At 38.5% G+C, this 72089-nt stretch overlaps 4 protein-coding genes and 1 pseudogene across 4 annotated transcripts; 3 read left to right on the top strand and 2 right to left on the bottom strand.

Annotated features, from left to right (window-relative positions):
* Positions 1 to 5195: 5195 nt before the first annotated feature.
* Positions 5196 to 13204, bottom strand: LOC122657812 (AP-4 complex subunit sigma-like). The gene is made up of 4 exons (XM_043852606.1): positions 13015 to 13204; positions 12673 to 12759; positions 5666 to 5734; positions 5196 to 5488 (listed from the first exon to the last, which is right to left on the bottom strand). The coding sequence occupies exons 1-4, from the start codon at positions 13153 to 13155 to the stop codon at positions 5354 to 5356; spliced, it is 432 nt and encodes a 143-aa protein (XP_043708541.1). The 5' UTR covers positions 13156 to 13204; the 3' UTR covers positions 5196 to 5353.
* A 7024-nt stretch (positions 13205 to 20228) lies between these two features.
* Positions 20229 to 23919, top strand: LOC122657726 (serine/threonine-protein kinase Aurora-2). The gene is made up of 9 exons (XM_043852522.1): positions 20229 to 20366; positions 20779 to 20895; positions 21596 to 21742; positions 21909 to 22004; positions 22179 to 22274; positions 22370 to 22466; positions 22569 to 22686; positions 23384 to 23456; positions 23551 to 23919. Exons 1-9 carry the CDS (start codon positions 20331 to 20333, stop codon positions 23650 to 23652), a joined length of 882 nt encoding a protein of 293 aa, XP_043708457.1. The 5' UTR covers positions 20229 to 20330; the 3' UTR covers positions 23653 to 23919.
* A 14641-nt stretch (positions 23920 to 38560) lies between these two features.
* LOC122659110 lies at positions 38561 to 40272 on the top strand (annotated as a pseudogene).
* Positions 40273 to 41798: 1526 nt separating this feature from the next.
* LOC122657725 (serine/threonine-protein kinase Aurora-2-like) lies at positions 41799 to 45683 on the top strand. Its single transcript, XM_043852520.1, has 9 exons — positions 41799 to 41903; positions 42288 to 42404; positions 43548 to 43694; positions 43851 to 43946; positions 44120 to 44215; positions 44311 to 44407; positions 44510 to 44627; positions 45141 to 45213; positions 45307 to 45683. The coding sequence occupies exons 1-9, from the start codon at positions 41868 to 41870 to the stop codon at positions 45412 to 45414; spliced, it is 888 nt and encodes a 295-aa protein (XP_043708455.1). The 5' UTR covers positions 41799 to 41867; the 3' UTR covers positions 45415 to 45683.
* A 1774-nt stretch (positions 45684 to 47457) lies between these two features.
* Positions 47458 to 52908, bottom strand: LOC122660034 (ATP-dependent 6-phosphofructokinase 7-like). Its single transcript, XM_043855207.1, has 13 exons — positions 52723 to 52908; positions 51846 to 51892; positions 51572 to 51611; positions 51169 to 51231; positions 50914 to 51051; positions 50111 to 50269; positions 49918 to 49971; positions 49609 to 49677; positions 49366 to 49495; positions 48750 to 49009; positions 48543 to 48591; positions 48273 to 48427; positions 47458 to 47806 (listed from the first exon to the last, which is right to left on the bottom strand). Exons 1-13 carry the CDS (start codon positions 52822 to 52824, stop codon positions 47603 to 47605), a joined length of 1470 nt encoding a protein of 489 aa, XP_043711142.1. The 5' UTR covers positions 52825 to 52908; the 3' UTR covers positions 47458 to 47602.
* Between the last annotated feature and the right edge of the window lie 19181 nt (positions 52909 to 72089).

The raw sequence follows: 72089 nt of genomic DNA, 5'->3' as shown, positions 1-72089 counted from the left end.
GTTCTAATGTTTTGGCGCCATCTTCTACTTTTGGATTTTGGTGCACTTTTTTGAATTTTGAATTTTTGCACATTTTTTTTAATTTCAAATTGTTCTTTGATCTATTATATAAGTTCTCTTAAGATCGTGTAATATTCATCTTGAAATTTATGAAAATCAGTCATTTTCGTCTCTATATTCTATCTTGTGGATTCGAGGATCGTTTGTGCTAGAACAATATCTAGCCCCCCATTCTTTTACTACATCATCTTCAAATTGCTCAAAATTGTTTCACCACACCCAATAGACTATATATGAAAAGGTTTGGGCCAGCGAAACCATTGGTCTCCTTCTTTCTCTTAAGTCACTTGACAAGAGCTACAACAGGTTCTAATCTCTTTGCTTTGCCAAAACCTTTGATCATTGACAAATATATAGGAAGGGGCAGATCAGAAAAATCCTTAAGAACATATTCTGTATCTTTCAATGTTTTAGCTACTGTAAGCCCCAAGTTAATGCACGGACATCAATTCGTGCATTCTTCCCTTCAACTACTTCTCTCTCATAATCACAACCTCCTCCTCCTTTAGTTGGAAATATCCCCACCATCTTTTCCCTCAACAATATCATGAGAGCCTTCTTCCTCATTTGGAGATTCTTCACTAAATTCCTTCCCAATTGCTCGTTGTTCGAATGCCCAAATCAAGGTAAAATATGGATCTTTATCCCCTCAATTTGCCTGCCCTTTAATTTTCTCAATTCCATCTAATAGGGGGGAAAATGACCACTCTACCTTCTGCCCGAACATATTGCCTGGGTGGGGTCCACCTCCCTCTATTAGAGGGAATTGAGGAAATTGACGGACAGGCAAATTGAGGTAATAATTTTCCAGTAAAAAACGCACTAGACGAAATTCTAGATGGTTCACGAATGAAAACAAAATTCAGTTTTGAGTTGTGGGTGAAAATCTCGTATGAAGCATCACGTTTTGGCTACCAACGTCGATGAGTACTTGAAGCAAACAAGTGATGGGAACTTCTTCTCTGACGTACAACATTACCCACAAGCCATCTTCTCTTCGTTTTCCTTGTTTTTGAAATATTGGAATAACCCACAGCAAACTTCAAATGAGGGGTTGCCCAAAAGTCCCTTTTAAGGATCAAAGGCTTTGAGCTTCCATCTTTGATGTGAAATCATAAAGCCATTATAAAGAATCCATTCAAGAGTAAGAAGAAAAGTGTTGTTGCAGAGTCGTCGGAGTTGGTCATTGGTTTTGCAACTCGAAGATTGCTGGATTGGAGAGATTACTCCTTGTAGATCGTCGGAGTTGACAGGTTGATACATGCAAGTTGTCGGAGAAAGAGGTGAGATGGAAGATGAGGTTGGAACAATGGCATGTTGAGCACATATCTCAAGGTTTTATAATGAAAAGGTAAAACTACACTAACAAAGGGTAATATGGCCATTGGGTTACTTGTAAGTCCCACCACAGTCCAGTGGAAGTCCATGTAATTGTTTAAAATACGGGGGGAGGGTGGTTAGTAATAGGACCATAGTCCATGGGAGGGCCATGTAATTTGCTCTATTTTGTTTTATATACTATTTTTAACTTTATCAGCTGAGATCGATTGGCATGACATTAATTTCTGAACCCTTAAATTTTGTTTTGAACATAAAAATATTGGATATAGTTTTCATTAGATCCAAATAAATGGTTTGATTTTAATTAATTCACGTTTGCAATATTTAGTATGATTGTATGTCTAGAGGTATGACCTTGAAGTGTTCACAATTAGGGATAGAGTTGGGCTCTTTGTTTGAATGGTTTTTGCACTGTGTTTTTTGGAATGAGAATTCTAGACATACATGTGAATACACTTTTGTGTGTGTGTATCGGACTCGATCATTCGAGAACTTGGCATAGTTTACTATCGAATATTTATTGTGAAAGGATTCTTGATAGTTGTGTGATCCCTAGACATGAGAGACCTTTATCATTGCAAACTGACACTTTGTGTTTTAGTCAATATAAGGTTGATGTTTACATCTAGCTAGTTATACATCACCGCACTAGTCCACTGTACTTGATTATCAACGTAAGCGGCACTTAATAAGGAATCCACTTACAACGTATCTCGAGAAAGAATCCAATTGGACGAAAATTCTGAGCTCAGTGGTTTAATTGTAAAGTCTTTATAAAGAATTTATAAAATTATTATATGTAATAAATATATTTTATGGTATTGTTTTATTGTTCAATTAGTGATCAAGATGCTCTATACTAGTTGATCAGTAGACTAGGGTAGTCACAATAATTTAATTCCATGTATTAAGGTCTATTGTGAGATAAAGTAAAGTGAAGGGACCTATACATAATGTTTCCTATCAATTATGGGTTTTATGGCTATTATCATACTAAGTTGTCCTTATGGGCAATTAACTTAATTAGATGATTGAGTGTGACTCAGTGTAACTTACCTTAGTACACACCCAATAGGATTGCATCACTTGGCACTAGTAATCCAAATAAGGGGAGGAATCTTATTTGGCTATATATTAACCTTAAGAGGAGAGAAATTAAATATTAGTCATTACATAAACTCACAATTTAGAAGAGCTCTCTCTCTCTCCCCCCAAGTGTTGGGATTGTTATTGTTCGAATGAGGATTTCGTTGCATTCTTCTCAATCAAAGCGTTGAATGAAGATCAATTCATATTTCTATGGGTTTGGTGTTAAGTGTTGTGAACCATTGGAGGTGTTTCACTTGCAACACTAAAAGATAAGCCAAAACACTTAGGCTCCTTTTGTTTTGCCCTAAAATTTTACATTTAAATATTTTTCGAAATAATGCCATATATTGCATGAAGATCAATCCATTATATCGGATTAGAAAAGTTCTGATTTTAGTGATATTTTCACCTACGAAAAATTCTTAGGCTCTGTTTGTTTTGCCATAAAATTTTACATGTTGAAAATTTTTTTAGTGTGTGTTTTTGTATGGCAATAAACATTGGAAAACTTTTCAACATATAAAATTTTCAAAGTAAAATTACGCCGAAGCAAACAGAGCCTTAGCTTCAAATCATCTCTTTATAGATCAATCACGCCCAAATACGGGAAACTAAAGTTGACCAAATATGGATGAGTTTCCTAATCTATTGTTGTTGAGGGATTTTGGGTACAGGCCAAGGCAAATCGGCTGCCATGGCGGTATCAAAGGGTACTGGTGGCCATAACAACTTTGGAAACCTAAATTTCAAGATCGGATGAGGGGGAGACTCCAGATTCTCCTCATTCCCATCTAACCGTTCTAAACTGGGATAGGAACTACGAGCATGGTAGTATAATGTGGGGTGGCGTTGGTGGCAAATTGAGTTGTGGTAGCAGTGGTGGTGAAGGGAGTTCATCCAATATAACAGATATTATACAGTACTCAAGGGAGGGAGCAGCGAGAAGGTGTGTGGCCGGGGACGCCTTTTTTGATGAGAGTGTGTGTGAAAGAATCTGCATGACAGCATCGTGTGGATCCTTTTTCCATGAAACAATTAACGAGATCACCACAGCTTTGATTTAAAATCTAGATTCTTAATACTGCAAATTAAGTATGAAGCCTAATGCTCTTTTGAATCATACTACTACATTACTACTCATAGCGTTGCAAAGTCTAAAACTATGGTTATTTATTAGTAAGAAAATATCCCAACAGGCAACGATTAGCACACAAGAACAAACCAGAGAGACATTATTTTCCTAAGTAGAGATAAAAGAGAAAGCCAACTTAGCAACATGTATGGTTAGCTAACACCTCAACTCAGAGGTTCCAAACTTCCTCCAATTCTTTGATCAAGATCCTCGAGTAACCTCATGAGCTTTGTGCTGCACATACTACCCATACTCCTTAAGCCTTTTTCTCACATCTTTGGCCTTATCAGCTACCTTGGATCCTGCATAATCAAGTTGGTCGCCCGCCCAGAGGGTGCTTCCCAACTACGTAGTTGTAGTCTTGTAGATCCAGGAGGGCAAAGCCGACAATGCTGCCACACCAAACCCAGTAGCTACCAGCAGTATCACTATCCCTTCCAGTATAAGAATCGGGCTCAAAACAATGCTGGGCACATTGACACTCACCACAAAGGCAGCTGTAGGTAGAAACCCTGATGCATCAAACGCTTCCATATGAGGCATTGAAGGTCAAGTATTCTGCTAATTTTCGGAGGGGCTGAGTTGAGATCTCATCTGAGGCTACATCGCCTCAATTCCATCAGATGGTATGGTTTAGTGCAGCCTTTGCCATCGATTTTGGTTTTTGATCTACAACAGCTGCTCAGGCACAAAACCATCGCTTTTGGCTTCTGATCAACAACTGCTTGAGCACCAAAACAAAATTCATTGTATCGCAGTATGGCTAGAACTTTTTTTTTTTTTTGTGTTGATGTATACATTAATGTTGCTTTTCCCTAACAATTAAGTGAAACAGTAGTGCACACAGTATCAAAGCAGGGAGGTCGAGTGTTCAACTCCTGGAAAGTGCAACAATCTGGTAAGGGCCGACACTTCTTCTCCCTCGGTGCCACATGAGCTCCACGTGCAAGAACCATGTGATCTTGGTGTCCACATACAAAACCCAACCATAAAAGGTAAACTAGATATTGACTTGAAGTATCAAACCCCTCAAGAGAAAGGAAGAAAGGAGTGAAAGTCTTTCCAGAACCTTCCAGATTTGTGCAAAATGGAAAATGAAGAGTGCACCAGACAAGGTACTGTACATCGTATAGAGGATGTAGATTTTTTTCTTTACATAGCCACCAGCCCAAAAGGAAAAATTTCATCTAGTCAAAGAAAACAATAATACAGCCTTAGAGGTTAATGCATAGCATAAGAAATCAGAGTAGGAGAGAACTAAGTCCATGGAGGACCCGTTAGCAAGCAACAAAGTTGACAGTCCAAGGAACCCAATTAATAACATCAAAAGAAGGAAAACAAAAAAGAAGCTAGCGACATTCTTCAATTATTCAAGTAATAGCCCAAGGAGAACCATTTGTGATTCAACTTGGAGGAGATGTTCCCAAATGGAAGCAGAGACTCAGAGGAACACCTTCAATTGTCACAGATTCAGGACCCAACTCCACACCCAAAGATAAAGCTTACCTCAATGCAAGTGTTTAATCATGGGATATGAACATTTTATCAGAGGGGATTGAGAGGAAAAAACTGGTAAGTAAGAAGGTTTTGCCTTGCTTATGATACAGCATATGTCGTGCAAACAAATATATCACTGTTCACCATCAACAACAATGAGAAGGGGTAAAAGAAAATGCCATGTAGTAGCCCAAATTTGATACATAAGAGTCAGTTGTGACTTGATTGAAATAGCTAGGAAGTTCTGTCCATCAATTGAATTGGAGCCAGAATGTTCGACTTGCTTGTCTCGACAATACACCCATTCATGACCATTTCTTCCAACATGAAATGTGCCTTCTCCAGATGCAACATTATGTCCAGTTCGCACTGAATATTTTAGTTTTCAACAAAAAAGTTAGAAATCAATTAATCGCACGAGTTTTTAGTTTGATATAACAGAAGCAGGGAAGCATAGTAACTTCAGATAGAAGTGGGTTATAACTTCCCTATCAAGAGAGAGAGAGAGAGAGCTTATAACTCATGGATTTAATTGTGGGGCCTTACCACATTGCCAAAATGGCGATCCATAGTTTCCACAATCAGATGAATGAATTCCAATATAGCTAACTCATTCTGCACAAAATGTGAAAAGAGAAGATTATTTGTGCAGTCACTTAACATTGTAGTCATCTCAAAAACGATGAGATTAGGAAACGTGACAAAACAACATTGGAAAGTTCCTGCAGAAGCTCAAAACAATATGGGGAATGTCTATTGACAAACATTCAATTTAGTAAAAAAAATAAGGCACCAAATTAAATGATTTTGCGGACCAACCACCAAATACACTGAACTAGTCAACCAAAGAATAGTGCTTACTCGGGAACATAGTTGTCAAGGTGTCACTAGGCGAGCGCCTTGGACGACTTGGTCGCCTTGTTGGTGTCGCTTTGCATCTGGACACCCTCCAATGCCTTGGGTTGCCTAGACGCCATGACAACTATGCTCCGGAATATTTACGTGGGTATCCTTGGGATCCACCTGCAAACCTACAACACCATTTAATTTTGCACTTCACATGTTGCCAAATCAGATCTTTGAGGAGATTTTGACCATCCATAGTCCTATATCAAAGTATTTCAATGTCCCACATCAAAGTATTTAACCATGAATAAAATGAAATGTTCATAAGCCACATAGATCCACACCACAAACACTATCCTCAAACATTAACTAATTCAGTGTTGTAAAAATCAAGAGTTCAGACAATAATCTAGGTAGCACCTAAATAAAATTTTGATCACCCAAGTGGTCCCAAACCAAAACCACTTGATCCTAAGGTGTGAACTAATTCAGTGATGAGGAAATCAAGAGTTCAAGATGTAACAATATCAGAAAGGTCAAACCAGTGAACCGAGAGGAAGAGAAGAGATGGGAGAAAAATGAGAGAAAGGGGGACTGTCTAGAGAACATAAGTCACTACCAGCAGTCCCCCCCCCCCCCCACACCCCAAAGCCATTTTATATCTGAAGAAGTATATAGCAACAGACTCCTATTTGTAATAGGAATCAGAAATAGAAATTAGCTACAACTCAAACAGACTAACTTAGAGACAACTACTAAACACACTAGAACTCCAAGACACCAAGTCACGATAGAGTGAAAACTCCCCCTACAATGTTACAATAATTAACACTCCCCCATAAGCTAGAGTATACATATATATCAAAAGAAAGCTCCAGATTGGACCAATAAGACTAGATACTAAAAGCAAAACCAGTCTTGAATAATTAACACTCCCCCTCACATGTAGCATTACACGTGGACAAATAATGACCACTAATAATCAGCATCACAAATATTCCAATAATTAAGAGTAGCTGCAACAAGATCTCAATAAAATAATCTCCATTTCACCCCTTCATGGTAGAAATAATCTCCATGTAAGTAAGATCCCAATAAATTCCAATCTCCCCCTCACGGTAGCCAATACCAGATAAACCAGATTTAAGCAGATCCAACCAAACAATAATTTCCGATAATAACAACCATCACTCCATGCAAATACCAATCTTGAAAAATTGCAATCGAAATTGATGTGATCAAGGGCCCACCTCAACAATAATATGGCAATATACAATCCCAATGGCAAATTTATAAATAATTCATGCAATCCGGGTTCGAAAACCCTGTTTGGGCTTGCTATGGACCCAACCAAGCGCCTAACTATCTCAATGTATAATGGCAGTGGCAATCTCATAATTAAATAAAAGTACATAACCCAATAAGAAAGTGATGACATTCTGGTAAATATGGTGAACAATATAGGATTCCTATGGAATAAACAAAGGGTCTTAGGGTCAATGAGTAAAAGTTCAAAAGACAAGAGCAAAGCTGGAAGTTGGTTTGGGGTTTGCAATTCACTTTTGCGGTAACCCAAGTTGTCTCAATGGAGCAATAATTAACACAAGCAATAATCTAACTCGCAGACCCCATTTAGCTGAGATTCTCTTGCCGTGCTGGGCTGTACCTCTTTCCACTTACTATCTTTCATCTTGTTTTATTTATTTCCCATCTTTTCTTTTCTTTTTAATCTCTTGCCCCATCTCTCCTTTCCCATCCTTTCTTTCCCTTTTTTCGGTTAGAACTCTGTTTTGCTTGGATCCATGTCGCCGACCCCATTAAGTTGGGATAAGATTGAGTTTGTTGTTGTAATAACCTAACTCGCACCCTCCTCTGGTGCTCAATACCAGGTGTGCTGAAAAGTTGTCTGAAATGGATACATCTCAAGGTGAGATTATCTGCTAGTCTAGATTATAATCGAACCCGATTTAAACAGCATATAAGTGGTATCAAGGGAAATACAATATTCTTTTGCAACGTCAATCCAACAAAAAAAAAAAAAAAGGATATATGTCAGTCTCATGTTTTCAGTACCAAGAGATGGGAGCGATGATTCTGGAAAATTTTCCGAACCTTAAGAGTCTGCTCTGATAAATCATGATGGATGGATGATCTTAGAAACACGTAATTACTTTATCCTAGACACTGGCTTCTCAAGGTTTAGGGATTAGAGAGTAAGAGTGTCAATTCTGAAATGGAACCGATAAGAAATGAAACTGGCCGTTTAAAATCGAACCGAACTGAACTGAACCATTATAATTGGTTCGTTTTTGTTTTGAAGTCTAATAATAGGTTTCGGTCTTTAACTGAGAAACTGTGCGTTGTAAACTGATTAACAACAACAACAACTCAGACTTATCCCATCTAAATGGGGTCGGCTACATGGATCCTTGCCCTCCAATCAGATCAGCTCAATTTGAGGTCATATTTGAAACAAGCCCTAAGCTATGCATGTCTTTCTTCACCACTTCTCCTAAGGTCATTTTAGGTCTGCCCCTAGCTCTTTTAGTTCCTTCAATCTGAATCAAATCACTATTCCGTATTGGAGCATCCAAAGGCCTCCGTTGAACATGGCCATGCCACCTCAAATGACTTTCTTGTAGCTTATCACGTATTAGGGCTACTCCCAAACCAGCTCTAATATGATCATTCCTTACTTTATCCTTCCTAGTTTTTCCACTCATCCATCTCAACATCCTCATCTCCATTACACTAAGTTTATCTATATGATGCTTCTTAACTACCCAACATTTCATACCATATATCATAGCCAGTCTTATGACTGGCCTATAAAATTTTCTTTTAAGTTTTAAAGGGATACGCCAATTACACAGCACTCCGAACGCAACTCTCCACTTCATCCATCTTATTTTAATTCTCTGCGAAACATCATCCTCTATATCACCTTCTTTATTTATGATTGAGCCAAGATATCTAAAATAATCACTTTGTGGAATTTCCCTCTCATCGAGTTTCACCACCTCATTATCTGTCCTAGTGTAACAAAAGTTACACACCATATTGTCCGACTAAATATTATAATATTCCATATCAAGAAGAAGCTTAAGAAAAGGAGAGAGTGTGAAAGTGAGTGACTGAGAATGAGAGAGACGGAGAGTGTTGACTCTCTTCTTGCTGTTTTATATCTATTGTATTTGATGGACTTCCACACTCTTGCAATGCAGAAATTTCCAGATTATTCAGCAGTTAATCCTTTGTGTGTGTGAGTGTGTGTTCGGGGGTGGGGGGGGGGGGGGGATATCATGGATTTGTTTTGCAACTCTAGTGAAGGGGAAACCGACTAGGAACAGATCAAGCCAAACCGTATTAATGGGTTTTGGTTTGGGAAATTGCAACCGATTAATAATCGGTTTAGTTAAGTTCATTACATCTTGAACCAAACTGAAACTGAACCGATAAACCAAAACCGAAACTGATTTACACCCTTACCAAGTAGAGAGTAACATACTATGGCTAAATTTTGTTAGCCATATAAAAGCTTCTAACCTTACATATATGACCCAAAAGTTATTTATGGATCCTGTGGATGCTCAAACTCAAATATAAAGGTTATACTGTCTATTATACACTGCGCATGCACACATGTGCGCACAGGGGGTGAGGAGGGAGACAGCAAATGTAAAGAGCTTCCAGAACTTCCCATTCTTCCTGTATCAGATCCAGAACCACTGTCAAACAAAGCAACATTCCTTGGTGACTCAACACCATCTTATCTTTGCATCCTTCCGCCTCTTAAACCCTTTTCAAGGTAAAGGATCCACATGATTCCAATACTATTATGATGATGAGCATTAGATGATGATGACAAGAAGATGCTAAAGTGACTCGTGGAGTAAAGAAAAACTTCATTTCCCTTGGATAAATAGTAGGGACAGAAATAGTTTGGGTCCAGTACAGACTGGGGGCTACTCTAATGCCAATCCCTTTCAACTTATCAGTCAGCCTAAACCAATCTCCCAAGAATGGAGTGGGGCAGAGCAACCTATCAACAGAAAAAGAAAAAAAAGGGGGGGGTGGGGAGGAGGGAGGGAGGGAGGGATCAACAAAGCCGCTGCTTCATGCTTACATTGGACAGTGAGCTTTGTTCCAGAGGCTACTGATTGCATCCATGAGGTGATTATTCATCTCCCATCATGAAGGAAATATAATTCCAAGAAGCCATCAAAAGAAAACAAAATTGAAGGTAGTCATAGCTTCCTTCACTTCATGACAGAACAAATACCAACTAAATAGAACAGGACACCTGACTATGGGTACTTACAAAAGAATAAAATTCCTACCCTTCACCCAATACACATTAAGTTGATCCAACTCTCCCATGAAAGAAGCTTAAACTATAATCACCAAAGAAACCTAAAAATACACAGATTTATTAACATAAATTATTAGAAGCACATAACAACCTTTTCACTGAGATATAGAATATTAGTAAGCAATACAACCCAAATTCAAGTGGCATTACAATTACATCATAATCCTTAAGAAAAATCAAAAAGTGCCTGACGTGGATGGTCGTCTGGTTGATGCTGGAGATAAACTGCATCACCTACCCAATGAGACAACTATAAATAGGCTGACCATGGACCTGAGGTGAACAAGATGTTTGGGCTCTGTTCTCGACTTCTCCCATAAAAGGGGAACTACAACCTATTAACCTAGGGATTCATAATCACCCAATTAGGTAAAAAAACAATTGCCTTTGAGATCTAAGTTTCAATCTGAACAAATGCAAGATCTTCATGCCATACAATAAATAATATAGTATCTACTCTATGTTCTTACTCCCACCTGAAAGTGAGTGCGCCATAGTTCATACTGCCATGACAATACTGGAAAGTTTCCTACAGAGCAACCATTTATTATTAACTTCTTTTATTTCATAATTATGGCCTTTATTGTTGTCCATATGTGATACTGCTTCTTAATTTTAAAAATGGCATAATTTCTTGTTGTTGACTTGGCAATGACAACAGGGCTTCACCTTGAGATCACTGAATACTGTAGCATCAACTCACCACTTTGGCGTCCATGAATGATACTCTTCTATAAAATTAAATAGTTGACATTGCTCTGATTTCCGCTTCAAAACAGAACAGTTAAAACATGAACGATGAATCGCAACTATGACATGTAGAATATTTCATCTACCTCAATGGCAACGCCACATTTTTTTACAGACATTGTTTTCCCTAGATATTGTATGACATGAACAATCCCATGTCATCATTTAAGTACCCAATTGAAATTCTCTTCCAGCAAACTCAGTTAAGGATAGTCCTTAACAGCTCGCAAGGATGCCAAGCAATGTTCCTCAGGGATTTTGACATTATGTTTCTGTGATTTCCTTTTAGATTACCTATGTTTCAAGATAGGGTTGTTGCTCTGAAATAAAAATTTTAAAAATAAAAAACATCAAAACTACAAAAGACCATGTCCTTGCAACTTTTCTCTTTAATGAACTCTGAACCTCGTTCGCCTCAGTGAAAATTGTACACCTCTCTTTGATGGTGAGACTTCATCAAGCCCCCTTGTTTCAGTGCTCAGACTCAATGAGAGAGTAATTATCCCATCAGTTTCTTTCTCTCTTCTCTTTCTTCCTTCTTCTTCTTTCCCATTTTGGAAAGCTTCCATTAAAGCTTCATCACGTACTTGATTCACCTTTCCTTTTGAATATATCACCTATCAGTGTGGCACTATTTCAATGGAAGAATTCCATTCGATACGTAATCATTATACAATATTAAAGCATACACAATATTGGGATTCCACATTTTTACATGATTCCTATGTCGCATCTTATTTTGCCTATTTTAGGAAGTATTACTCAAACAAATTGACATTAAAAATTTTAGCTAAAATAGGTCTCATCCTTCCTAAAATATTAAACAATCATCCAAAAATTAATTCTTCCTCTTATATTTATTAAGTGGGAAGCCACATGTAAATGCTCATGGATGTGTTTTGATCAAAGGACTTGCATCGCCTCATCTGATTAATGTTTAGGCCATTACAATGCCTTTGCACAGGTCTCAAATATCTCCACTACCCTTATTTTTTGGGAACCTAGTATTTCTTGGGTAAGTGGAAACTTCATCATGATAACCAAACAAAGGAATGTAGGCAGATATGATAAAGATTAATATTCATAACTACTACTCACTGTAACCTGGGTTGTTTCTGGTCCAGGAATACCTTAGTGATGTACACTGTTTCATGATGAATATAATCAAGCCACCATGAGAGTCTTTTATATTCCTACGCTTTACCAATCTTTTCTGTGATATCATGTAACAATGATATAAGATGGATGCCCAAGTTTTTAAAGCATCATGGCTGAGTATCAGGGCATATTTTTCCATTCCTGATAGAATTATGTGTTTAAAAGTTTTGGTTCGTAATTCAGAAGGGCATCCTATATGCTCGAGAGCTACGAACCACTGATAGACCAAGTGCTATCAAACAAAATCCAGCATGTCATATAGGTGAATGGAGCAAGAACGCAGAAGTGGCAAAAATTCATGGTGCATCAAACAACCACATTAGATCTCTTTTCTACAGAAAGTGCTTAGAAAATAAACAGTGTGGCACAAGAATCTCTTTTCCCCCCTTTTCTTCTGGGGGGAAGGGAGGAGAGGAGGGAAAAGTACCTCATCGTTGTCAACCCCAACCAAGAAAAACAGTGATGCATAGCGCCTGTAGACAATTTTGTAGTTCCGATGCTCGACAAATGAACACTGAGATAAAAGAGATGGTTTGGCCTCAATAGCAAAAAGAGGAAAACAGTTTCAAGGTCAAGTAAATATTCCAAATCCATCAAATTAAGGCATAACGGTGTTGTGTCCGTAACAGAGCAATATCAATAACAAAAGCCTCATAAAACTGAAAACCATGAAGGATCATCAACACGCTGGAAGATAAGAGGGCGTATAGAAGAGAAAAAAGCGAAATCAAAAAATTGGGTCAAGCATGTGAGAGAGAGAGATAGAAACCTGTTGCTCGTTACGGGCAAGGCATTTGCGGACGATTTCACCCTCGAGAGCTCTTCTCTGATCGAGGGTGAGGTACTCGTAGTACTGGGCAAGGCGGGTTTGGCCCTGCTTGTTCACAAGCAGTATGAATCTGATCCCCATCTAATTCCCTTCCCTGTTTCCAGAGCTTGCGCCTCTCAGCAACAGAAACTACCGCAGCGACTAAGGTGTGACATACGCTGATACGCTATGGAACGAAATTAACCGTGACTCGGTCATTGTCTTACCAAAAGCCCATGATTCGTGAAGAGTAGCAGTCGTAGTCCGTCCGCGCGACTAAGGTAGCGTTCTTCGCCCCTGCGCCCTGACACAGATGCGCGTTAAATGACGGCCGCACCCCCCTGACCCTTTCCAGGGTTCAGGGGGTGCGGCCGTCATTTTGCACACCGCTAGGATGCAGGGGCAGCGTGCGCTGCCGGAAAAGGATTCTGCCCAGCCGTGGCGGGAGCTGGAGCATCCAGTCCCGCCAAACGACAGCAAAAACAGGGGTGGGGTGGTCATTTCATAGGTGGGTCCCACTTGTCCCCGCATGTGAAATGACCACCCCACCCTTGTTTTTGGGGTGGTTTCTGAGCGTTGGACCTTCTAGCTCCCGTCACGGTTGGACAGGAGCCAGGTCCGTGCGCTGCCTGACCAAGTGGTGTGGTGTTCTTTTTCAATTTATACGTACTTGGTATCGAATCAAGGATCAGTCACCTTGGAATAGGGATGTAAACGGCTTAGATACGGATCGGATGTGATCGGATACAGGTCCATTTACATCTCTGCCTTGTGTAAGCCGGACATTCCTCCCCCCAGCGGATACAATTCACTGTCAATCCATATCTCTTAGATCATGATTCTCTTTTCCTCATATTCTAGAACCTGATGAATCTTCAAAAATCTTCAAGATCATTATTTACTTAATTTTTTATTATTAAGTATTCGGATTTTTTTTTTCGACTGCTTTTTATCAGAGTATTCAGATTTTTTTTTCAGATATCTTTAAACGAATTCGAATGTCCCTATACAGATACAGATGCGGATCAGATTCGGATTTTCAGATATCCATTTACATCCCTACCTTGGAACCAATACTACACCGACCGGGATCAGACAATTTTGTCTTTGGTTTTCCTTAAAAACTGTTTTTTTTTTCCCGACAATTTTACGCTAGTAAGTACCATTCCATTAATACGGGATCAACCCGGTACGGATACCAGTCCACATTGATCGACACAGCCACGGCTTTTCTTTTCTTTTTTTCATTCTTCGACAGATTCAAACATATTAGTCAAATCCAATCAGCATCGTATCGTATCGATATCGGTATCAACCACTGCAAATATTGTTCCACACACTAAACCCTTGCTTGCAACCCCTATGTGGCTCAACGAGAAAACCCAAATCAATATATTGATAGAAAATCGAAAGGACCGAGCCCCCTTCACTTCCCTACACTATGGGCACTTGGCAATGTCAGATGATCAACAGGAGGGTAGTTTCGACTTTATCAATAAAGAATGGAAATGTAATGATGATTAAAAGTCCAATCATGGGATCAATTCACCTATCCACCTCCCCTAGCAGAGGGATTTTTCCCCAAAGTCATGGAAGATTTTTTTTTTTTTTTTGTGGGCAGTAGTTCTTATGCACAATTGTGCATGTGCATGGTTGGCATTAACTATTGTCAAAATGGGCATAAATGTCTATCCAGAATAACCCTAAAGCCCCACCCCCTATTGGATGAATCGATGCATGGAATCTACGTGCACAAATTCCTTTCCCTTTTTTTAGGACTTCATTGAAATCCATAAAAAAATTCATGCTATACTCTCCCCAAAATCCGCAACTCTCTATGGCAAGTGTGCACATGAGGCTTGGTTACAGGACGGAACTTGGCTCTCAGAAAAGTCCTAGTAGACCCCTAATTGCCATCTTTGTGAAAATAGTATAGAATCAATGGCTCATATACTCCTTTACCCCCCCCCCCCACCCACTCCCCAGTTACCTCAATTTATACAATATTGGAATACTTTCTTCACTGGCAGAAAACAAGTGGGTAGAGAAGTTTCAAGCCTAGCATCATTCTTGTGTTGGGAAATTTGGTTAGCTCGCAATGAGTTCATGTTCAGAGGCTTAAAGAAATCCCCAGCAGAAGTCATTAAGACAACGGGAGCTCGGGCTCAAGAATTCATCAACTCTCAAAGGGGTCAAGAGCGAAACAATCAGCATGCCAACCAAAGCTCCAATCTTCACAATGCAACGTGGTACCCACCCCGAAATCCTCCTGTCTTTAGACTCAATTTGGATGCTTCTATAAATGGAGACATGGGAGGGTTAGGTTACGTTGTTAGGAACTTCAAAGGAAATCCGTTGGTGGTTGTGTCGGCCCCTATCCACCTCGGCTCAGTATTGCAAAGAGAGGCCTTAGCTAAGATTGGGGCTACTATACAGCATTTCGAAAAGGCATTGATGATCTCTTGGTGGAGTCTGACTGCAAAGAGCTTATCCTGGCACTAACTAATAGGTCAACCTCTTGTCAATATGAAGTTTGCAATATTGTCCAGGATATGCAATGCCTTGCAACACATTTTAGACCTTGCTCCTTTCGCTACATTTTCAGGGATATTAACAACGTGGCTGACTCCCTGGCTAGGAAGGCATTGTCCTGTGTGTGTGAAACAAATTGGTCATTATCCATTCCATGGTTGTCTGATCTCTATTACTCAAATACCGTGCTTTGGGCACGTGATAAAAATAAGTTTTCTTTCGACAAAAAAAAAAAATTGGAATCCATAACATCCTTGAATATGCAAAAGTTCTTGAGATCCCAACAAAGTGGAGGAGACATTGGAGTTAATAACATTATCATGTAGACATATACTAGACTATAGAATAATGGATCTCATCTTAAGGTTGGGCCAAAATGTGCTTAAACAATAAATAATCCTTATGTTGGGCTCGATTTTCAAAGAATCAATATTTAATAAAGATTGAGAGGTGTTTCCGACCTCATATAATAAGAGGTGGGAGTTTATGATAGCACCAAAATCATAAGGTCATATCATGAGTGTTGAGGGGATTCCTCCTTCTCAATGGATGAAAGAAAATTTTGTCTGTCCACTAATTTATTGATATCAAACATAGGTTTTTGAATATCAACTTAAAAAAATGAAAAAAATAATTAAAAACAATTGTTGGGGATGAATGTGCAGACCACGAAGAAGAAATCAAGCAACAACCATTCACAACATTAAAATTTTAACATGGTTTTGTACAAATGCTTACATCAACATCAACATCAGAGAACTAGAGATTTTTTAATAAGCTAGAAAAACTATCTACACAATTCTCCACTTCACAATGTGATCTCCCTTGCTTGTATTTAGAGTTTTCCACATATAAAAAACCCTAAAAACCCTAATCTTCACATAATTATAATTTTACCCTTATACATGTAATGGACCCAAAAGACTGACCCAAACAAATACAAACCTAATAATAAATATGTGAACAACAACAATATATAAGACATAAAACTCAATAGTCTCCACTTTGGCTTGGATTTTGAAAGCCACCCTGAAGAGTTATTGATGTCGACTTTGCAAACTCTACCATTATCTCTACCTATCCACCATACCCAATCGACATGGCCCACACCCCTGCCCAGGGTACCATGCATAGCTTATCACTATATGATGTGATGTAGTTCCACCTCCCTATCGCTGCGATCCAATGAGAGAGATCACTTCCACTCACCAAATACAAAGTGAAAGAGACTCATTTCTTTCCAACCTATATGTGTTCCCAACTTGAACTACCTGCAACATCCATAATTTGTCTATACCTCTTGCCTAAGTTCTAATGGTAGTGGCACCTCTTTCAACCGCTCCTACAAGTCTGTACAAATTACCAATCATTCATTTCTACATCACAATCATGGCCCCTCTTGAAACCTTGAAAATTCAACCTTCAAATGAGTAGCTGAAACCTCTCGAATTTAGTGTTTCCAGTGAAATAAAAAATTTCCTTAAATTCAGCACATGTCTAACCCTAGTCAAAGTTCACATCCCATCAACACTTGTGAATATGTACAGTCTTAATCCCAAAAATCATGTTTTTCGCTTTAGTTATCATTTTGGCAATACCATTATTATATATATGATATAGCAAATTGATTCCCGACTAAACACATATAAAATGAATAACCTAAATCTAAAATCCAATCTGAAGTTTACATACCTAATGAAGTAGTGAGATAGACATCTCCATCACTTCAGGACCCTTCTCACAACAATAGCAGTAGATGATTTATCTCCATTCCCTTTCTTGTCCTCCTCCTTATGCCTTTGTCAATTCCTCTTTAAGTGACCTTCATCCTCACAATAATAATAAATTATTTCTCAACCTTTCAACTTGGAACGATATTTGTACTTGCTCGCCATCAACTTCAACAAACCCGATCATCATTGATCTGCACGAACTTGTAAGATCAATACTAATGAAATGAAATCTACTTGAAATCGGCTTGACTCGCATCATGAACTGCAATGTAGTACTAAAAAACCTTGGGATATCAAACTCTACCCTTGACCATGTTTTTCAAATCATGAACCCCAAACCTAATCATCTTCCATTTTTTTCTCTCTTCTCTTCATAATGTATCAGAATTGGAATTGTGTAGTGTTTTATTTCTATGCATCTTTTTTCTTCTTCCGCTCTCCTTGTACACCGTTTGTTTTCGAGATTTCATCTGTGATGTTATGTTGAACCTTAATCTGATACCACTTGTTGGGAACGAATGCACAACCATGGGGAAGAAACAAATAAAACGATCATACATAACCATGAATAATTTAATATGGTTTGACACGCATGTTGACCTCCACCCAGAGAACCAAGATTCTTTACGGAGTCAAGAAAACTCTTTACACCGCTCTCCACCTTACAATGTAATCTCCCTTGCTTGTATTTAGGGTTTTCCACATAAAGAATATATATATATATATATATATATACATATATATGGTAAGGAATGGTCTATATATTAAAGCGTGACTAGCGTAAGGAATCTGAATTACAAATCTCAGATAACCAAGGAGTGGAAGATTGCCATGTTGTCCTGCACGCAAGGGACAAGGCTTTTCGGGCCAGGGAGTCAGCTACGCTGTTAATCTCCCTGGAGATGTGAGACATTGAACAAGAAACAAAAAAAGACTGGAGATGTTGGATGTCTTGAATGATGTTTATGCAATCTAAGGGAGGAGAGTGGTTACGGTCGAAAATACACTTAGCTAGCTCCAGATTGTCAACCTCCACAAAGAGATGATCAATACCTTTTGAGATGCCTTCAAGCAAACCAGCTCTTAAAGCTAAACTTTCACCCTAGAAGACTGATGAAAACTGTGAGGGCTCTGAAATTGCGACCACCACCTCTCCTAGATGATTATGAATAATAATCCCCAAGCCTCCTTTACCTTCAATGAGAGACGCGTCAGTGTTCAGCTTCAAGGAAGGAGGACTCGGAGGAGACCAAGCAGGGGGAGGAGCCAACCTTGATCTAGCAGGTGGGTTTTGGTCACGGACTGCACAAGGTTGCTTGGATGTAGCCGAATAAAATTCCTAAAACTCTTTCTCCGCTTTTGAGGCCACTTCCATAGGACTCCAAGTTATCTGGTTGAAAAGGAGATCGTTCCTTGCTTTCCAGAGAAACCAAATAATAAAGGAGCCAAGACTAGCAATCTCCTTCCACCCATGCTTATCTCGCCGAGAAGATAGGTCCCAGCTTTGAATGACCCTGAATAAAGTGGGTGATGCCGCTGGGGGGATGGGATATAAGAGAGACGAGACACGAACATATAGCTTGGGCGAAAGGACAAACAAGAAGGATGTGATCAACAAAATAGAGAAAATATATAGAAAACCCTAAAATCCCTAATCCCCACACAATTACAATTTTACTCCTATACATGTAGTGGATCCAAATCCCAATCCAAACATGTATAATAAGCTCAATAATAATTATGTGGACCGCTACAAAATATATGACATAAAACTCAACAATAATTTTATTGTTTTACAATCGAAGACAAGAAGAATGTCATCAAAGGGTCCCTTTGTTTTTTCAAGGATTAATCTCCATGTAACCATAGATATTGATAATAAGTTGCCACCATGCTATTATGTGCAATAAAAAAGACAAAATCATTTTGCCATGGATTTAGGATTAGTATTTGATCGACAGTATCTGTGATCCATTTGATACGGTTGATACCAAATTAGTGGTACAAAAAAAAAAGCAAATTTTTTTTCTAAAAAAGGCAAGAGGTCATTGCCTGGTCGCATAACCCTGGTACTAGCACAAAGCCAATGAGAGTGCATATAGAGGTATCAGCATAAATGAGATTTTTTTATTTCACGGGGATAAGCGGTAATTTCGAAAGCTCTTGTGTCTGGGCACACGAACCACCCCACTAGGCAGCATTCTGTTTTATGTATCTTGATTTACTTTGCTTGGCATTGGGCGCTTATGAATGAATAGGCTTTCTATCTACCAAAAAAAAAAAAAAACAAAAACAAAATCCTTGCCATTTGTATATAAGCAAAGTATATTAATGAATATCATATTTTATTTACCAAAAATACCCTTATTATACCTGATTCGAACTTTGCTTAAGGGCAAAACTGTTATGATGCCAAACTTCGAACAACCCTTTTTTTCAAAAGAGCATAATAGAATATATTTTTCTCTTTTTTTCTTTTTTGATGAAATATATTTTTCTCTTTTTCAACCAAAACAAAAAAAAGAAATATATTTTTCTCTTTTGTTCCCTCTTTTTTTTTTTTTTTTGGTAGAACTTTTGTTCCCTCTTTGAAAGAAAAGTAAATGGAAGGGATAATTTTGAAAAGTAAATTTATAAAATTAAAAGGAGTGTAACAAAAGAAAGGAATCGTTTACCTCTCCTCTTCTTCCTTTTTTATCCCAATATATAAATGCCCTGAGCACACTTTATTTTTTCCATTTACATCTCTGGCCATTAGATTAGATATCTCGTATGATCCCAGACTACCACGAAATTACTTTACGCCGACATGTCACTGAATACTTTCCTCGCGAACGTTAATTCAAATGTGCAAGCTGGCCCGCACAAATCCGACCGTTGTAACCGGGGCCAACGTTAATTCATTTCGTCGTTTCGTTCCCTTGCGTTTCATCGCTCGTTCGTTCTCTCACTCTCCTTCTCTCCCTCTCTCTCTCTCTCTCTCACTCACTCACTTTCCTTCCTCTTTCCCCCATGGCGATCGCTGCAGAAGTGCAATCTGAAGAAAAGGTATCTATCAATCTTAGGTTTCAATCTGATTAGGGTTTTGCATTGGCGTCAGGGATTTTTTATTTTTAACCCCCTTTCATTTCCTGCTTGGAAGAAACCTGAAATCTTAGGGTTCTTGTCAGTTCGTAATTTGGGCTACCTACTCTTCACCATTCTTTCTTTTTCTTCCCCCCTTCTTCTTTTTACTAACAGATTAGAAAATCTGGGCAATGTGGGGGGGGGGGGGTACTTGGGTCAGTTTCATGGATTTTACTCTCTTTCCAGGGATTTTTGAATTTTCGTCTGGCTGAATTGTTTCCTCTTGAACTCTTGGATCGACAATGTATTTGTTATGATTCGTTGAATATCTGACATAGTTCTTGGGTTTACGATGAGCATGGCTTTCTGATAATCTACGGTTTTTTTTTTCCAGACTTCTTCAGAGGTTTCCCCAGCAGAGAAGAAAAGGTGGACTCTGAATGATTTTGACATTGGGAAGCCTCTCGGAAGAGGAAAATTCGGTCATGTCTATTTGGCGAGGGAAAAGAAGGTTTGTTTTTGGATTCCAATTACATTTTTTTTGGAGGAATCTTTTGTTTCTCCCCCTTTCTTTCTAATTTTCTGAATCGGGTAGGTTTTTGTGGAATGCGAGCTGATACTAGGTGTCTTTGTAATCTATCAATCATTTTAATTTAGAGCCTGTCTGTTCTAATGATAGTATACTAGGAGATCCAGAATAGTAAGAAATAAGCAGGAGGCAGAAAGACATTACAGTTATGTTAGGATCCATAAAGGGGGTGGTAAAAGAGGGTTTTTGGAGCTTGAATCTTCGACCAATTATAGAACCACATTGTCCGAACTTAAAATTACCAAAATTTCAGCTGTCGCGAGGTTTTACATATCTTCTCTTCCCCTACTGCCTTGATTTATGTATGGTATCAATGTTGTCGTCCTTTATTGCCATTTGCATATAGTATCCCATGGTTTTCTTTTATCTTTGGTTGAGTAAGGGACTAAAGCTTTGTAAGAATTACAAATTCATACTATTTAAACCAAACATTCCATTTGCATATGATTATTTGTCATTTGTTCTTAGAAATGTAAGCATTTTTCTTTTCAAGCTTGAACTATAATGCATGTTTCATTTCAAGTGCTTATTGAAAATCCCATCTTGTAGTTTCATGCAATCTTGATTGTAGTCTTTATTTTCCATAATCAAGTAATATAAAGCTATTCATTCATCAAAACAGAGCAGTCACATCGTTGCACTTAAAGTACTTTTTAAGAGCCAGCTCAAGCAATCTCAGGTTGAGCATCAGCTACGCAGGGAGGTTGAAATACAAAGCCATCTACGGCACCCTAACATCCTACGCCTCTATGGATATTTCTATGATCAGGTCTGGAAACTGATGAACCATCTTAATGCCTGGTCCATTACTTCTCCCCCCCCCCCCCCTCCCACCTTTTTGGTGGGGGCGATGGAGGTTTATTCTAGTCCAAGACTCAAGGGAACAAATGTTTAGTCATTGACCAGTTATTATCTTGTTCAAATAATTATTGCAGACACGGGTTTATTTGATACTAGAATATGCAGCCAAAGGTGAACTCTACAAGGAGCTTCAGAAATGCAAGTACTTCAGTGAAAAGCGTGCTGCCACGGTGAGCCCTCTACCTATGGTGAACTTGGCACAGTTTCACATTATTCTCTCCGTTTATCATTGACAGTTTCTTGTTAATATTGATGAAGTAACATGGATTCATATTTCTCCTTCAAGTTTTCCTAATTATCAATTTTACCTAACTAGAAATTATGGAATGCTGCATGTGGTACAGTATATTTCATCATTAGCACAGGCACTCATATATTGCCATGGAAAGCATGTTATACATAGAGATATCAAACCGGAGAACCTTCTGATTGGTGCGCAGGTGATAATCTTAAGTCTGGCTCAGAGTTACCACTTCCTTTTATTGATTACATGGCATTTCATGGGCTTATTCTTAATGCTTGATGCTATCCACAGGGTGAACTGAAAATTGCAGATTTTGGTTGGTCTGTGCATACATTTAATCGCAGGCGGACCATGTGTGGTACACTGGATTACCTTCCACCTGAGATGGGTATGGTCAATTGTGTAGGAACAAAACTCTTTAATCAGTTTTTTTTGCTTTGCCTATATATTCTGGTTTGGTTGTTTAGTAAAATAGTCATTCCGTTTACAGTCGAGAGTGTAGAACATGATGCAAGTGTTGACATTTGGAGCCTTGGTGTCCTCTGCTATGAGTTCCTTTATGGGGTACCCCCATTTGAAGCGAAAGAACACTCAGACACATATAGAAGGTAAATAGAACATAAGTCATTGTCCAAACTACCAATTTTTCAAGCTGTATTCTTCTTTCAACAGAAATTGCTAGTTTTGCACTCTCTCTCTGTCTCACGATGATTAGTCACAGAAAAGAGAGCATTAACAATGTTATTCTCAATATGTTAGTGAGAAATTTCTGTTTTTCACAACGAATATGAACTTTTGGAGCTGAATTCAATCTACGTTCTGTACCAGAAGATTTCTGATACCTGAAACTAATTATTCTGTTGGGTGCAATCCTTTCCCCATGAGATGCTGATGTCGATGGTTAAAAACATATGCAGGATAGTAAAGGTGGATCTCAAGTTTCCTCCAAACCAACATATTCAGATTTCTGATATCTGAAACTAATTATTTCTGTTGGGTGCAATCCTTTCCCTGCAAGATGTATTCTTCTTTCAACAGAAAATGCTAGTTTTGCACTCTCTCTCTCTCTCTCGTGATGATTAGTCAGAGAAAAGGAGCATTGACAATGTTATTCTCAATATGTTAGTGAGAAATTTCTGTTTTTCACAACGAATGTGAACTTTTGGAGCTGGCATATTTTTCCTACTATTAGAATTCAATCTACATTCTGTACCAGAAGATTTCTGATACCTGAAACTAATTATTTCTGTTGGGTGCAATCCGTTCCCCATGAGATGCTGATGTCGATGGTTTAAACAAATGCAGGATAGTAAAGGTGGATCTCAAGTTTCCTCCAAAACCAATGGTTTCTTCAGCAGCAAAGGACCTTATTAGTCAGGTGAGATCTTCTTCTCCTGTCAATAAACATTTGAGATTTTTCATGTTTCTGAACATAATTAAGTTTTGAGTTTTGAATCACTTGTGGATACTAGATGCTTGTCAAGGATTCTTCAGAACGTCTCCCACTACACAAGCTTCTTGAGCATCCATGGATTGTTCAAAATGCAGACCCCTCTGGTATCTACAAGTGTTGAATTGCAGATAGGAGACTTTTTCTCTTTTGTGAAACCTTGAAGCTGGCAGGGCCAGGGATGTTCCTCGATTGATGGTATCAGCAATATGGTTACTGATGCAATTAAATGTGGAAATTCGCTCAGAGACAATGTGTAAATTTGGATGCATGCTGCTGTCTGCAGTCACATTCAGACATAAATAATACCATGGTAATCAAGATGTTTATGTCCAGTCAATGTTACATGTAACTTATATATTTGTTCAATGACATCATAAAATGCAATTTCAATTCACATAAGAATGTATTACAATGCACAGGCCAACTCTCAAATAGAGAGAGAGAGAGAGAGAGAGAGAGAGAGAGAGAGAGAGAGAGAGGTAATTCTTATTTTTTATTCCCATCTCTGATGGTAACATCTCAGGTATTTATTCCCATCTCGGATGGTCCCCTCATAGAATTTTTCCTATTTTGAATGCTATTTTAAAGGGCATAAACAATAACTAAAGTGGAAAAGAAGTCAATCTCTGGTGGTCCTCATAGAATTGCTCCTATTTTTAATGTTATTTTAAAGGCATAAACAATAACTAAAGTGGTCAAATGTTACCGTTGTACTTAATTTCAAAAATATATTTAGGGTAAATTACTCCCCCCTCCCCTCGATGATCCCCGAATGACAAACCCCTCCCCTGGGTATTGGGTAATAACTCTCCCCTCCTCGTAACTCAGAAGATTCTATCAAAAATACTCATTCTGTCAAAAATAGCTGTTAAGTGATGACATCACCCAAAATATTTTCATTTAAACCCCAAAATGCCCTTATTATTCTGATATACCAATAATGCCCCTTGTGATATACCAATAAGGCAATAATACCTCCTAATAGACCAAATGAACCCAAAATCTCTTCTTCTTTTCGTTCGAACCCTGTAGGATTCCAGGTTGAGGTACTGGCGGGATTCCTAAGTATATCTTCCTTTTCTTCCATCAAATCAATTTTCTTCTTTTCTATCCTGCGGATACTAGTTTTGATATTCTTTTCATTTTTCAATTCTATTAACCTAGTTTCTAGTCCGTAACATATGTTTCTTTCTTCTGAATTCTGATTTTAAGTTCTGTTTAAAACCCTCTTCTGGTCGAATTTCAGCTTTCCTACTTGAAGTCAGCTTCTTTAAAAACTCTGTTTACTGATCTGGTATCTTAAATCTGAGTTCAGAATACTGTTCGGGTTCTATTACTGAATAGTTATTGTTATTTCTGTTCTAAATCATTCTGTTCCAGCCATTGATTTCAGAAGTCCAACTTTAACCTGCTTTCTTAAAATCTTAGTGCCTGCTTGATAACCTTACTGCTGTTTCTGTGCTGAAACTGTGCTTAGAAACATCAGAACAGTTTTTTCTGTTTCTGTGCTGAGAAACTGTTTTTGACCCGCTTGGTAAACCTGTTCTGAAAACGTTTCCAGAAGACAATTGAAACAATGGAACATCACAGGTGCTTGATAAAATTTGTTTTCTAGAACATGTATTATTACCAATATTTACAAAATTTTAGTACTTTTAAAGGTTAAAATAAGGGGAATTATTAACGTAACAAGGGTCTGTTACTTATCCAAACATAACAAGACACCTACTACCCTCTTCAAACTACAGGTTAGGACGCAGTTGGAAATAAATTTGTAAGGATACTTGTGTAAAATCACATTCATTGTTGGAAAATCCAGGAAACCCAAGAATATTAGATTAATTTTTTAATAAAGGGTTTAAATGTAATTTTGCACTACCCATCTTCCCCACCCAAAATCAATACCCAAATCTCTCGTCTCCGACGATGAACCAACCTCTTTCTCTCTTTTTTCCAACGAGCTAAAAGTCCCTCAAAAAGTTGCAATCTCCAAAACCATCGCCCTCTTTGCCAGTCTCTTCTTCCTACATCCCTAATTCCTCATTCCCTCGTTTTCTCCACACCGCGTGACAATTGCACGCTTAAGGGTTGAGACTTGCCCCTTAACTAACATGGATTATGCATATATGTGGTTCTTTAGCTCCAAAAGGAAGAGCACCTGGGTTTGTTCCCAGGAGATGATGGTTCGAGTCCATCAAGACTCTCATGTATGATTCAGTAGGTTCTTTATTTACTGTCATTGGATTTCTCTTTTGAGTCTTTGATTACTGTACTTTTATCAAGTGAAGGATAGGAAGATAAAGTTACACCTAATCTCATAGTTTTCTCACCCAAGCAGCAACCAGAGGCAGTTCAGAGATATTGCCATTGAAAATAGGCTTGAAAACCAGATTTTTCATAAAACACATTGTATTATGGAAGATCTCAAGTTCTAAGATCTTCACCTGTGTGAATGCCTCAAATAAGATCAGAAAGGCTTGATTCCTAGGAGCCGACCTTTGTCTCCTTATGAATTGTAAATGTTTAAGATGTTTATAACATGGGAATGATTTGTTAGCTTCTCTAATCTCAAGTGCCTTGCATGGAACTGTTTCTGCTAATGAAAAACTTAAAAAATATATTTAAAAAATCCCGAAAAATTGCTGACTAGAGCTGCTGCTTTCAAGTGTGATTCTTTTGTTTTGTTTTATTATCACTCTTTTGCAGCAAGGTATTTTGCTATTCTTTTTTATGACAATTCTATCTACTTAAATGGTAAAATTGTTGTTCGCAAAATTTTTTGAGGCTCATCTGGATCCAATGTAAGCATGATCAGGAAATCAGGATTCACTAGGTGTGCTAAAAAAAAAGTGCTGGTAGAGGGTTGTTACCCTCCTACCTTTTTGAAGTCTCAATGGTTGATAAAATTTGTGACCTTATGTTGCAATTTTAATTTAAGCAAAGTGGTTGTTACTATAGTTAACAATATAAGGTATTTTGCTATTCTTTTTTATGGCAATTCTGTCTACTTAAATGGTAAAATTGTTGTTTGCAAAATTTCTTAAGGCTCATCTGGATCCAATATAAGCGTGATTAGGGATGTCAGGATTCACTAGGTATGCTCAAATTCAAGGCATCCATCTAAAAAAGTGTTGAATAGTGATGGCTAATAGGAGTGAATCAGTGGGCTCTAAAAATATTTCCCTCAATAGTTTCACTCCCAGTTCACTTGTTGAGATCCTCTAAACTCCTACTAACATAGATACAGTCCTCTCAAATACTCAGGCACTCAAACATACAATCTGGTAACACTCTGACTCAGATACACACACACACACACACAATCTCAACCACTATTGACTAGAGTTGGCTAACACTATCACTGTGTAATTGTCACTGAAGCACACAACCTCAACCGCTATTAGAGGCCATCATTGATGGTATGCATACACACAGAGTTATGTAACACACCTTTCCTCTCAACCAGAGGAATTGTATGACTGGAGCTGGCTAACACTATCAATGTGCAACTGTCACTGAAGCACACAACCTCAACCACTGCTATGAGTACCTTACTGATGATATACATACACACAGTTATGTGACACACCTTTCCTCTCAACCATAACCAGGCATACAATTCCTATGGTACAATATACTTACTGTGTAGATCTATCCTGTAGACAGGCACTCCAATACAAGCATACAACCACAACACAAAATATGCGTGCTTCAGTAGATTGCCTACGTGCATAGAGTAATGGTTACATTGACCTAAGCATCTACTCATCACTATTTTCCCAGCATATAACTGAGAGGTTGCACCTATGGCAAATGATGTTTCAGTCACACCTATGACTCAGGACACCTAACCTGCTTCAACACCGAATGTATAGAGGCAAGGGTGTTACCCCAAATGGTACCCATCACCCACTGGTTACCCTCATTGTATCTAGATGCAACTGGACAACTCAACAAACATAATTGGGCTTATAACAATACCCTACGGTCAAGCCACATCCAGCATAGTTCTCAACATGTATCCCTACTGCTAGCATATTCAATGTATATAGAAATGCAAAATATAAAGCCACGAGATAGAAATTCTCACAACCACACAATGTCTCTGATTTTTTAAGTCCGGAGATGAATTTGGGATCACCAAATGCTCACTGAAATCTTTAGCTCCTCCCAATTTGATGGAGAACTAGAATCTTCAAGTGTGTACATGTATGGAGTCTCTGAGTGATCCCTGGCAGTGTGGGCAACCATTGTCTTCCTCTTTCTTCTTCTTCTTCTTCTGCCTTCTCCTTATCTTTTCGTCCTTCCTTATTCCCCTTTTGTTTTCTTCTCTTTTTATCAATACTCCTCATAGAATAGGAAATGAAGCCTCCTCCATCATATCAGCAGCTTCAATGAAGCTTTACATCTGCAAGAAAACAAATGGGGATGGGTTCAAATGCATATAATAAGGGGAAGGGGATTTCTTAAAATTCTGCGCATATAAAGGCTATAACCCCTTATTTTCCCTTGAGTGTAAAGCTCAGAGAGACGAGTAATCTGCAAGTTCGAATACCAAAATTGGAGGTGTATTGATGAAGTTATGTCAATTTGAAGTTGGGTCAACCAGAGGGCTCAAAAGGGAATCTTGGGGGTGTATTTAGTGTGTGCGCGTAACATGGTAGCCGCGCTTGATCATGTGTAGCGTCAGTGCACTAACGCCCTCAACAGAGATGGCTGGATCAACATTTCTAGCCGTGCCTTAAAATATAGACCCCGCGATGCATGTTAGAGGTCAGCGCTAATCGCGCTTCATCATATCCGTTGGATCAGGATTGCATGATGATTTGTACTTCAGGGTTTGACGTTGTCAGAATGCGTTTCACGCTCCTATTGGTGCATCAGGTACTGTCTATAAAGAATGGGTGAGATTGCTTGATGGTTGTCGGATCACTGTGCACAAAATGTGCAAGTCACAGTATCTAATAAAATGGAAATAAAATGGAACCTCTAATTGGCATGTTGTGCGGTTGAGTTACACTGCATCAAGGACCACTTGGTCTATCGGTGACTCAAACCTATGCTGTCCGATCTGGAAGTTTTGAGCGGGAGATTATATCAACCATTGGATCACTTTAGACACGTTAGGGATTTTGCGGATGGATTCTGGGTGTATAAAATAGAATCTTCCTAGGCATATACAGTGTTCCATGAAACATTGAAGAGTGTGTAGAGAACTTTGTTTCCGTGTGACACGGTGAATAGAAACTTTTGTGCGTGCCCAATCACAATGCAGCTGATAGAATCTTGCGTGAAAGCTTGTTAGCGCATATTGAGCAGCCCAATCTCAGCCTCTTGTAAAGAATCTGATGATGTGGCCTATTCTGTGTCGTTCAAACTCTGTTCCAGTTTATACCAAAAGTACCATAACTTGTACACCCGACTAACCAATGAGCCCGAAAGAAATCGTGCTACATCTCCTTCATTATAAGGAATTTTTTAACGTGGTTTGCGGCACCATGCTCATGACTTGGAGATCATCACTTCATATGTCCAAAATCAATCAAATGTTCCATAATACTCCCAAGAATTGCAAAAACCTCTCCCATTTAGCTTCTTTTCAGCATGACCATACATAAACTGCAATATTCATGTACATTTCTATACCCAGTTTTTGCTATTTCACCATTTGAAAATGCCAACGAAGTTGTTGCCAGTGCGAGATCCTATGAAACCATCATTTTGGAGGCATTTAGCCTTCATCCAAGGCTTCCAAACACTGACCAACTATGGAATAAGGTTCCCAATGCTGGAACATAGGCTTGGCACTACCAACATTCCACATCACTGACAAATGCCTAAAATACCTTTGTGAGTTGTATCAACACTCCATTGACCTTTGTAACCGACATAGTCACCAAAATATCCTTGGATGTTGATTGTCACCTGTCTAGGCCATCAATACTCTATAAAATTATATAAATACCCTTCTAATGTTGTGTATGCTTGGAAATGATAAAATTGCCCCTGGATGATTCCTAATCACTTTGGGACCTCTGTGTACACTGTCAAACCCATGTGATGTTGTCACTGCCACTATGAACACTGTGATAACTATTGGGGAGGTTGGGAACACTATCTAGTCAATACTTGCACTATCAGAAGTCTGCCAACTCATCCATAATGCTATATGTACTATTCTGATCATTGTAACTGCCTTGGACTACCACTGTACACTCCATATAACATTGTATGGGTATCGGGACCTCCGGAGCGGGATTCAATCCACCTTGTGAGAGCGTCCGTGAGATTTTGGGTCCCTTTTTGTGATAGGGGGTTTAGGATCATACCATACATATACCAAAATGAGGGTTTGGGATCATGCCACATATACATTAGAATAAAAGGAGTAGCTACCTAGGATTCGGGCCTAGGACCCAACAGGGGGTAGCCCAATCCAAGATGAGTAGAAAGACTACATAATTTCATATGGTCTGGTCAAAGAGTCTAGGTAAGTGGTAAGGTTACGAGAGTGGGAAGGTGTTAGCACCTCATCTTGTCTGGTTAAACTGGTCTTTCTACTAGATTATTGATTTCGAACGTTCTCCCATAATGATATGTCATATTCTAACATGCAAGGCTAACTTATAGTAAATTGAATATAAGACAAAAAAGTAAACATGCTATTTTTATGAGTTAGAAATTGCTATGAACACTAAAACGAATTACTTTAATGGTCTAAATTGTGCCAAAAGTAAAGAAAAAAGTAGAAATTTTATATTTGCCAACAATATCAACAAGGTAAAGAAATGATGAATGAGAAATGTGGAATGTCCCGCGGCTTAGGTGGAGACGGACAATCGGTTTTTCTTACTCTTATCGTACAGAGTAACAATTATAATGGGGACTTTTATTATTTGGGTCTTAGACAGAGTAACGATTGTAATAAAGACTTTTACTACTTGAATCTTGGATAGAGTGACGACATCTTCGGGGATTTTACGAGCTTATTGCTCATTTCTCGGATAAAGTAACTCATTGACCTAACAAGGAGTATCAAAATGGGTATAATGGAAAAAGGTAGAAAAATGGGATATAACATGGATTCGGGCCACTCGGGTTACAGACAGGGTACCAGGGGTTCAAATATTGAAGCGGGGGAGTGAAAAACAGTGGGGTGGGTCACTAATGGGCATACACACACACACACAAACACACACACACACACACACTTTAAAGGAAGAACAAGGGCCTGAGGGATGCGATTCCCAATGTATGGGGGACTCCTCTTGAATGGGGAAGGGGCCCTCTACATAGAGGGTCTTAGCCCTTAGCGGTGCCGTAGAAATCCCTATGCTCCAATTCCCTAAAACAACATTTTTGTTTTTTTGTTTTTGGGTCATTTTTGGCTATTGGGGGATTTTAGGTAAGTCCAACTGCAAGTGAAGTGTTGGTGTTTGTCCATATCCAGTTGTGTCATCGCTGCGGGAGGGTAGTAATTTTTAATGTCTACACATTGTGATCCTTATCACATCACTGAAGGTGTCATGCTAAAACACTAGTCCACTGTTGTACATGCCTGTACACGCTCTACCATCTATCATTGCTCCTCTGTTAACTATACTCCACCAAGATACATTGTGTTGACAACAATGTACCAACACACATGCAATGTGTTGACAAATATGACAACAACACATATGCACCAATGCACTGTGTGTACAACAAAAAGATCAATAGATCTGAAGTCTTTTGAATAATTTTAGGATGGATGTTTAAAATTACAAGGTGTTGATTAGATCTGTAGGTTGTAGCACTGTCTCCATATTAACCTGAGATAGGTTGAACAACCCAGTAGACCCATGCCTGCGTAGTAAAAAATTCTTTTCTTTCCTTCTTGTCTGATCCTGTAATTTACTGTAAAATGTGTAATAGGTTGTGTTTCATCCTCAACCATTTTAATTTTAGTTTGAAGAAGTATTCTTTAGCTTAAGAACCCATTTGCAAGCCCTTTTCTCAATTTAGCCCAATAGGATTTTGTTTGGGGGGGAAAACATCCCAATACTATTACTGGTGAAGCCTGCTATTCGTTCCAAATGTGCCATTGGGATCTTCGGAGAGCCATTTCGGCCTCGAAATGATCTCGAATTGCCAAAAAATGGCGTACATCTCTGCCAAAGGCTGGGAGTTGTGTTAGGCTCGTCGAGATCTTCGAAACAGTATATTTTAGGATAAATACGTTATGTTTTGGTCCGACCCTGTCCGGTTTGGTAATTTCTGGGTCCAGGGATATTCTTGTACTTCTTCAGGTTAGGGCTTCTCTATATAATGTTCTTATCTCTGACAGGGCTGTATGAGAGGTTTTGTAACATTTCCAAAAGATAGTGAAATCTGTTCTATTGCTCGGCCGTGGACGTAGCTTTCCATCTTGGGGGTGAACCACGTAAATCACTGGTGTTGTGTGTTTTCTCTGTTTCTCGTTTTCTTCTGCAAATCGCCATTCTAGGCATTGTTTCTTAACAAATACAAGGGCGAGGCATTGAGCCGATATAACATGAGGCACAACACACATGAATGAACAAAGTAGGGTTTCATCGATAAAAGGTAGAAAATGGGGCAATTAATGAAAGATTATGGAATCAGTATACAAATTACAACCCCCCCACTTGCATATATTAGACCCAAATTAGTCCAAATCAACCGATCGAGAATCCCAAATTTCTCGTCACCTTTCCATGCCCGGTGCCCAATAAGAAGATCAAGGTGGGGGCAACCAAAGTTTGCCCTAAAATGGTGGTATTATTGCATATTTGCATCTAGTACTACATAAAGGCTCTGTTTGTTTTGGTGTAAAATTTTACTTGGAAATTTTTTCTTGAAAATTTTCACTTAAAAAAAACTAGATGTAAAATTTAAAATTTTAAATGTTGGAAAGTGTTGCAATGTTTGTTTTTTGATAGAAACAAACATCATAAAACTTTTCAACATGTAAAATTTGTCAGGGAAAAATTTTTAGGTAAATTTTACATCGAAACAAACAGAGCCAGTGAAACTCAAGGGGGGGGGGAGTATAGCTTAGTAAATAAAACTTGTACCAACAAGTACAAAGATATCTTTTGATGTTACAAAGAAAAATTGATAAAATAGTTCCATATAATCCATTGAAACGGATACAAATTGATTTTGAGAGATAATGGCAACTATCCATCCAGCTTGACAAGAGTCACGATTGAAGCTCCCATCACAAATCAATAAGAAAGTCCCCTGTCGATTATATCTAAGGAAATCCTTACTAGATAGAGACATAACAAGTTTAGAAACCTAAGGAAAATTATGATGAGCAGGAAACAAATTGAGGTTAGTTACTCATCGATTAATATTTTTGATAATCTACACAGGATTAGGCTGACAACAATTTGCAACACAATAATTCCTAGCAGTCCATGGAAAAGAAATAGTAAGATTGAAAATCAAATCCCTATCAATCATCAAATTAGAAACACATTCAAAAGCAGGAATCTAAGTCATTACTGAGGCTAAGTAAGCATAAGGCCAATGAGGAATCCAAGCATCATTCCATAAATTAATAAGGGGTTTTTTACAATTACCATCCCAAAATCTTTTATATTTACTATTGCCCCTCCCAAAAACTTTGAAACAACTGTTATCCTCCCCTGTTGCATACTAATAACTAACTGACCCCACCGTTACATTTTCGTAATGGAGAGGGTTAATCGTGACAGTGTGCCGTTGTCACGGATTTTCTAGGACCAAAATGCCCTTTTAGGGTGGTAATTGTAAAAAAAAAAAACCACCCCATCACCGTCCCTTCTCCTCCTCCTCCTTCTTCTCCTTCTTCTTCTTCCTCCTCTGCAACCCCAAACCTTGTTTTCTCCACTTGAGGTCCTAATCTAGAAGCTTTTATATGCAAGCACTTTCAACCCCACCTCCGTTGCTCTTCTCCAGATCCTCGGCTCATTGAAACTGCTACGATCATCTTCCCAAAGGCAAGCACTCAGGCTGCTCCACCTCCTCCATCACAGAACCAGCACCGCCAACAACCGTTGAACCCTCAACCGTCGCCAGCTTACCCTCGAGCAATTGTGATCCCATCAAACCACTTGGCAGTTACCTCTCCCATTCAAACACGACAACCACGTTCTAATCCCCTTCAGTTATCCACTCAACCCTCATCAACTCCCCACGTTCACAACCTTGTTAACCATATCCCAACACCTAATGTCTCTCTGGTGGACCCCGCTGCCCCCCCACATCTTTGTGTCCCACCCCTAAACATATGTATCCCACCCCAATCCTCGCACATTATCCCTCCAGCATCCCAGATCACTGATTGTTGAACTGGATTGTATTCCCTTAATCTGCTAATAATCCCCAATGGGAATATAAATACATGGCTTACATATCTTACAAGATAAAAGTAAATTTGGTATCCCAATATTGGGTGATTTATAATATATTGAATGGAAAATATTATGGTTGAGATGTGCTATTTATAGTGCCCAGGATATTGAGTTTCCATAACTATCAGGATTCATATCACATGTATTATCACATGTGATATTGAACCGAGAAAGGCAGGTAAGAGATTTGATGATCTTTCTCTCAATACACCCCCTCAAGGTGGAGAATCGGGCAACCAAATCTTCAGCTTGTCCCTTAGAGTTGCAAATCTGGAATGTGCTAGAGGCTTTGTTAAGGTGTCCGCGAGCTGATCTTGGGAAGATATGAACTGCACTTGTAATTGCTTTTTAGCCACTCGATCACGAACAAAATGGAAATCTACTTCAACATGTTTGGTTCGTGCATGGAATACTGGATTGGCTGATAGGTAAGTAGCCCCCAGATTGTCACACCACAGGATCGGTGGTCCAGAAAGTAGGAATCCAAGTTCCCCAAGTATCGATTCTAGCCATACGAGCTCTGCTGATGCATCGGCCAATGCTTTGTACTCCGCCTCGGTTGAGGACCGAGCTAGTGTTCTTTGTTTTCTAGAGACCCATGAGACCAGATTAGGGCCCAGAAAAATCACAAAACCACCTGTGGATTTTTTGTCAGACCCGTCTCCAGCCCAATCTGCATCTGTGAAGGCCTGTAGAGATCAGGTTTTTGAACGCTCTATTAAGAGCCCACGTGATTGAGTACTTTGAAGATACCAAATAATTCTTTTTACTAGCTGCCAGTGTTCCTCGATTGGAGAGTGCATGAATTGGCAAGCTTTATTGACTACAAAGGAGACATCTGGTCGAGTCAAAGTCACATACTGTAATGCTCCCACCACTGACCGATATTTTGTGGGATCAGGCAGTGGTGCACCCCCTTGATCAGAGAAAGTCATAGTTGTAGCCATAGGGGTCTTGATAGGTTTACAATCAGTCATCCCAGTACGCTATAGCAAATCACCAATGTCCCGGGCTTGAGACAGGATAATTCCCTTGGGGTGTCTATTGACCTTAATACCGAGGAAAAAATGAAGCTCCCCAAGGTCCTTGATAGAGAATTCTGTGGACAAACGCCCAAGCAGTGATTGAATCATTGTGTTGTCGTTGCCCGTGATAATTATATCATCCACATATACGAGGATATAGCATACATGAGCACCAGACCGTCGAATAAATAGTGAAGTATCGGTCCGAGAACCAGTAAATCCCAAGCTGATAAGGAACTCAGATAGTCTATGAAACCAGGCCCGTGGGGCTTGTTTGAGCCCATAAAGAGATCGGTGCAGCCTGCACACATGGTCTGGGTAGGATGGGTTAACAAACCCCTGTGGTTGGGACATATACACTTCTTCATCTAACGTCCCATGAAGGAACGCATTCTGTACGTTTAACTACTGAATCGGCCAGTTATTTGAAATGGCAATTGAAAGTACACATCTAATTGTGGTTGGCTTCACCACTGGGCTGAATGTTTCACTGTAATCAAGCCCATGTTGTTGGTGAAACCCTTTTGCACTAGGCGCGCTTTGTAGCGCTCAAGACTACCATCTGCTTTTCTTTTAATTCTATACACCCACTTGTTGCCAATAAGATTCATGGACTCAGTTCATGGCACAAGTGTCCAGGTGCCATTTCGGAGTAAGATATTGAACTCCTCAGTCATAGCTGCCCTCCATTCAGGAACTTTATTTGCCTGCGAAAAGGAAGAAGGTTCAGTAGAAACTGGATGAACAATATTTGCATTAGGCCGCCGTGTGTGAGACCGAAGCCGCATGGGATGTAATGAAGGTGCAGGCAGCGGGTTTGGTTGTAAGGGTGATTGTGGTGCGGGCTGAGGGTTGTATAGGTCATGAATTGGCCGAGTTTTTAACGGTACAGGTGACGATGTGGATGGTGGGGTAGATGGTGATGTGGGAACTTGGTTTGGAAAGGTCGTGGATGTTGGGCTTTGGTTTGGGGTTAATTGTGGTGGAGACAAGGGTACTGGCGTGTGTGGTGGGGAACCTACTGATAAGTGTTGCATGGGAGATGGTAATGGTGCACGTGGTGGAGACATAGAGGATGACGCCCAAGGGATGGGAACATCAGGGGTAACGGGTATGGAGGAAGATGGTAAAGACTTAGTGAATGGAAATGAGTGCTCGTCAAAACGAACATGACGAGCAATATATATTTTCTCTGATTGTAAATCCATGCATCTGTAACCATGATGTGAAGAACTATAGCCAAGAAACACGCAAGTTGTGGACCGGTAATCCATTTTGTGGTTATTATATGGACGTAAATAAGGGTAACAAAGGCAGCCAAAAACTCTAAGAAAATCATAATTTGGTGCTTGGTGAAAAACTAACTGAAAAGGAGATATGCCAAGAGATACAGATGATGGCATTCTATTGATTAGATAAACAACAGTCTCAAAAGCAAAGTGCCAGTATTTCTGGGGCACAAACGCATGAGCAAGAAGGGTGAGACCAGTCTCAACAATGTGGCGATGACGTCTCTCAACAGACCCTTACTGCTCATGTGTGTGTGGCGTAGAAACACGATGAATAATACCAAGTCTGGAAAAATATTCTTGAAGGGACCTATATTCTCCACCCCAATCAGATTGAATGGCCCTGATTTTCCTTCCAAATAACCTTTCAACCAAGGCTTGGAATTTTGGAAAGATATCAAATACGTCAGATTTGTGAACTAATGGGTAGAACCAAATAAATTTGGTATTATCGTCAACAAAAGTAACGTAATACCTATGATGGGAAGTCGATGGGGTTGGAGATGGCCCCCAAACGTCTGTAAATATTAAATCCAAGGGAAAAATACTTTTGCTACTAGTTAATTGAAGAGAGAGACAATTGGCCTTGCCCATGTGACAGGCCTTACACAATGATTTGAAACGAAAATTAATAAAAGATAAATTATGAGCACGTAGGGTATGACGAAGTGTTTGTTCATTGGGATGCCCAAGACGGGAATGCCACAAATCAATGGAACCATGATCATCAGAGTGAACAGAAGGGCTGGAAGAATGAAGCTCATAAAGGCCACCTTTACTCGGTCCGGACAGCAGCGTTTCCATGGTTACCTGATCCTTCACAAGAAAGTGAGATGGGTGAAATTCAAAGAACACATTGTTATCTTGTGAAAATTTTTGAATAGACAAAAGAGACTTAGAGATGGATGGGACATGAAGAATGTTATGTAAAGAAAATAAACGAGATGATAGAGATGGTAGAGAGGAGGAACCAATATGGTCAATGTGCAAACCCTTACCATTACCCACATGCAATTGGTCATTACCAGTATAGTCATCATATTGTGAAAAAGCCTGGAGATCAGGGGTTACATGGTGAGAAGCACCTGTATCCGGGTACCATGGCAAGGTGTTCGATGGATGAGGTGTGGGTAGGAGAGGCGGGTTTGGATGGCTATAGGGTGGATAGGTGACATTCGGGTGTGGGTAGGTATGATGGGCTGAAGGAGAGTTGGGAATCTGAAATGGGTAAGAGGTAGTGGATGAATAGGTGGCTTGTGGATGATAAAAGCAGCGGTTTGTAGAGTGGTTAGTGCGCCTACATATAGCACACCAAAAACGGCCATAGCTGGTCTGAGGTCCACGACCACGAGCAGCCCCAGGGCCTCCACGACCCCAACGGCCTCCCCTACCACCACGGGTTGGAGGAGAGGATCCAGAAGGGCTGGAGGATGTGGATCTTTGCACAGTATTCGTAGTAGGCTGAGTAGAGGAGGAAGCAGCATCACTAATGTTCAGTTTCTTTAAGGAGGAGCCATGAAGAAATTCATGACTCAACAACATCGCATGTAGATCGTCATAAGCAATCGGGTCTGTCCGTGTTAAAAGAGAAGACACCATCGATTTAAATCCAGGCTTCAATCCCCGGTACACATGGAGATTGAATGCCCCAGGCCGCAAGGTATAACCCACGGTAGCAAGTTCATCAACTATGGACTTTGCACGTTGGAGAAACACGGACACTGATTCATCTGATTTCTGCTCCAGATCAATCAAGGCCATATTCAAGGCCATCAAAAGGCTCTCAGAGGGAGAGGAAAACGCAGTCTGCAGGGTTAGCCATATGTCTCGGCTAGTCTTTTTCCCAACAATCAAAGGGAACACCTCCTCAGACAGAGAGGACACTAACATGCTTCTTGTAAGGGAGTCTTGTCTTCTCCATGCGGCAGCCGCAATAGGGTCCAAAGGACATGGAATTGTACCATCTATGTGACTGAATAAGTTCTGTCCATCCAAGAACGGCTCCACTTGGGTTTGCCAAAAGATGAAGTTTTTAGAATTGAGTTTGAGGGAGATGTAATGATGAGCATGATTCAAGGATGGAGGAGAAATAGAAGAAGAAAGAGGGAGAGTGGCGGCCAAGTTGTTGGTGCCTACAATGGAACTGCCATTGACATCAGGATTATTGCTGCCTTCCATTGCAAGAGGGAGAGGAAGGAGAAAGAAAAAAAACAATTCAAAGTTGGCTCAATGGAGCAACTGTGGCTCTGGATACCATGCTGAACTGGATTGTATTCCCTTAATCTGCTAATAATCCCCAATGGGAATATAAATACATGACTTACATATCTTACAAGATAAAGGTAAATTTGGTATCCCAATATTGGGTGATTTACAATATATTGAATGGAAAATATTATGGTTGAGATGTGCTATCTATAGTGCCCAGGATATTGAGTTTCCATAACTATCAGGATTTATATCACATGTATTATCACATGTGCTATTGAACCGAGAAAGGCAGGTAAGAGATTTGATGATCTTTCTCTCAATACTGATCCAGTCGAAAACCATTTTCTCTCTCTCCTAGCTAACCTCCCTCAAACCCCTGAATTAACTAATGCCTTAACAGCCCTCCTCCCACACCTCTCGGGTTTCTCTCTATCAAACCCGACCCTTGCACCACCACCCACCCCTCTTTTGGTGAAGGAGGAACCCCTTCCTACCCCACCCCTCCTTGCCTAGTCATAGTTATGCCTACCACTCAGTTGATTTCATCATAATTACATTCCTTGATTTATCAGAAATTAGCATGAACACTGTGTGATGCAGGGGTTTCTACACAAAGTTTGAGGATACTCTAGTTTGGGATTTTTTTCCGAAGTCTCATACCTTGCATCTCTGTTGTGTCATGAACAACAAGCTTTGTGTTTCCCGGTCTTCAGTGAAATAGAAAGTTCCAGAGAGAGAGAGAGAGAGAGAGAGAGAGAGAGGACTTTCTAGTTTGGGAATTTTTCCGAAGTCTCATACCTTGCATCTCTGTTGTGTCATGAACAAGCAGCTGTGTTTCCTGGTCTTCAGTGAAATAGAAAGTTCCATAGGGTCCAGATAGCAGATTTTAGATTATGAATAGAGGTAATGGACTTTTAAGGATGGGTATGTTACTGTGACTGTGAAGCAGTGGTTTACATTCTTAAAATTTTGTTTCAAAGTTTATATAGTCCATTAGCTATTTATATGTGCTGCATGGAGAAGTTTGTGCAAGTTGGTACTTGAATTCTCTGGATTACGGCTTGAGAGTGTAGGAGTGGAGGAAGGTCGGTTGTATGTAATGTTGCCCATTCATTATCCAATGCTAAACTGCTTATAATGGTAAGGATTTATGTAGCTGACTCCTAATGCATTGATAAATCAGACAATGCGTTCTTTACTCAATAAAATTGGTAGCAAGAATACATGAGTATCTTCTTTATCTTCTACCTAAATTTGATATATATTTTGATTTCTTTTTTCTCTGGTAGTACCTGCTGATTTTCTCCAATTTGATATTGTAGGGTTTCGAAAGGAGTGAAGGATTTACCAGGGAACCTCCAGTCTGCTACCACCTATATATGTCCCTTCTGGAAAATCTCTCATGTACTTTGGTTTATTCCTGGCGACTGGAGTGTTCTTCATTTTCATTGCATTTACCATGTTCCTTCCAGTAATGGTGCAAATGCCTCAGAAATTTGCTATCTGCTTTACCCTTGGATGTGCTTTCATCATTAATGGATCTTTCTTCGCCCTTAAAAGGTCCAAAAAACCCAGCTTGCACACATGTCAACAAAAGAGGTATTTTAACTTTTTGGATATTTATGGGTTAACATTTATCACTTATTCCTGGGAAGCCAACAATCGAATCAATTTGATCATCATGCTAGACACTTCTTTCTACCAGAGACTTCCTTTGACGCTGGGATTCATTGGCTGCATGGTGGGTACTATCTACGTTTCCATGGTGCTTCACAGTTATGTTCTTTCTCTGCTTTTCTCTGTATTACAGGTATGAAATTCCTCTTCATCCCATTTATTATTTCTGGTGCTGGTTCTGTGATGGAGGAGGTGGAGCAGCCTGAGTGCTTGCCTTTGGGAAGATGATCGTAGCAGTTTCAATGAGCCGAGGATCCGGAGAAGAGCAGCGGAGGTGGCGGGGTTGAAAGTGTTTGCGTATAAAAGCTTCTAGATTAGGACCTCAAGTGGAGAAAATAAGGTTTGGGGTTGCTGAGGAGGAAGAAGAAGAAGGAGGAGGAGGAGTAGGGACGGTGATGGGGTGGCCGGTGATAGGGTGGTTTTTTTTTTTTTTACAACTATCACCCCAAAAGGGCATTTTGGTCCTAGAAAATCCGTGACAACGGTACACTGTCACGACTAACCCTCTCCGTTACGAAAATGTAACGGTGGGGACCAATTAGTTATTAGTATGTAACAGGAGAGGGTAACAATTGTTTCAAAGTTTTTAAGGGGTAATAATAAATATGAAAGATTTTGGGGTGATAATTGTAAAAAACCCAATTAATAAGTCTATCATTACCAATTTTCCAACACACAATTAAGATTTTTAAGACTAGGCAGGATATATGAACAATGCTATTCCAAATATAAGAACCAAGCTTTGAAACAAAGTTAAAATCAAGAATATTTGAGTCAGGAAAATACTTAGCTTTAAGGACTATACACCATAGGGTTGAGGGATTCTTAAGAAGTCTCCATACTAGTCTAATAAGAACTATTTCATTGTGGCATGGTTTAGGCGAAAACCAAGCCACCCAGATGTTTGGGTTTGCAAATACTTGACCAAGAAATCAGTGATAACTTTCTCTACACCCATCCTTTTCCTCACCCCAGAATTTTGAACATATTGAATCAAACTTATTACAAATATTCTTGGGCACCAAAAAACATGACATAAGGTATGTTGGGATAGAATTCAACACTGATTTAACAAGGACTGATATACCAACTTGAGATAAAAGCGGCAATTTCCATTGAGCTAACTTACATTGAACTCTATTTACTAGTCTTTTGAAGGATAGACTTTTGTTATATTAACAAATATTGGACATCCAAGATAAATAGAGGCATAAGTCATCTCTTTCATACCCAAATCTGACAGAATTGTCGGCAAAGGACATTAGGGTTTATAGCGCCTCCAAATCCAGGTAAAAGATATGGGTACCACCCCTCACGGTCCATTGTGTGATAACAATTGGTCTTCCATTTTGATTACTTTCTAAGATTTCTTTTTTCTTCAAGTAAACAAAAAATATATATTTGTCTGTCTTTATCTTCTCTTCAGTTTTATACATTTTCTATGCTACAAAATTTAAGTAAATTACATGATTACCCATTTTTGGATTTTCCTTTACAAAAATACTCAAAAATCCAGGTTTGGTTTTACAAAACTACACAAAAAAGTGTATACTTCCCTCGCGAATGCTAATTCAAATGTGCAAGCTGGCTGCTGACCAGACCACGTGTAAATCCACACAAATCCGACCGTTGTAACCTGGGTGAAGATGTCCAAACAATACAACGTTTCCTTCGTTGTTTCGTCCCCTTGCGTTTCGTCGCTCGTTCTTTCTCTCTCTCTCTCTCCCTCTCCCCATGGCGATCGCTGCAGAAGCACAACCTGAAGAAAAGGTATCTATCTATCTTAGGTTTCAATCTGATTAGGGTTTTGCATTGGCCTCAGGGTTTTTCTTTTAAACCCCCTTTTTCATTTCCTGCTTGGAAGAAACTCGGAATCTTAGGGTTCTTGTCAGTTCGTAATTTGGGTAACCTAATCTCCATCAGTCTTTAGTTTTTTATACCCCTTCTTCTTTTTGCTAACAAATTAGAAAATCTGGGCAATGTCTGGGGGAGGGGGTGGTTACTTGGGTCAGTTTCTGGCTGAATTGTTCCCTCTTGCAAGCTTGGAGTGACACTGTATCTGTTATGATTCGTTGAATATTTGACATAGTTCTTGGGTTTACGATGGACGTGGCTTTCTGATACTCTTAAGTTGTTTGTTTTTTTTTTCCACAGACTTCTTCAGAGGTTTCTCCAGCAGAGAAGAAAAGGTGGACTCTGAATGATTTTGACATTGGGAAGCCTCTCGGAAGAGGAAAATTCGGTCATGTCTATTTGGCGAGGGAAAAGAAGGTTTTTTTTTTTTTTTTTTTTTTTTAATTTCAATTACATATTTTTTGGAGGAATCTTTTGTTTCTCTCCCTTTCTTTCTAAGTTTCTGAATCGGGTAGGTTTTTGTGGAATTCGCACTGGATGTCTTTGTAATCTATCAATCATTTAATTTAGAGCCTGTCTGTTCGAATGATAGTTAATTAGGAGATCCAGAATAGTAAGACATAAGCAGGAAGCAGAAAGACATCGCAGTTATGTGAGGGCCCATAAAGAAAGGTTTGGGGGGGGGGGGGGTGTGTGTGGAAAAAGAGGGTTTTGCAGCTTGAATCTTCGACCCGTTAAAGAGCAACATTGTCTGTACTTAACATTGCCAAAATTTCAGCGATCTCGAGGTTTTACAGATCTTTTCTTCCCCTACTGCCAGATTTGTGTATGGTATCAATGGTGTCGTCCTTTACTGCCATTTGCATATAGTGTTCCATGATCTTCGTTTATCTTTGGTAGAGTAAGATACTAAAGCTTTGTAAGAGTTACAAATTCATACTATCCAAACCAAATATTCCATTTGCATATGATTTATTTGTCATTTGTTCTTGTAACTTATTAGAACTCTAAAACACCAGAACTGAAGGTGATGGAGGAGAAAGGAGATGGAGGAGAGAAAGGGGGACTGTCTAGAGAGAATAAATTGAACTGCCCCCCCCCCCCCCACACACACACAATGCTTTTATTTATATAGAATCAGAATACAAAGAAAGGATTCCTAATCCTACTAGGAATCACAAATTAGAGACATAGTTACAATAGGAAACCAAACTAGGACTAGGCTAACCATAGACTAACTAGGACTGAGTCGACTGACTTTAATTACAAATAGAAAAGGGACACATAGGAGAGAATCTCGATTAGAATAAGGAATATTCTAATTGAGGAGATATCCTACTAGCCCTATATGCTCAATATAAACTTCAACAGTTCTCAAAATGTAAGCATTTTTGTGAAAATCGAAACCCAAATTATGCATTTTCTTTTCAAGCTTGAAGTATAATGCATGTTTCATTTCACATGCTTATTGAAAATCCCTCTTGTAGTTTCATGCAATCTGTATTTTAGTCTTTATTTTCCATCATCAAGTAACATAAGGCTATTCATTCATCAAAACAGAGCAGTCACGTCGTTGCACTCAAAGTACTTTTCAAGAGCCAGCTCAAGCAGTCTCAGGTTGAGCATCAGCTACGCAGGGAGGTTGAAATACAAAGCCATCTACGACACCCTAATATCCTACGCCTCTATGGATATTTCTATGATCAGGTCTGGAAACTGTTGAACCATCTCAATGCCTGGTGCATCACTTCTTCCCCCTCCACCTTTTGGTGGGGGTGATGGAGGTTTATTCTAGTCCAAGACTCAAGGGAACAAATGTTTAGCCATTGACCAATTATTATTCGTTTTATATAATTATTGCAGACACGGGTTTATTTGATACTAGAATACGCAGCCAAAGGTGAGCTCTACAAGGAACTTCAGAAATGCAAGTATTTCAGTGAAAAGCGTGCTGCCACGGTGAGCCCTCTACATATGATGAACTTGGCACAGTTTCTCATTATTCTATCCGTATATCGCTGACGGTTTGTCACTATTGATGAAGTAACATGAATTCATTTATCTCCTTCAAATTTCCCTAATTATTTATTTTACCTAACTAGAAATTACGGAATTTGAATGTGGTGTTACAGTATATTTCATCATTAGCACAGGCACTCATATATTGCCATGGGAAGCATGTTATACATAGAGATATCAAACCGGAGAACCTTCTGATTGGTGCGCAGGTGATAATCTCAAGTTTGGCTCAGAGTTACCACTTCCTCTTATTGATTACATGGCATTTCATGCGCTTATTATCAATGCTTGATGCTATCCACAGGGTGAACTGAAAATTGCAGATTTTGGTTGGTCTGTGCATACATTTAATCGCAGGCGGACCATGTGTGGTACACTGGATTACCTTCCACCTGAGATGGGTATGCTCAGTTGTGTAGGAACAAAACTCTTTAATCAGATCTTTTTGCTTTGCCTATATATTCTGGTTTGGTTATTTAGTAAAATAGTCATTCCATTTACAGTCGAGAGTGTAGAGCATGATGCAAGCGTTGACATTTGGAGCCTTGGTGTCCTCTGCTATGAGTTCCTTTATGGGGTACCCCCATTTGAAGCAAAAGAACACTCAGACACATATAGAAGGTAAACAGAACATGAAAAATTGTCCAAACTACCAATTTTGCAAGCTCCCTCTTGTTAGAAACTATATTTTTCTTTGAACAGAAAATGCTAGTTTTGTTCTCTCTCTCTCTCTCTCATGATAATTAGCGAAAGAACGCTCCGACACATATAGAAGGTAAACAGAACATGAGATATTGTCCAAACTACCAATTTTGCAAGCTGCTCCCTCTTGTTAGAAGATGTATTCTTCTTTCAACAGAAATTGCTAGTTTTGCAGTCTCTTTCTCTCTCTCTCTCTCTCTCTCATGATGATTTGTAGAGAAAAAAGAACATTGACAATGTTATTCTCAATACGTTAGTGAGAAATTTCTGTTTTTCACAATGAATGTGAACTTTTGGAGCTGGCATATTTTTCCAACGATTGGAATTCAATCTACATTCTGTACCATAAGATTTCTAATATCTGAAACTATTTCTGTTGGGTCCAATCCTTTCCCCATAAGATGCTAATGTAGATGGTTAAAACACATGCAGGATAGTAAAAGTGGATCTCAAGTTTCCTTCAAAACCAATGGTTTCTTCTGCAGCAAAGGACCTTATTAGTCAGGTGAGATCTCCTTCCCCTGTCTATGAACATTTGAGATTTGTCATGTTCCTGAACATAAAAAGTTTTGAGTTTTGAATCACTTGTGGATACTAGATGCTTGTCAAGGATTCTTCAGAACGTCTCCCACTACACAAGCTTCTTGAGCATCCATGGATTGTTCAAAATGCAGACCCATCTGGCATCTACAGGTGGTGTGGTTGAATTGCAGATGGGGATTTTTTTTCTCTGGTGTAAAACCCTGAAGCAGGGCGAGGGATGTTCTTCGATTGATGGTACATCAGCAATATCGTTGCTGATGCAATTAAATGTGGAAATTCTGCTCAGAGACAATGTGCAAATTTATTTTGATGTATGCTGTTGTCTGCAGTCATATTCAGACATACTACCATGGTAATCAAGATGTTGTTTCCAGTCAATGTTACATGTAACTTCTCTATTTGCTCAATGTGACATCATAAACTGCAATTTCTATTTGCATATAAGAGTGTATTACAATGCACAGTCCAACTCTCCCATTTTTCTTATTTCTTCGCATAATCTGAATAATATTCAAATGTCATCATTGAGGGTGGGCCTTGGTGCCACGGTAAGGTTGCTCCATTGTGACCAAGAGGTCACGGGTTCGAGTCTGGAAACAGCCTCTCCGCAAAAAAGCAGGGGTCAGGCTGCATACATTATGACCCTCCCCAGACCCCACAGTGGTGGGAGCCTTGTTCAAATGTCATCATTCTTATCATTCGTATCATTCTTAATGTGTGTGTGTGTGTGATGATTCTCCCCCCACCTCCCATCTCTCATGGTAACACCACAGGTATTAGACAGGGAACATGCTTAGAGGGCCGCAAGATCTCCGTATGTGTCCTAGCTGACCACTGAATTGAATAGGCACCTTAGTTTTTCCTTTATTTTTTTCCCCTCTTGTGAAGCATTAGGTGAGAGTAAGGAGTCAGCTCAGTTTAGGTGTACCTGGTGGTCCTCATAGAATTGCTTCTATTTTCAATGATATTTGAAAGGCAATAAACAATAACTAAAGTGGAAAAGGAGTAGTCCGCTCAGTATACTGGTGGTCCTCATAGAATTGCTCCTATTTAATGTTATTTTAAAGGCATAAACAATAACTAAAGTGGTTAAATGTTACCGGAGTACTTAATTTCCAAATGTATTTATGTAACTACAACATGGCCATTTAATTTTTTTCTATTCATCAAGGTCACACCTCAAGGGTACAGTCTTAGTTAAAACTAACTCTGAAGTGTGTTGTTCCCTTTAAAAGAAAAGAAAAAAAAAAAACACAAACACTGGAGTGTTGGTAGTGGGTTGCTATCCTCGTACCTTTTCGAAGTCGTAAATGGTTGACAAAATTTGTGACCATATGTTGCAATTTTAATTTAACTGACGTGGGGCTACAATAATTAACAGTATAAGGTATTTTACTATTCTTTTTTATGAAAATTCTATCTACTTAAATGATAAAATTATTCGTAAAATTTCGTAACAATCGTTTGGATCCAATGTAAGCACTCGGGATGTCGGAAGTCACTGGGTGTGCTCAAATTCAGGGCATCCACCTGAAACAAGATCAACAGATCTAGAATCCTCTGAATAATTTTAAGATGGATGTTCAAAATTTGAAGGTGCTGATCAGATCTGTAGGCTGTAGCATTGTCTCCATATTAACCAGAGAAGGGTTGAACAACCCAGTAGACCCATGCCTGCATAGCAAAAATTCGTTGCTTTTCCTCCTTATCTGATCTTGTAATTTACAGTAGAAAGTTGAATATGTTGTGTTTCATCCTCAACAATTATAATTGTAATCTGAAGAAGCATTTTTCAGCTTAAGAACCCATTTGCAAGCAAACTCCCAGTACAAGAGCAAGGCAATGAGCTGATATGACGTGAAGCCACAATACATGCTAATGAACAAAGTGGGGTTTCATTGATAAAGGAAGAAAACGGGGCAATCAATGGAAAGATTATGGAACCAATATACAGATTACAGCGCCACCCCCCCCCCCCCTTTTCCTAGTATTAGACCCAAATCAGTCCAAATCAACCGATCGTGAATCCCAAATTTCCCAGTCACCTTTCACGCCAGGAGCCCAATGAGAAGAGATGGGGGCAACCAAAGTTTGCCCTAAAATGATGGTATTATTGCATATTTGGATCTAGTACTACACAGTGAAACTCATGGAGAACAAAGTATAAATAACTTAATTAGATAAAGCCTGTGCAGGCAAGTACAAAGATCTCTTTTAATGTTACAAAGCAAGATTGATAAAACATACTCACAATCCCACCAAAAATCAATGGGAGCATAGCAGATGAATTGAACAGCTTCCTGAAGAAAAACAAAAGCAGCCCCACAAAAATGGTCACCGGTCCCTAGTCCCTACAGATGGTTTTCGTTGCTCTTCAACTTCTCATCTCCCTCCGCATGGTTTTCACCTTCCAAGAGTTGTGTTGGTGGTTCTTCCTCTTTCTTGGCTTCCCCAACATCTGTTGCACCCAAGAAGCTAGGCTGGTTCGTTGACGCCAACAATCTTGCCCACATCCTGTCAGTTATCACAACCTTGTTCTGTGTCTCCGTCACACGCTGCATCAAACACCTCAGGTTATTACAATTAACTACTATTATTGACATTGAGTAATATTGTGGCAGAAGTTTACTTAAGTCATTGAATGAACCATGAAGACCTTGCCTACTGGCTAAAAGTAACTCACTTTTTTTACCTGCCACTATCTTTAAACCCAGAAATGCCTGGTGTTTTCATAAAACTTTAAACAGATGTAGAACAAAACGAAACAGGGACGGGTCAGGTGTAGAAGAACAAGACTTCTTTTTCCAAAGGTAAAGGCAACCAACTTCATGCTATAATTAATGAAGGTCATGGAGCAGGTTAATGAAAGCCCAGTAGTGAGTCTTCAAATGGTCGTTTGCGATGGAAAGAAATATGAGAAATTTTGGTTATTTCCATCCCCATGACTCAGTGGCAGCAAAGCCTATTACTGATTAACACACAAAATCGAAAGGCATCTCAGCTTATGAAGGTGGTACTCACATGGAAGGGTATGTAAGCATGTCTGCCATTGACGGGTCCAACTGTAAAGCCTGTGTACCCAGCCATTGCGCCATGGATGGCACTATGAGCAAGCAGTGTGCAGTAGACATTGTCGGATGCATTGCTAGGAATGGCACGGATCATATATGTAGGATCTGCCAGACAACAGAGATCACAACTTGATTACATCAGACTCTCATGAGCATAGCTACTATAATTTTAGAAGACATTGTAAAAGAAAGAAACAAAAACTCTCAAAAAGTCACCAACCTATATATTTGAGATTGATGGGCATCTTTTGTCTTTTTTTGAAATGATCCTACAATAAGAACAAAAAGATATGAGCCAGTCTACTTATTTAATCAAGAAACAGTTGTTAAGATCAGAATCATGTACATGCCCGCACAAATTGAGAATAAAGGGGCTAGGATAAAACAGCAACTTCTATGCAGAATAAATTGGATTCAGAGTACATACCTTGATATTCTGAGATATCCACAAACCAACATCTTGGAGTAACTTGTTTCCTGAAGCATCCTGCTGGGAATGTATGGTTTCAGAAACAAGATCTTGTCCAGCGCCTTCAGCTATCACGATAACCATGTGTCCATATTCTTTAAGATGTTTCTCCATATATTCAAAAAGCCCACCTGGTCCTTTAAGATAAAATGGTGATTCTGGTATCAAGCAACAGTCTACATCTCGGCTGGCAAGAGTCGCATACATTGCAATGAACCCTGTACCAAATAAAATCATGTTAAATTGTAGAAATGGATGTAAGCTAACTTTGGAAACAAGAACAGTAAAACCACATACTCATAAACAAAATGTACAATCGTGCATATGCCTAACTCAATAAAATAATTATGTGCTCTAAATCTTTGAATTACTTAAGCAACAATGTTGCAACAACGTCCACTGGCATTTCATCCAACTTCAAGAGATCTTTTCAAGAGATCTATGCACAAAAGCCCCTTTCTCCCACAACTCTAACTACAATTAGGAGTTTTCTTACAATAATGTTTATCGGAGATATTGACTGTGGTGCTCCTGAACTTGAAAGTAGATGAAAATATCATTTATCAAAACTCACCACTATAGCGACCCATCAACTTCACAACACCTACACCATTCTCAATACTTTCAGCTTCAACATGTGCCGCATTAATGGCACGCTGAGCTTCTTCAACCGCAGTGTCAAAACCAAAGGACTTGTCAATAACCTGAATCAAAATAAAAATATCCACCACTGTCAATGATGATGATCATAAAGAGACCTGTAAGAATAAATTTCTTACTTCATAGCTTGTCAACCATCAATTGGCAAGAGAAGTACCGCTATGTCATTATCAATTGTCTTTGGGATTCCAGCAACTGCAACTTTGAGACCACGCCTTTTAATTTCCTATGTTGCAGAGAACAGGGATGTTAGACAATAAAAAAAAAACCCCTGCCCACAAAAAATAAAGTACTTTCCCTTCTATCCTTTACAAGTTAGGTCACATATGCCAAGAGGGCCAAGATCCTCACAAAGTGAGCCTACCTGTTCTTAAAATTGGGAAACTAGCGAAAATTCGAGCATTGATATAGGGCACCTTTCAAGCCGATGGCAGATGAAATTTCCAGTTTATCAAAAAAGAATTACCTCAAAAATAACAGCTGCCCCCCTTTGAGTCCCATCTCCTCCAATTATATACACCTGGAAAACAGAAAGGTATCAACCAAAAATCCAACACATATTCCTGTGAAAAAGAAGTAGCACATATGAAAAGTATTGATCCTCGTGAATGAAGAAACCAATAAGTGTATACAATAATAGAATCATATCCTCCATGTACCTGATTAATGCCACGGTCCTGAATGCTGTCCACAATCTTTGATGTATCATGGCCTCCTCGTGATGTTCCAAGGATAGTGCCACCACGTTTATGTATGTCATTGACAAATTTTGGTGTTAAAGGAACAGTATTTCGAGAGTAGAAGCCACTGTATCCTCCCTACATATGGCAACACTCCCATTAGTTGAATACAACCATTCAGTGATTGAAGCCACAAAAGTATATCTGGCAATGATGAAGATGGGCCATTAAAATATATATGTTCTCCAAGGCAAGGCAAAGCATCTACTTTTAGTTCAAACGCTAGTAAATAACATAGATATGAGTTTAAATCCAGCTTGATAATACTTCAAATAGGTATTTTAGGCAACAAGAAGAAGAAGAAAAAGTAACAACTCTACGATAATGCTTATTTCTAGCTTCCTATATTAGGGTGTTTAATAGATAATGCACAACATTTATTACAACATAAACATTGTGAAGGCACCTGGCTGGTAACTGAGCCAGTTACAAAAAACCATGCTATTTTTACATGCATATGTGTGGCTAATCAGATTGAAAGACCATGTGCATGTGTCCAAAATTTAACTTTCAAGAAAGACACATATCCAACTGTAATTTTTGGACTTCAAATCCTCATGGCAAGCAATGTAAGGTTTCATTCACTTAATGAAGTGCTTAATATGTGTGTGTGTGTATATATATATATATATATATACAGTATTCAGGATAAACTATGCTCATTGAACAATGTAAGAGCACAAGCGGTGGAAGAGAGAAATACTAAAAATGCAATGACTCACCTCTATCCCAAGTACTTTGTTGACACCATACATGTGGTAAAGGCCACACACTATTTCCCTAATCACTGTATTAAGCCCAGGGCAAAGACCACCACATGTTACTATACAAGCATGCACTTCATCGGACTCAAAATACACCTGAACAATTGAAGAGAGTATCAGTAATGATATGTTTCGTTATTTTGAATTGCATGTATATGAGTGAACAAGATACTTATTGTTAAATCTAGGTAACTGTTACTAAACAAGGCATACCTTTTGACGTGGTCCAGCACGTCGAAAATGTGTTCCTCTTGGATCATCCTTGTGAACTACAACCTGCATAACAGAAAATTTTAAATGAGTAAAACACAATCAAAGCCATTTGGTCAACATACCATATCTCTAATCCATACGAGATTCAACCTCCCACCCCTAGCAGAAAACTAACTCTTACCTCAGGGCAGAAAAAATATTAATGTCTCTGTGCCCATGAGCATCGCGATCAGACAAGCTTGTGCGTAATAAATATTTGAAATTTCTCATACATAAACAGGCAACAGATAATTCATGCATACAACTATAACCAAAAAAGATCTGTCGATGAAAAACAAAGATTTGGAGGGAGGGAGAGAGAGAGACTTAAAAAAAATTGACCAATGATGAGAATGAGATTCACCTTCTGTTTAACAGTATCGTCCACGTTAACAAAGTATTGCCTGTTGAACAGAGAAACTATTTTTAATGAATCATCACTTTCAAGAAAGATCATTCAAAAGCAAATGAAAAAATGTAGAACAAGAAGCAAAAGAAATTAGCTTGAAAGAAAATGTAAGAGGCTTAATTATTTTTGATGAATCATCACTTTCAACAATGATCATTCAAAAGCAAAAGAAAAAATGTTGAACAAGAAGCAAAAGAAATTAGCTTGGAAGAAAATGTAAGAGGCTTACTTAACAACCGAGTATGCAGGATTGTCTTGCAATGGATTGTGATAAGTCTGTCAGAGAAAAGGTACGAATAAAAGATTATGAACATTTCCTTAGTTCCCAAAGCAAAAAACGGAGTATGATCCATTCAAACATTCAGTCCTCCAAGCTAGGAAAAAGAAATTGTGCGGATTATCATTCAGGAAATAGGAACAATTTTAATACCCAAATAAGAATGCAAGAAAATCATGCTAGCAAAGAGGACTTTAAAATATGATCAACAACTTGAATATTCAAATGAGACTACTTAATGGAAACATGATGAAACTTGTCCAATAAGCAAGTTGAGAATTCCGTTAAACAAGTTCTATTTCCAAAGTCTCAAGCTTGCGATGAAATAGAAAAGAGGGAAATGGGGGAGTGAAAGTTGTTAAACTGAAGCAAAACTCTAAACTTTTCACTTTAAGGTTCATGTTCCCTGTGATCTCAAAACTTCTGTCCCAAGGGAGGAAAAAAAGGGACCAAAATCCTAAAATCTACGAGTTCAACCAAAACCTTACATTAATAGTCATAGTAAATCAATCAAAAGGAATAATTTTTTAATGAAAAGAATAATCTTGACATGTTCCCTGTGATCTCAAAACTTCTGTCCCAAGGGAGGAAAAAAAGGGGACCAAAATCCTAAAATCTACGAGTTCAACCAAAACCTTACATTAATAGTCATAATAAATCAATCAAAAGGAATAATTTTTTAATGAAAAGAATAATCTTGACAACAATGAACAATAATAGTGAAGAAGTGAAGCATTTACAGAATCAAAGTAAGTTCAAAAATCAATGAATAGATCGATCAATCACAGATTAGATAGAAAAAGATAGAAAGAGAGATGGAAAACAGTACAGGGAGATCGGGGATGTAATCACACAAGTGAGGAACATCTTCGAGAACATATCCGCCATCTCCGGTGACGATCTTCGGTTCCAATTTGCAGGTGAAACCCATGAAGCTTCCTCAAGCGGTAATGTTGGAGTTTGAATTGGAATTTACAAGAGAAGAAGAAGAGTTGGCCAAATGGTAAAATTAGAATGGGAAAAGCTAAACTTTAGCTGCGTTCTAAATTATAGACCAGATGCGGAAAGACTTGCCTTTCAGTTTCGCAGGTACTCTATTTTATGTTCTCCGGGGTTTTTGGTTTTCTCTGGTACCAAACGACATTAAAAAAGTCCACGCGTCCGATTTCTATTTAATGTTCCAGAAACAAGAATCCAGAAACGGAATCTCTCAAGTGGAAAGAGGCGTAAGCGGTTTTTAAAACCGGTGGACGATGAGGAAAACCGCTACCTTAAAACCGCTGCCCAAACACGGCATAACTGAGAAAGCCCACTGGCCCAGGTGTCATGGAGTAATTGGTCCCAAGGGACAAAGCCCAAGACCCAGTGTAGACTCTCTCTAACAATCTAGAAAGATTTTGACTTCAAATTACCTCAATGGAGACGACGAAATTAAAAGTTCTGATAAGAGGTTCACCGTCTTATCGGTTCGGTCCCATTTTTTTTTTGTTTCGGTGTGTTTTTAGGGAAATCAAAATCGAATCAATAAGGATTTTTTGGTTTCAGTTTTGGTGCAGTTTGATTTTATGTCATTTTAGTTTATAATAACAGATTGATAGCGGTTTGAATTCGATTCAATATCGGGTTTTTTTCTACAAGTTGGGTTCGATTTGTGCCTATTTTTTTCTCTTTCTCTTTTCATCTACATAAAATATGTCATTAGCCCCACACTTAAAAAGGAAATCAATGGAACAAGCATTGCTACAAATCAATTTCCCTATTGTCATAACCGCATACTCGTTGATTTATAACAATTTCCCTTACAACCATAAATTTGCTTACTAATATTGAAATCAATTCAATTATTCATAACCTTATACTCATTATTTTTTTATCGGTTTCATTCGGTTCGATTTTCAATTTGTTATCGATCGATCTGGAGCGGTTTGATTTTCAACTGATCCCATCATACCACAATCCAAAACCAAGCCAATAAGGAACGGTTCGGTCTAGGGTTTTTTTGATCGACTTCAGTCGGTCTTAACGATTCGAGCTAGGATTTGACACCCTTAGTCTTATCCAATCGATATCGATATCGATATCGATACAAATCAGTATTACCATACAAAAAATCATTTTTGACCGTATCATATGTTATATGTGGCGGTTAAAAAATATTAGATATTAAAATTTAATAAATATAAATTAAAAAAATTAATTTATTTTTCTGAGATATGATTGGTTTGGGTGGATCGCAAAATCTTATAAAAGAATCAAGGTGAGGAGAATAAAATGTCAAATTACAGATTACAACCAAACAATTACGGTACAATTAAGGTATAAAATATCAGTATCGAAGATGGGTATAAAATTTTGATTTTCTTATCCGGAAGACAAATTTTTGATAATGTCATAACTGCCCATGAAATATTTCATTATCTCAAAAGGAAAAAAGGTCAAACAAAGTATGTGACTATTAAAATTGACATGACTAAGGCGTACGATCGGGTGGAATGGTTTTTGATTTGTAATGTATTCAAATATCTGGTTTTTTCTCCAAATTGGATATCTCTTATCCATACCCTCATGACTACTTCATCCTTCTCCTTCAATATTGAAGGTAATCCTTTTGGTTACATTAAACCTGAACGAGGCTTACACCAAGATTGTCCCTTAAGTCCTTACCCCGTTTTACTAGCCATGGAAGTACTTTCTAGACTATTTGCAACCTACAGAGACCTTGATTCTTTCTAAGGGATTAAGGTCGCTAGAGGAGCCCCTGAGATCTTTTCTCTGCAGATGATATCTTTATCTTTTGCACGCAGGGCCACTGATGATGACATTTTAACTATCAAGTCCATTCTAGAATTGTTTTCTGGAACTTCCCATATATCAGGTTTCTTCTTCTCCATCGGTTGATAAACTTGTATCATTCCCTAATGGAATTCCGATTTACTCTCTCTATCGTTCCCCACTGTATTCATTAATGAAATTCTGCAGATCAGTATTTCAGATAATGATGACCAATGGAGATGTTCTCTATCTAAATCTGGAAGTTTCTCCATAAAATTGGCGGCAAAGTTTATTTAAAATAAACATTACAACCCCACCCTAGTTAAATGGTGATGTTTTTTTCAGGAAACTCAAATTACATCTGAAATTTTAAATTATTTTTGGCGTGTCTTTAATGCAGGACTACCTATCAAAGTTGAGATCTCAAAATGGATGGTGATCGATTCTACTTGTGTTCTATGTGGATCTTGTAATAAGTCCATGTGGCATCTTTTTCTTGCATATGCACCCTGCCAGAACTTATTATTTTTAGGTTCCTTAGGAAGGGCAACTAGGCCCAAGGAAAATATTGTGATTGGACTAAGCGTATTTGGGTATCTGCCCCTCTTAGATTGAGAACAGAGCTTCTCTCTTGCCCTCTCTAGCTCGATTGTGTGTTTCCCTGTTTCTGTCCAGCACAATGGATAAACTATCTTCCCAATGGTTTTTTTCAGAACCATTGGGAAGATTGTGGTTCATGGAACTTAGAGTGTAACTATATTTGGGCAATTTGGAACAATGTGGTTCATGGATCAACAAGAGCTAGCCCTCATTTTATTTTGTAGAATGTATCTAAAAGGCTCAATGACTTAAACATTACTCTCCCACAGCCCGGTCTTCTGTCTCCCTTCCTCGTATCTCAGATATTATTATTTTTTCTAATGTATCTCACCCTACACCTAACATTGATGTTTATTGTCCTATTTTAATATGTGCAGGCATTTTCTAACCCACATGTAGGTTTATCCGGTTGGGTATTTTGCTTTTTGATAGATGGTCACCCTACTCTAACAACTGCAGGTACCCATCTAATTATAGATCCAAAAGAAACAAAGTTTTTTGGACTTTTTGAATGATGGAAGGCGACAATTAGAACAGGACATCTGCCAGCGAAAGTGTAGTGCACTTCAAAAGACTTACACCTCTACTGTAGCTCTCCAGATCATGTTAATATATTTTGGAACTATTTAACTATCGTTATGTTAATATACTCTTATAGTTAGCTTCCTACAAGATCTTTCCATATAGGCCACTATGGGAAGTGATATGGACTATCCTAATTCTTTTATAAATATTTTCTCTTTGTAATATATATAATTTTCTTTTATTAAAAAAAAATTAGGGCTATAAGGTTGGAACCCGAGCTCATCCTAAATTCGAAAACCATCTTGTGCGCATCTAAAGTCCCACAATGAATGGATTTCTATTCATCATGGCTTAAGGAAAACTCGGTCCAATAAATAATAGGGAAATTTACACATACCACCCCTGAGGTTTGACGAATGGATATTTTCACCCCCCAGTTTTGAAAAATTCTACGTATCCCCCTGAGGTTTGCAAACGGTAACAAATAAACCCATTTCGTCAATTCATGACTAACACTGTTAAAACTTAGACTTGAATTGACGAAATTGCCCTTCTAAGAAGAAACCAAAAAAAAAAAAAAAAAAAAACACCAAAGCCTGCAACTCATCTTCCCCAAAATCGATTGGGGAAGATGAGTTGCAACCATCCCAGCGCCTCATTGATTCATCAATTACCCTTAAAAGAACTCCAAAAAAAAAAAGTTTGAAGAATCTGCTCATTCTCCATCGGAGTGTAAGCACAAAGGCACTTGTATTTCACAAAGTTTGAGAACCATTCCTTAGTGTGCTTTGAAATAATCTATTTTCTATTGAAAATTCTAGGATATGCTCCTCATGATTCCCAAGAAGAAAGCCCAACTCATCTTCCCCTTTTTCAAACCCTAAAAGTTTGGGGAAGATGAGGGGAAATCGAATTGCAGCCTCTGGAACCGTCTCAAACAGCTTGAAATCTACAGATTTGGTGTCGCCTAGGTCTGCTAGAACGATCCAAAACACCACAGCTCTAGAAATCAAGTGGTCTTTGGACTACGAATTTCTGAAATTGAAATCAACGGTAATCACTTTGGGTCTGCCCCAAATGCATATTCCAATTCATGAACTAAACACACAAAAATCAAATCTCCTCATACCATTTCCTTCCTTTTCCTTCGCCTCTGCAACTCTTTCTTTCTTCTTCGTCACAACCTCTCTAATACAAAAGAAAAGCCGAAATACAAACATGTTTTTGCAAGTTGTAAGCACAACGCAGACCAGGGCCGATCCTTCTTCTTGATTGTGTTTCCTGCTCTGGGTCTCTCTTCTTCTGTCTTCAAATGCTCCACTCATTTAGTTACAAACCATGTTCTTGCAAGTTGTAACGTCTTCAACTGCTTATTTATTTCATTTATTCAAATTTATTTGTTGTTTTGTGAATAAAAACCTTAAAGACTAGTAGTAATATCAGAAACTTAGGGTTCTAGATGTTTTTATCAATTTGAGAAGGGTTCTCTTCTTTGGTTTAGAACACTTTGTTGGTTTTGAAAAAGAGAAAAATTTCTCTGGTTCTTTAAAGCCCTAAATCGTGGGAGCTCCTTGAACATATTCAGTTTTAAGTGGATCAACGTGGTGTTTTGATTTCATCAATTTTTGCTGTAGTTCTGCATTCTCTGGTGAAATATGTGTTTCCGGTTGAGAGATTGCCGAAATGTGTTCAATCGAAGTGTTTTGCAGGGAGGATTGCAAATGGAGAGAGGGCAAATGGGTTCAATCGAAGGGGTTTGTCCTTTTATTTCTCTTAATCATAATTACAGAAACAAAAGAAAAACCCTTATGGTTTTGAAACTTGCAACTCATCTTCCCCAATTCGATTGGGGAGGATGAGTTGCAGGTTTTTTTTCTTTTTTTCCCTTTGTAAGGGTAATTTTGTCCATTCACCTTTTTTTTTTTTGGGTTCTTCTTAGAGAAGGGCAATTCCGTCAATTCAAGTCTAATTTTTAACAGTGTTAGTCATGGACTGACGGAATGAGCTTATTTGTTACCATTTGCAAACCTCAGGGGGGTACGCAGAATTTTCCAAAACTGAGGGGTGAAAATATTCTTTCGTCAAACCTCAGGGGTGGTATGTGTAAATTTCCCCAAATAATATGTAAAATATATCATGTATGAAAAGGAGAACAAGGTACGATAAGGCAAGTGCATTCAATTATTATATATAACGGTTCAATTATTATATATAACGGATACGGTTTCTTACATGTACTAATGCCAACAAAAAAAAATTAGATACCGTACGATATGTAACAGTTAGCATCGATAGATATGGAAGAATCCTTAAAGTCTTGGGTAAAGTTTGTGGTGATGTTGGAGAGGTTAAAAAACTGAGTCAGGACTATTACAGGATTCTAAGGGAGAAAAAAAGGTTATAATTTATGAATGTTTTTGTCAGACTATTATTTTTATGGGAAAAATAAACGCATGGAGTTCAAGTGCAATTCCAGTGTGCACCTTCTTATATAATGAGATGTGGCTCCACATAACACTGTCTTTCTTGTTCATGATATCATTCTTTATACTGCCATTGGTCTGGTATAGAAATTTGTTCCCACCCTGACATCTTAACTAAGCAACAACTCCTCTCTCCTCTTGAAACCCTCTCTTTTCTGACCCCTTATTGATGAACAATAATCCATCCCTTGGTTGGTGGGTTCTCCATAACAATATTAGCTTAGAAAATCCTCTTCCTATTATTATTTGTAATATTTTTCTGATGATTTTTATTAAAATTTTTAATTGCAAGCATAAAACATTAAAAAATAATTTACATGAATTAACCCAAAGGATGGGGGAAGAAAAACATCTCACATAATTCAATAGGAACATTACATGACATCACACAAGCAAAACACCTCTATTTATTGTGTTACAAGGACATATGAGCTCTCATCCTTAAAAAAAAAGGGATATTAGTGTTGTTTTTGAGGACTTTTACATCACCACTACATGTTTTACACCTTTTAAGTCTACTAGGCATTTTATATTTTCTAATAGCTGAGTATTTCAATATCATCTTTAGAAAGTATTTCTATTAGGGACAATTTATTGTAACCAAAGTATTGAACTGAGAAGTTAAAGCTTTCTTTTGATTGACCCATGTCCTGTTCTTAGTTCTTTAAATCACAATAATTTTTTTTTTTTAAAATAATTTGAAAGCTCTTTACTATTATGTCAATCTCAAGAATTAATATTTGTGAAATTATTGGGTTTTATCCTCATTTAAAAAAAAAAAAAGATGAACTAAGAAGTTAAAACCTTCGTTTGATTGACCCATGTCTTATTCTTAGAAGTTCTTTAAGTCACAATAAAAAAAAGGATTTTTAAAATAATTTGAAAGCTCCTTACTATTATGTCAATCTCAAGAATTAATATTTGTGAAATTATTGGATTTTACACTCATTTAAAAAAAATAAAAAGTGTGTTATACAACAAAGACATAAAAGTAAGATTACAATTCTCAATTTACCAATTTGGTACAGCAAGATGTACCCTTTAATAAAGGACTGATAGTCATTTAATTGAAACAAATAAGCTTCTTTTTATTTTTTGTGAAAATTGCAACAATATACCCTTCATATGTGTGCCTAAAGGATGAGTTGATATTAAAGATCCTTAATTTAAAGCCTCCTTCTGTCAAACATCGTTCCCCCTACCGAGTTTATTGGAGCTCACCCTTTAAAGTGATAAAGCATATTGTTGATGGGGCGAGTAAAAGAAATCCTAGTATTAGTATAAGGGGAGGCATTCGTAATTAGGATGACTGCTTTGTTAAGGCATTTGCCAATTATTATGGAGTTTGTACCAACTCAGAGACAAAAATGATGGTGCTTCTAGATGGCCTTCGTATGTGTGCCGAATTGGGTTATATAGGTTGTTATATTAACTCTGATTCCCAAACCATTGTGCGTTTTGTCAGTCAAATATTTTGTCCTTTATGGACTTGTTGGTATTGGTTCAGAAGGTGCTCGATTTGATCGACTTCTTCGGAAAAAGCAATCGGACAACTGATTACTTGGCTAATTCTACTTGTATCTCTTTGACTTCCTCTACCTTCTTTGCAGATAAGGACATTCCTCACGATCTTTGTCATATTATCCGGGAGGACAAAACTGGATTTCTAATTTTTTCGTATGTAATTTTGTTTTTTAGTTTTGTGATGGGAAAAGGTGAGGTATTTTGGTTTTGAGTTGAGATTGATTATTTTTTCGTGGGTTGGGGTAAGGCAGGTTATGTCCCCCCCCTTTGTTTTTATTGGTTTTATATCTTAATAAAATTCCGGGGCTTCCCTGTCCCAAATAATATTCGAGCTAAAAAACATTGAAGAAAATTTGAGCACAAGGAGTTCTTATCAAATTGGTAATAATAATGGTTGACCTATATCTGTATTAATCATTATCCTTTTTAATGATTCATAAAAGGACCTTTTCTAAAGAAAAATAAGAAAAAAAAAAAAGATTGACAGAATGAATAGCCCTCTTTCTACCTAAAAAAATGACATCTCCATAGGTATATTTAGAACACGTAAATTATTTTGGGATCTCTCTTTCTCTCTCTTTCCCTTTCCTTGCTTGCAACTTCCCCCTCCCCGCCCCACCATGTCCCTGCAAACCCGCCGACGCCTATCCCAATCCCCCTCCACCCCTGTCCCCACCTTGTTGCAATCCTTGCCCCCACCCTTGTCGCAACCTCCTCCTCGCCCTATCCTCTCCACAACCCTACGCCTACCTCAATCCACGCATGCCGCCAGAATTTCTCAACTTTGTCTCCAAGTGTGTTGGCAATGCCTACTGTAGAGAATGGTGGGCTGGAATCATGCATAAGTAGTAGCCTGGTAAGATGGGTTCTTATTCCATATTGTGCTCAGCTTCTCGCATCTTCAACCATAACTTATTGTCCCTGTTTTCTTCACCCTTAATGTAGATAGAGGAAACAAAGGTGTGTTGCTATTGAGGAGTGAAGGGAGCACAAGTGAGCAAGGCGAAGTCAAATAGAGATGAGTCGTTAGAATTTAAGAGAGAAGAGCCTCACCTAATGCCAAGGGGAATTGGCTTTCCCAAAACTTCATTCCTTCATTCTTATCTACCAAACAATTTCAGTTTCTTGACCAAAAACCTATTCATTGACTATTTAAAAAATCAATCTGAATGCGCTATTGAAATCAAACGTTAAAGAGAGCCTTATTCCTAAAAGTTAAGGGGTGTCAAAAAAGAAAAATCTTTTTAATTAATTAGGGCAAACTATGTCTAATTGGTCCAACTAGACAAGCTTATACTGTTGGCCAAAAAATCTGTAATATTACATATTAGACGGACTCAAATTTTGTGGACAAGTAGACCCTTGGGTCTCTGATCACATGTCAGGTTTTAGCCAAAACAAAATAGAGCTTTGAAAATCCAAGAGTATGTTAGACCATGCATTAGTGGTTAGAGTACATACGACATTTGACAAGTGACATATCCAGACTAACCACTTTCTATCCAACAGCCAAAGTTGCTACATCATTTCACCATTAAGTGTGTCAATAAGAAAAATCTCTTTAATTAAATAGGGAAAAATATATATGATTGGTCCAACTAGACAAGCTTATTTTGTTGGCCCAAAAATATGTAACATTGCATATTGGATGGGCTCCAATTTTATGGACAAGTAGACCCTTGGTCCTTAGATCATATGTTAGGTTTCAATCGAAACGAAGTATGCCAAGTGGCAAAATAGAGTTTTGAAAATCCAAGAGTATGTGAGACCCCACATTAGTGGTCAGAGTACTATATGTGTGCATGGATATACGTGACGACGCATGCCAATACATGGGGTATATGGTTGATTTTGAATTTGAAATTTGACAAGTGACCTATCCAGACTATCCATTATTGCTACCTAAGGTTGAAGTTCATTCTTCAAATTCCATAAGGTTGAAGCAACAAATGAGTTAGACAAAGAAACCAGTTGGTGGAAGACTTTATCTATGACTATTGTAGTCATGTGCTGTCTACACCATCTATTCTCTTTGGGTATATCTTTTTAAGTTAATTGATGGTTGTTGGAGAGTTCAACCAAAAGCTTAAGGCCTTAGATGGAGAGAGCTCCTCAAGTATATGAAGGCACCAAGGACTTGAACAACTAACTTGGGAATATAACTCTATTAACTCCGAACATATCAACACTCCCCCTTCACATGCAATTTTGGCATATTTGGCTCTGTGAATAGATGTATAACCTAGGGAAGATAACAACAGGATCTGAGGTTTGATACTATGTTGGAGGGTCCGACTCAAAACCTTAAGGCATTAGGTAAAGAAAAGTCCTCAAATTAATGAATACATCAAAACATGAATAAAAATTGTTGATCTGACCATGTTGGAACTGAAATGCCGAGTGGAAGTTTGGCTCTGTCTCTTGATCAATTGCGTGTCTAATTTAAATTGCCACAATGAGATAAAAAATTATTGTTATTGTCAAAAGAAAGTAGGTTTCTCAATGACAAGAGTCGTCACTTAAATTAGAGTCTAGGACCCATAATTGAATTGACTCCATGATTTCCAAGTAAAAATAATCTAACAAAAATATTTAGAGAACCGTCAAATTACGGTTTGGGGAAGGTGTTACACAATTAGGGTGAAGTTAACTTGGTTAGGGTTAAGGTGAATCCCAATTCTAATTTTCTAAATAGATTAGGAGACTTGTTGGTAAAGTTAATTTGGTTTGTAATCCAACTTGCCTCTAAAGTGGGAAGAAGTAGAATCTAAAAGGGATTTTTTGATATCTTTAATTATAGTTGAAAATTTTATCAAATAAAAAACTATAATTAAAAGTTTATCAATCTCTTTTAATTTTTCCAATAAATGTCATGCATAATTAAACTCTTTAATTTGCTTATAGAATCCTCCACTAAACAATATCTCATGATGAACTATAATGCATGTATATAAATACTGTTGAACCCCAAGTCACCATACATGTCTTTAATCAGAGATTTTGTTTGGATGCCAAAAACATTATCAAATATTGTTGAAATAATATAATAATATATTTGATAGTATAAAATAATTTTTGTAAACAATTTACAAAAAAATGTCACTGAATCCAGATTTCTATCCTATTGATCACAAATTTTCTCTCTACCTGTTATTCCCCAATCAAGGTAGTGAATTCCGTGTTAAGCATCTCTTTCATTCACAATGCGCAATTACAAATCTAACACACTGAGATATAGTCCAAATGACATCAAGCATTGGTGTATTAAAATCCGTAATGTAACACCACAACGATAAGAATCTCTCAAGTCAAAGAGTCAATTGGTGATAGGTATGCATCTCAACTTTATACAATAGGCAATAGTAACACATGCAAGATTTATACTAGATTCTTTTTTATACATATACACGATGTGTAATTATATTTATGCCCTAAAATCTTCATTTCTAGTGACATATAATGCAACAATCATATGAACAAGATGTTCGGTCTTATCTCTAGTCAAGAACCGTTTTAAAGTCATGGAACAATCTTATAAGCCTGTAAATATAAATCATGCAATAATAAAAATTAAAATTATTTATTCCAAAATAATTTCGGGTTTGATGAACATATTTCAACACCAAACATAGTGCGGTTCATTCTTTTTGTGCTAGCATCAATGCAATTACAATAAACAATGAACTCATATAGCCAGTACTGAATATATACCTCTCATGAAGGGCTTCAATTTGATCTACAAATGGTAGAAAACATTGAACACAACATCCATACAGTAGGGGGACAAATAGGAGGCCCATAGATGGCACCTTTAACTCTTTTCATCCTACAGTACTTCTCGACTGTGATGGGATAAGCTGTGTAAGCCCAAAAAGGAAGGTGGAATCGGTATACGTCGTTTGCGAGACCTAAACTTGGTACTGATTGCTAAGCTTGCATGGTCTATCAAAACGGATAATACTACTTTTGCATCATTCATGCGTGGCAGACTTGTGAAAGCAGATAGGTCCCTAAAAAAGGCCGCAGGAACATCCATGCTCCTTCCAGGTCTTAGAAGAGTTTGGGGCTTTGTTCAGTCGACTGAAAGATGGGTGGTTGGCAATGGCAATTCTATTAAGTTCTGGTATGACAAGTGGCTAGAACACCAAAGTATCGAGGAACTTCTCCTCCCTCTCCAAATACCTCGCAACCTCAAGGCTACTGTTGCAGACTTTTGGGAGGGAGAAACCTGGGATCTACCTGCAGTACAAGACCGTGAGCTTCAGAGCATTTTCACTAAGGTGCAAGGCAATGTAATCACTTGCACTGCCAGACCGGATCAGCGTTGCTGGGCACATTCAATGACTGGCTTGTTCTCAGTCAAGTCGGCATGGGAAGCATTGAGATTAAAGGTGACAAAAGTGGACTGGTTTTCGACAGTATGGAATCGCGATCTTCATCCTAGAACTGCTGTATTCGGATGGAGAATGGCGCATGATGCATTCCCTACAAATTGCAAGGTGCGTCGCAAATCGGTCCCTCTTGTGTCTTGTTGTGAACTTTGTTTGGCAGCGTGTGAAACAACCCAACATATGTTCCTGGACTGTGTTTTCTCACATCATATCTAGATGGAAATTCTTTATGTATTTAACCAGAGCTAGTGCGGGTTCTCGTCCGTAGAATTACTTTTTGCTTGGTGGCACAGAAAGGCCAAGGTGGTCCCCCTCCCTAAGGTCTGGGGAGTCCTACTTATTATATGTTGCCAACAAATTTGGTGGGAGCGAAATAGACGTCGCCATGACAACTTGAAAAGAACTCCTAATCAGGTGATAAAAATATGCTTTAGAGAGCCTGGGGACTGCACACGGGGGAAAGGGGTGCATGTTAGAACAGTCCAGGAGCTCACTATAGCAAGAGATCTCAAGATTACTATCTCAAGGCTGCTTGCAAAAAGAATAATGGAAGTGAGATGGAGGAAACCTCCGTAAAATTGGTGCAAATTGAATATTGATGGTTCTTCCTTGGGCAACCCTGGTTCGTTGGGAGCAGAAGGAATTTTTCGTGACCACTCTGGAGTGGTGTTGAGATGTTTTGCGAAGTATAAGGGAGTGGGCTCGAACTTCATGGGGGCTTTCTTTACTGGGATTAAGCAAGCTATTGAGCTTACTACTGATAAGCTATAGGTTGAGAGTGACTCGGAAGCAGTGGTCTCATCCATTCTATCTCGCAAGATACCTTGGGGCCTAATGCAAGACTGGTGATCAGCTTCTTCTTTCCTTGAATCCATCCAGTGGCGCATAACCCATTGCTTCAGGGAAGCAAACTCAGCTGCGGATGCCCTTGCAAAACAAGCTGCGAAAACAAAAATCACAACTACTTGGAGTGCTCCCCCTTGCTTCATTGCTTAGACAGTCCTTTGGGAGGCGCTGAAACGCCCATTTTATAGATTCACTTAGCTTATTTTTTCATGTTTTTGGTAAGATTGCCAGGGTTCTACGCGTTATTGATGGCATTGCCGAAGGTAACTCGTAAGATCCCTGAGTATTTCTTTCAGGAGACCTGCAACCACTCATTGTAACACTATTTTTTCTATCTAATACACACATTGCTGACCTTTAGCAAAAAAATGCCATAATTGGTCCTCTTCTTATTTGCATTATCACCATTAAAACACTGAATCTCTCAGTATTTTTCAGAACTAAACAAGGAATCAATCAATTGCTTTTAGAATAATGACAAGAAGGGTAGTATTAACTCAATCACTTTGTAAGTTGACAACAATAGCAATATAAACTATAGTAGATGCGAATATTCTCTTCATTTCGAGGACAGAGGTTCCAATTTAGGGGAATCTTCGTAAGTTTCAAAATTTTAGTGACTTCTTGTTATCTTAAACTCTCACTCAAAATCTTTTATGTAAACGATATTATTTCTTTGCTTTGTTAATATTTTATTTCGTTTTTTCATAAAAAAAAAAAAAAAAATTTCAGATTATGTAGAATTTTTCCTTATTTTGTGTGCTTTTTAGGTCATCTTCTCCCCCTATTTTATGAACTTTTCTGCCTTTAGAGTTACATCTGATGGCAATAAAGCCGGGAAATCTCTTCACAGCAGGTGAAGAGAAACTCGATCCATAGTTTAACAGCTGTAGAGAAACCAATAGAAAGTTAACATTTCGTGGTGGGCATTGGGCCGGTTTAGAGAGCCGGAGAAGTGCTCAAGTCCAGGCCAAGGTCTATGAAGAGAAGCCCAACTTGAGGCTAAACCAGCCTTGGATTTACGATTGCCAAGCCCAAGCCCAAGCCGATCAAAACTATTTATGCCTGAAGCCGGGCTGTTTTCTCGGGTTGGGTTGGGCTTCAGCGGCCTTTGCAAGTTCAATGAACATGTTATAGAGTTTGGCAATAAAATCAAATCCTATTTACACTTGATATGATCATCATCACCCAGTAAAAAACCAACATAAATCCTGAAACAAATGTGAGTTTATCATTTAATTCTAAATTAATAAATCCAAACTAATTAGGTGTGTATATATATCTGTATACCAATACAAGCTTGGAAGCTCGGATTTTTCCAAGCTCCGGGCTTGGACGAGTTTTGGTCTATTCTTAACCCAAAAAAAAAAGGGAAAATTTCACGGACACCCCTTCTAAGTATTCAATATGTCACAAACTTATCAAACTTGGTCAAAACGGCAACCTTCCCTCTCACGTTAAGCAGGTTACCATCCAAAGTTAAAATGTCGATTTTATCCTCTTAATTATTTAAATAAAAAAATGGGTAAATGACACTTAAGGTACCTAACATTTGATAAAATTATAAGTTGGGTATCCAATGTTTGACAAATTACGTTTAAGGTACTAAAACATCACCATTCACCACTGCCGCCGCCACCACCACACCCTCGTCTTCCCGTACGATCACCACCAACCCACCACCTGCTGCAATGGCCCGCCCCCTCGACTACTCGTGACGCCCGCCCAACCAAAATTTTCGTGTCCATGATTTGTTTATTCGTTTCTGTAAAGCCGCTCTACGATTCCATCCCTTCGATCCTTCAATTCGTTTCCGTAATCCAAAGAGTCAACAGAGATTGCCGTGTCCATGAAATTCTAGACATCCACCCCTTGAATTCCTCAAAATCAATCTAAAATCATCATAGTCCATTGTAAGAAATAACCTCCGATCCCCAAATTTTACCTGATTTTTCTCGCTGGAAACTGTTGGAAGACCTAGAGTTTGGATTTCATACAATTTGCAAATTGATATGATCAGATAACATTAAGAAAAACATAATGAGGTAGTTAACATCATTTAACCTGCAAAAACTAGGGAAAGAAGTGGTGGCAGGGGTTTTGAGTTGGGGTAAAGAATGAAGTGAGGAAGATGGGTTTCGTTTTGGGGGTTCTGGAAAGGGAGTGGGTAACGATGATGATGGATATTTGGTTAATGGAAGGGAAATAGAGATGAATTTTGAAGTTCAGTGGAGAGATGGGTTCGGTTATGGTGTATGGAGAATAGTAAGAATAAAAAGAAGAAGGGGAAAGAGAGGGTGGTTGGACGGCAGCTGTGAACAGGTAAACAAAAAAACCAAAATGGTCTTCAATATTGCTTCATTCTTATCTCTAATAATCTGTTTGATTTCTGATCAAAACTTGAAGAAATTCAAAAGCAACAAATAAAATTGCACAATATGGGTACCTTTGGTTGTGGAGGGAGTATATTTGGTCAGGACAAACATTAGCGAGTGCACTGTTGAACGCCATGGAAAAGGCATTACCGGGATGGGAAGAGATGAAATCCTTGAGAATCTCCTTTGGAATTAGATTAGTCTTTTCAGCTACTCTTGTTAAGATTGCCAATATCTTCTTTTTCTTCTTCTTTGAGCTTGGAAATATCGAATTGAGATTCAAGAAACTAAAACTCGAAACAGGAACAGAGAAATTGAATGAAAATAAAAGAGGGATCGATGAGTAGAAGAAGATGGAGATATGTAAAGTGTATTTATAGGTTGATAGACATGCGACCCTGGGCATCGATTACGATGGTCCGTCTAGGTGATGCCATGAAAGTCATTGACATTGGTGGTGGTCGGATGTTGTAGCGGTGAAGCAGAAAGAAACGAAGAAGAAGAAGAAATGGTGGGTCCCATGAAGAGAATGGTTTGTATTTGGAATTTTACCCTTAAGGGTATTATGGGGAGTTCACAGGTAAGGGTAATTTCGCCATTTAAAAAGATTTAACAGCCACTTAATTGCTGAGACTAATGGAGTGGACTAAGTTGAAATAAAGTCATAAAATAGGGGGTGTCTGTGACATTTTGACCAAGTTTTGTAAATCCGTGACATATTGAATACTTTGAGGGGGTGTCCGTGAAAGTTTTCCAAAAAAAAATAAAAATTAAGGCACTAATGTAAGCCCAATCAAAATTAACCTCTTTAAGTTGTAAGCCCAATAAGGGGCCCAAACATTTCTAGCAGGACTTCCAATTTTTTTCTGGGTTGGGCTTATTAGGTTCGGAAAGAGTCATGAAGGTCAGTTTATGGCAAGTTCTCCTACAAAGAGTAAAGATCCCCTATTGACTTCTTCTAATGTTTCTATGTATATCTCTCTCGTTTATGGGTGAGAGCTGGGCACGCTGGCATTGTGCCCAGCCTGAGTCTGTCTCTCTCCCATCCGTATGGAAATGACCCCCATGCCCTCCCCATCCCACCCTCTCCATTGTGCACAGCCGCTAGCTCCAAGAAAGCCAGCAGTGTGACCAATCCTCTCCCCTCGTTTATATAAGAAGGTGCTTCTTTCTTCTCCCTTTCGAGGGTCTGGTCGGTCTATCCCTCTCCAATTCTCTCTATACACCTTCCTTTCCTTCCTGCTGGAGGGTACACCCCTCTGTCTTTGTTTGTGAAAATTGGTTTTTCGCAATGAAGAGAAGCTAAGCTTATCTTAGTGGGTCACCTAATTCTAGCACATGACAAAATGATGTGACAATTCCAACTATTTGAATAGATAATGGATAGTCTACGTAGAGCAATTGTCAAATTTTAGGCTCAAATTTCATGTTGTACAATTTTCCCAACCACTACTGTACAATCTCCAATATTTCTGGATTTTTAGAACTCTAGTTTTTTTTTTTTTAGGGGTTGGGGGGGGGGAGGGGAGGGAGGTTTAGAGAGGTTTTCAGTACTGTCAAATGGTTTGAACTGTAAAATGGTTTGAAAAACGTGACTTTTAGCTAATTGAGTTTAATAATTAATTGTAATTTCATATTTCAAGCTTGTTGGAGATATGATGTCTTGTCGTTGTTTGCATTAGTGGGTTGATTCCGAAAGACTGTTAAGAGGCCACAAGACCTGAAGGGAAATTTTAGAGGGTTAGAGTGTTTTGGGGGAGGGAGGGGAGGGTTCATTTTGTACTGTCAAATGGTTTGAACTGTAATGGCAAACGTGACTTTTAGCTAATTGAGTTTAATAATTAATTGTAATTTCATATTTCAAGCTTGTTGGAGATATGATGTCTTGTCGTTGTTTGCATTAGTGGGTTGATTCCGAAAGACTGTTAAGAGGCCACAAGACCTGAAGGGAAATTTTAGAGGGTTAGAGTGTTTTGATAAAATGCCTACGTAGGGTTTCGTTATATGTTTGTAGGGATGATTTTTTCTCTTTAATCAATTTGAGAGGTGTGAGGATTAGCGGCTATAACCCTATTCTCGATCCATTGAAAGTGAGGCATAGCTCATCTAATCGTGGACATAGGCAATCTTGTCGAATCATGTAAATTTTTATGTTTGCATTTTATGATTGATTGTTTACGATGTCTACAAAACTTACATTGAAACTTCAAAATTAATTAGTTTGATGGAACAATTTCTATCTAGCTTTGGGGAAAAAAAGGAAAGAAAATTGTTACATCAAAGGTTTACATTGTGACCCTCTCTTGTGTATGGTTTATGGTTAATCTAGAGAATTAATAGCTACTATACAAAAGAAAAAAATAAATAAATCCAATGATCCCCCTCAGCAAACTAGTGCTTTTGAATGTTACATACACCTTACCCCAGAAAAAAAAAAAATGGTACATATATACACTAATTTAATTGAATTCTTAAGTTGCCAATTCTAAGTTTCTTGGTTATATGCTACAAACATGACATTGAGCCCTCCACCGTTGATGTGGACACATCATCAACCAAAATTAATTGCAAACGGCAGCCTTAAATGGCTACAATTTATTTTTCTTATTTAACTTCTTTAAAAGAAAAAGGAAAGTTAAGATTAGAAAGTGATCTTACTCCTCAAATATAAGAACTCCCCACCTTCCAATATGGGCAAATCCTACCTGATAAAAACTTTATAAGAGTATAGATGATGATAAGTTTTTCCTTCTTGATTCAATTGTTTTTAATGTAGAGCAACGCATCAAAGTCCAAAACTATTAAACATCAGTAATGATACCCTCCCCCTCCCCCCCCCCCCCACCCAAAAAAAAAAAGGGTGTATCCAGTGCACAAGGTGTTGGACAAGTGTGTGTCCATCAAACCCGGTTCGGTCCGGTTCAACTCGGTTCACCTTTGTATTGAACATTTATACATTTTAGTTTAATATTGTCACATGCGATATAAACTTTTTAAGCATTATGTGTCCGTAAGTTATGCTTAAAATGGTAGTCACGACTAGGGTCTGGGCTGGGCATCCTTATCATATGGTCGTCGCATTGGGTATGCCTAAACATATGATGTCAGGGTACGAATGCGAGTGCTCACATGTTTGATATGTGCATTGGCGAAGAATCTACTTTGTCGATTCCTTCATGTATTACTGCCAGATGGAGGAAGGGATAGACATGTGTCACCGACACCCTGTACCTAAGGGAACCCTGTCACTGCAAAGTGTGATCGCATTCTTCGGTTCATCAATGACTGAGACTCAAGCGAGTCAAAGCCGGTGTTCTGGGAATGCGTGAACACTTTGTGAGTGAAGGAGTTATCCAACACGGTCACCACTGCCCGATTGGGGAACACCAAGATAGAGACTGTCTGTGCATGGTCGGATCAGAATCTGGGTCCAGTATCGTTTTGGAAATGGTTTTGCAAAATTTATTTTACATAAAATGATACATTATTTATAGTTATTTCAAATAAAGCGTTTTATCGAGTTTTGCAGGGCCCGATCAGATGCATAGAAGCTCTTATATGGACATGTACTATGGATTGGGGTTTGGCAGTACATGTGTACATGCCCTAGATTCCATAATGATGGTGTTGATTAGTGGGGGGTTGTATATGATAAATTGTTATCATATAGGGAGTTATTTGGAATTTGCTAATTTAATTGGTTCTTTATTTAATTAATGGATTTGGTGTTAATTATAATTATCCATTAATAATTAAATAAAGAATCTAATTAATACTTTCCCTATTAGATTCTGCTTCTTCACCTGTGTAGCACTTTGAGTTTAAACATAACTGCCTGTCTGAGAGAGAGAGAGTCAGACTCTCACTAGGGCTCTATTAAATCTATCTAGGATTTAATTAAACCCTATTATTATAAATAGGGGACCAACACGTAGGAGGTAGGGAGCTCTCCAAGTTTTTGGAGCAGACACAAGCTCTCCACGTTTTTGAGCAGATACTCTCTCTCCTGCTTTTTTGGTTTCTCTCTCTCCCTCTTGTGATCTCTCTTCTTCTTCTTGCTGCTATCATCTGTGTTTGAGAGTTAGGGTTTGAGAAACCCTAGATCTGTGCTGAAGAGTTCGAGAGCATCTGGGATTGGCTTGAAGAACCTTGATAGTACCATTGCAGGTTCAGATCTGTTTGCTTGGAGCGCTCACTAGAGGAAGAACCATTGTCTATTGGAGGAGCAACACTTGAGGCTCATTAGGTTAGCAGTTCTTTATTAATTCCTTCAGTTTATTGATTATTAATATTTATGGGATGCGAAAGAAACTCGAATCAATTAATTTTTGCTGCGCATTTGAGTATGGGATGGATCCCTCTTGCCATGTGATGAACTAGAGATGAATTTCTCTGTCCCTATTGTGATAATTAATTTTATGGGACGCAATAGGGAAGGAGAAACCCTAATAGAGACGCACCAAGGTTCCCATGGGCGACCATGGGAAACCCTAAAATTTAATGGGGCACCGATGGGACACCATGGGATAACCCAGGGTGTGCAAAACCTTAATTTTTCTGTATATTGGTTTCCCTAGGGAACCATGGTTTGATCCCTGGACTGCTGTTTGACCAACAGTGTGGTATCAGAGCCACCTTTCCCACCCATGAATATTAGATAATTGATGGTTAATATGATTA

Source organism: Telopea speciosissima, chromosome 4 (genome assembly GCF_018873765.1).
Source record: "Telopea speciosissima isolate NSW1024214 ecotype Mountain lineage chromosome 4, Tspe_v1, whole genome shotgun sequence".
NCBI lineage: Eukaryota > Viridiplantae > Streptophyta > Magnoliopsida > Proteales > Proteaceae > Telopea > Telopea speciosissima.
The sequence above is the reverse complement of the archived record's forward strand: the minus strand, read 5'-3'. Positions and strand labels throughout refer to the sequence as shown.

Bases quoted from the DNA above. Each gene is read 5' to 3' on its own strand.
- LOC122660034 (XM_043855207.1), bottom strand. From the start codon at position 52,824: ATGGGTTTCACCTGCAAATTGGAACCGAAGATCGTCACCGGAGATGGC. The intron at 49,010-49,365 runs GTGAGTTTTGAT...TATTTGGTACAG, and splicing joins GTTGATGGGTCGCTATAGTG to GGTTCATTGCAATGTATGCG. The intron at 47,807-48,272 runs GTGAGTACCACC...TGTTTGATGCAG, and splicing joins ATGCTTACATACCCTTCCAT to CGTGTGACGGAGACACAGAA.
- LOC122657725 (XM_043852520.1), top strand. From the start codon at position 41,868: ATGGCGATCGCTGCAGAAGCACAACCTGAAGAAAAG. The intron at 42,405-43,547 runs GTTTTTTTTTTT...TCATCAAAACAG, and splicing joins ATTTGGCGAGGGAAAAGAAG to AGCAGTCACGTCGTTGCACT. The intron at 44,408-44,509 runs GTATGCTCAGTT...TTCCATTTACAG, and splicing joins TTACCTTCCACCTGAGATGG to TCGAGAGTGTAGAGCATGAT.
- LOC122657726 (XM_043852522.1), top strand. From the start codon at position 20,331: ATGGCGATCGCTGCAGAAGTGCAATCTGAAGAAAAG. The intron at 20,367-20,778 runs GTATCTATCAAT...TTTTTTTTCCAG, and splicing joins AAGTGCAATCTGAAGAAAAG to ACTTCTTCAGAGGTTTCCCC. The intron at 22,275-22,369 runs GTGATAATCTTA...TGCTATCCACAG, and splicing joins ACCTTCTGATTGGTGCGCAG to GGTGAACTGAAAATTGCAGA.
- LOC122657812 (XM_043852606.1), bottom strand. From the start codon at position 13,155: ATGGGGATCAGATTCATACTGCTTGTGAACAAGCAGGGCCAAACCCGC. The intron at 5,735-12,672 runs GTACTTTTCCCT...CATTTTGTGCAG, and splicing joins TTGGGGTTGACAACGATGAG to AATGAGTTAGCTATATTGGA. The intron at 5,489-5,665 runs GTAAGGCCCCAC...TAAAATATTCAG, and splicing joins ATCGCCATTTTGGCAATGTG to TGCGAACTGGACATAATGTT.